At 31.4% G+C, this 72089-nt stretch overlaps 3 long non-coding RNA genes across 6 annotated transcripts; all 3 read right to left on the bottom strand.

Annotated features, from left to right (window-relative positions):
• Positions 1–15394: 15394 nt before the first annotated feature.
• On the bottom strand, positions 15395–16852 carry LOC135120135 (uncharacterized). Of its 3 annotated transcripts, none has more exons than XR_010278525.1 (6): positions 16786–16852; positions 16543–16703; positions 16072–16476; positions 15891–16007; positions 15703–15813; positions 15395–15547 (listed from the first exon to the last, which is right to left on the bottom strand). It is a non-coding gene; the product is annotated as an uncharacterized LOC135120135 (long non-coding RNA). The 3 variants fall into 3 exon arrangements; XR_010278526.1 differs by having other exon boundaries at positions 16543–16665; positions 16719–16838; XR_010278524.1 differs by having other exon boundaries at positions 16543–16838.
• A 1694-nt stretch (positions 16853–18546) lies between these two features.
• On the bottom strand, positions 18547–19047 carry LOC135120138 (uncharacterized). Its single transcript, XR_010278530.1, has 3 exons — positions 18961–19047; positions 18794–18907; positions 18547–18729 (listed from the first exon to the last, which is right to left on the bottom strand). It is a non-coding gene; the product is annotated as an uncharacterized LOC135120138 (long non-coding RNA).
• Positions 19048–23271: 4224 nt separating this feature from the next.
• Positions 23272–23852, bottom strand: LOC135120136 (uncharacterized). Of its 2 annotated transcripts, XR_010278528.1 has the most exons (4): positions 23770–23852; positions 23692–23714; positions 23511–23615; positions 23272–23346 (listed from the first exon to the last, which is right to left on the bottom strand). It is a non-coding gene; the product is annotated as an uncharacterized LOC135120136 (long non-coding RNA). The 2 variants fall into 2 exon arrangements; XR_010278527.1 differs by having other exon boundaries at positions 23511–23714.
• Positions 23853–72089: the final 48237 nt, after the last annotated feature.

Here is a 72089-nt window from a genome sequence, read left to right on the forward strand (position 1 = left end):
CTACTGACGTAAACTTTAAGGGAAATAGGCCCTAACCAACTTAAATTCATTAGCAAAGAAATACTTTCTGGCCTTCGTATTTTGACTTATTTGTAAGGCCATAATTATGATCCTCTCATATTATATTTTATTATATAAAAATATACTGTTCACCTATCCTACTCGAATCAATCATAAAAAGTTCGAAACTTACTCGATAAATTATAGTTACTTCCTTATAATATTATTAACAGTCTTATAATCGTGTTCAGTATTTTTTAAATCCTATAATTATGTTATTATATTATTTGTAGGAGTTTATGGAAAAACAACATAGACTCCATTGAGGACTTTTCGTTTTCACATCTTGTTGCTTTGACGGAACTGTAGGTCTCTTATTCCTTATTAAAACGCCTGAGGGTTATTCCATAAGCTAATTGATAAATTTTAGAGGCATTGCCCATCTAATATATTTCAACTACATTTTTTTTCGTTAGCTAGAATTTATTTTTTTCTGAGCTTTTATATTTGCTATATATATTGTTTTTCACTAATATTAAAGTATCAAATGGATGACTTTTAAGCTTAATTATTACAATACTTATTATTAATTTTTTATCTAATATAACTACTGACGTAAACTTTAAGGGATTTAGGTTCTAACCAACTTAAATTCATCAGCAAAAAAATGCTTTCTGGCCTTCGTACTTTGACTTTTTTGTAAGGCCATAATTATGATCCTCTTATAATATATTTTATTATATAAAAATATACTGTTCACCTATCCTACTCGAATCAATCATAAAAAGTTCGAAACTTACTCGATAAATTATAGTTACTTCCTTATAATATTATTAACAGTCTTATAATCGTGTTCAGTATTTTTTAAATCCTATAATTATGTTATTATATTATTTGTAGGAGTTTATGGAAAAACAACATAGACTCCATTGAGGACTTTTCGTTTTCACATCTTGTTGCTTTGACGGAACTGTAGGTCTCTTATTCCTTATTAAAACGCCTGAGGGTTATTCCATAAGCTAATTGATAAATTTTAGAGGCATTGCCCATCTAATATATTTCAACTACATTTTTTTTCGTTAGCTAGAATTTATTTTTTTCTGAGCTTTTATATTTGCTATATATATTCTTTTTCACTATTATTAAAGGATCAAATGGATGACTTTTAAGCTAAATTATTACAATACTTATTACTAATTTTTTATCTAATATAACTACTGTCGTAAACTTTAAGGGAAATAGGCCCTAACCAACTTAAATTCATCAGCAAAGAAATGTTTTCTGGCCTTCGTAATTTGATTAAATTGTAAGGCCATAATTTTTATCCTATCAAACTATTTTATTATATAATAATATTCTGTTCACCCATCCTACTCGAATCAATCATAAAATGTTCGAAATTTACTCGTTAACTTATATAGTTACTTCCTTATAATATTACTAAGAGCCTTATAATCGTGTCCAGTGTTTTTTAAATCCTATTATTATGTTATTATATTATTGGTAGGAGTTTATGGAAAAACAACATAGAATCCATTGAGGACTTTTCGTTTCACATCTCGTTGCTTTGACGGACCTGTAAGTTTCTTATTCCTTATTAAATCGCCTGAGGGTTATTCCATAAGCTAATTGATAAATTTTAGAGGCATTGCCCATCTAATATATTTTATCTACAGTTTTTTTCGTTAGCTAGAATTTATTTTTTTCTGAGCTTTTATATTTGCTATATATATTGTTTTTCACTAATATTAACGGATCAAATGGATGACTTTTAAGCTTAATTATTACAATACTTAATATTAATTTTTTATCTAATATAACTACTGACGTAAAATTTAAGGGATTTAGGTTTTAACAAACTTGAATTCATTAGCAAAGAAATGTTTTCTGGTCTTCGTAATTTGACTTATTTGTAAGGCCATAATTTTTATCCTATCAAACTATTTTATTATATAATAATATTCTGTTCACCCATCCTACTCGAATCAATCATAAAATGTTCGAAATTTACTCGTTAACTTATATAGTTACTTCCTTATAATATTACTAAGAGCCTTATAATCGTATTCAGTATTTTTTTTAATTTAATTCCTATGATAATAAGATACTTTTTTTAGAAACATAACCAATAACAATATAAAATTAATTGAGGACGATTCGTTTTTACATCTCGTTTCCTTGACTGAACTGTAAGTTCTTTATTCTATTCGTTACTCCTCTTGGGGGCGGTATTATAAGGCAAATTAATTTGGAAATCCCTTTATTATAAGATAGGAAGTAAACCGATTATAGCATATACGTTGCACTTGCTAACCATTTTCACTTCAACCTTTGCCTATGTTATGCATTACATTGTTTTTCTTTAGTACTACCACATAAACTCTCTTTTTGTACTTTTTATACATTATTTTAATATAGGTGTAGTAATATATATTTAATTTTTTCTTAATTTTGAACTTTTTAATTTTTTTATCTACTTTTAGGAATCTTGGAGGAAACTCTATTACTAGTATTCCTACTCATTGTTTCGTGTGGCTAAAGAAGTTAACTTTACTGTACGTTGTTTTATATTTATTAACTTCTTTCTTGCATATACATACCATGTCGTATAGTTTTGAAGGCAACTTTTCACATCTTGTTATACTTTTCAAATCTTTTCTAAACGTTTAATTTTTGTTTCCTCTTAATCTTCTGTTTGTAATATCTAAATAAAATGCGTAAGCCGAGGCTTCGCACAATTTATCAGTCTAGTCAGGTTATTAAAGACCAGTACAAATGCATTTTAGAAATAATTTTTGTATAACTGCTTATATAACAAGTCCTATTCGGTAAAGGTTTTGTTACAGGTGTTCCTTCTGTGATGTATGTTAATTAATATTTATCTTTTACATAACCTCTAGGGATCTTACAGGAAATCCTCTAACTGAGATTGGGGCTAAAGCTTTTGCGGCTTCCTGGTACCCTCATGGCATGTAATTTTCTACTCCTTAGTATTGCACTCTTACAAACCTTTTTTTAATTACTTTTAAAATTTACTAGTAAATTAAAACATGACCAAAATTTTCTTTGCTGCTTGCGGGCACTCTATAATGAATTAAGCTATGTTAATGGAAACTGCACTTTTGAAGAAAACCTAGAAATCTTTCTTGCTTATAATAAAGATAAGTGCCATACATCAAGTAGACCAGGATCTACTCACACCACGAGTATCAATACTGAAATTTCTCCCTGGCCCCCCTATAGTGTGATAGGGATAGTAAATAAACTCATTTAGTAAGTATTACGCTCCTTTTTACTTGATGGTACTGGTATTTTCTGTATAAACCATAACAGGCGATGTAATGATAATACTTAATAAATTTGATTTTAATATTTTTCTGTACCTTTCTCCGAAACTCTTAGAATAAGTCTATTACCTGTGTTTACGTTTTCATCTATTTAGTACAACGGCCTTTTTTGTAGAGCATTGCATTTCATTAAACGTTTAAATATATCGGAGTTAAGGCTTAGGTTTAATAGAAAATATGTGGAAATACGAACTTTTGACTATAATATTTGCCAAAGAGCACGTAATAGCGTTCCCTCTCGAGTGAGCACTCTTCGTTAATGGATATCCCCTGTTATTCTCGAGAAGAGATTCAGAGGCAGTGTAATTGGGAACAAATATTAAATAATGATTATAATTATAATCAACTACTTCCGACTTGATTACGGAAATGAAACCTAAAAAAAATAACTTTTACTTTTCCGGTATATAGTAAGATAATCTCCAAAACAACTATTTTTCCTATTATCTGTTAATAAAAAGCGTGCTTTTCAGCTTAGGAAAAAAAAAAATGAAATAGCCTATTGGATTTACCTGCATCGTTTGCAAGCATTAGAAAATTTTTTTAGAGCAAATAGGAATTCTACCTTATGTTGCAGATATTCAAATACTGTACTTTCGGAATCTTGATTTTTTTATTGAAGTCATTCAGTAGAACGAAAATAACAAAGCTAAAAGAAATAAAATAAAATTTGTATCATTAGAAAAAAAATAACTAGTGCTCGCTTTATTATAACTTTTTAAAAAGTAAAGATAGAATAAAGTAGATTAAATAATGTCCTACTTTACAGAAAACCAAATTTATTAGTACACATGGATTTCTTATTATGTTATCTTATCGATAGCGTGTAAACTAAAAAAAGGTAATTAACTCAACTCTAACGAGTATGCAAAGGATTGCCTATCATATAAAGAAATAAACAAAGGGAACAAGCTAGAATTGGCTAAATTAATATAAAAAAGTTTCTATAGCCAAAACCAGCACAAGTATGAAAAAAAATTTATTGAATTTAAAAAATTAAACTGGAACACAAAAATTATTGGCTCTCTTTGCTAAATGAATATATTTAAAAAAAGAGCTATCAAAACTTTTTGGTAGAAAACAAGCTATAATACTGTTAATGAAGATTATGTTATTAATTTTTACAAACCAGCTTATTAGCATACAAAACAAATCATTTATTAAATAAATTATTATCAAGAGGAGAGACAAAACAACCTCAAAAGTTTTAAAAAGATACTGTTCGTTGTTCATTATTATTTAAATTAGATATGTGAATGACAATCAAGTATATTAACTATTACTGTTTATAAAATTAAATTACTAGCAAAGATTATGAATTTATAATAAACTATGTAGTAGTAAGCTATTATTAAGAAGTTTCAAATGAAACGCGCTTTAAAAGTTTTTAAAGAAACTTTTTGTAAACCATTTTAATTTAGAATAATGTAAGAGACAGTTAAGTATATAAGCAAACTATTACTTTGCCAATCTAACTTTAAGCACAACATGATTTTATAGAGTTATGTATAGGCAGAGAGTAAAAACGCATCAAAAGTTTAAAAAAAAGACTTTCTTGTTGTTCAAAGCTATTAAACTATACAAAAGTAAGTGACAATTATAAAAGTTTGACAAGTTAGTAAGTTATAAATTCATTTATTAGCACACAATGATTTATAAAAAAATAATAATCTTATAATTTAGTGTGTAAGCTATTTTTAAGCAACTCTTCATTGTTCAATTTTATTTAATTTAAAATACTTTAAGTGCAATTATAAAAGGTGAGAAACCAATACTTCTATAAATTCAGTAGTTAAAGTTTTTTAGTTAATCGCTATTAATTAAAAGTGTAAAAGTGTGTACTTTCTTCACTCTCTTTCATTAATTTTTATAACTATTTATATATTTTTATAAAATAATACTAAGAGGCTTTATTTGAAGTATTCTAATTAATATTACACTTATATTAATAAATATAGTGTAAAAAATTTAACTCAAACTTGAGTTTGTATTTACCTTTTACTTTATAAATCTTATTTCTATTTTTATTATATAAATAATACTAAAAAACTTTTTTTTTCAAGTATATTCATTAATAATTATTATAATATTATATACAAGTAGTATAAAAGAAAATAATGAGATTTAACTTGTGTACAAATTTATTCTTTTATAAATTCTTTATGACCATTTATTTTATATGGAATTAAATTTAATTAACAAAGAAGGTCTTTTTTTTAAAGTAATTTTTTAATAGCTGTACATTAATAAATATTATAAAAGAAATAAATTAAATTAAATTCTTAAGTTTGTGTTTACCGATCTTTATAATGTAATAAATTTTAATTATATAATAATACTAAAAATCCTTATTTTTATTTTTTATTGAAAGTTATATTTCAATATAATATTGATAAATAGTACACAAAAAAAAAAAAAGATTCATCCTGTGTACTTTTTGATTTATTATATAAAATCTTATTGATTATTGAATTTATAAAATTTTATTAATTAATAAATTATGTTATATAAGAACTAAACTAAATTCATCTCAAATTTATTTCTACTCATTATTTTTACTCATTCTAATTATTTAATACATAAATTATTACTATAAAATAATGCTAATTTAGTAACTATTTTAATCAATAGTAATTATAATATTAATAAATAGTATGAAAGAAGAATGTTAGATGCAAATTTTCTGTTTAATTTTTTAAGCTTAATATACTTTATTAAATAATTTTTTTACAAAATTATACTAAAATTTTTCTTATTTAAAACTTTGTTAATCGCTACTAAAAGAGTGTATCATTAAAAAAATTAAAGTTTGGCCAAATTAAATTATTATTATATGCACTTTTCTTCTAAACAATATATATTTCTAATTATAAAACTTTTATATCGGGAATAAATATTGTTTATATGAATAATAGTAAAGTATTTGTAATTTTTATTTAGATTTTTGGTGGAGTAAAATATTGTTGAATAATTTACAACGATGCTAACGTCTTGGATATTCTTTCTGAGGTTTGCGATATTTAGCACCTTTTTACCAACCCATAACAAATCCTCATAGAAATTTCATTGATTATAACGATGCCGTAGCGTAATGTGTTTTATCAAACTCAATGCATTTCATGTTTACATATTAGTATAACTGAAAAAAAAGTAACCTCATAGAATTCAGGTAAAAAATAGTCAAACAAGTTCACAGTTTACCTTTTATAACTTAACTCATTCGCTATATAATGAAATTAAAATTCGTTAAAGCAGCAGTAGTTTAATATTGGTACTCTGTGCCTTTAAAGAAATATTGATATTCTCCTGAATAGCTAGGCATTCTTTTGTATTGCGTTGTATGGCTTTTATTAAGATGAGCCCAAACAAATTTTTTTTTTGGAACAGATACAACGAAAAAACCGATAATTTCTTCCAAATATGATGCATCGGGACCCTGGTCAAAAAAAAATTAGTTGTTTTTCTGTATAGAATTTACCTGTTTAACTCCCCACCTTCAGGGTGCCTTTAAGTTAAAATGATATTTATATAAATAAAAAACTTACAACAGTAAGCAAACTTCATTTGTAAAGGTTATTATAAATAATGCATTTCTTACTGAAGGTGTCTAGTTGTTTATAAAAATTTTATGAATTAGTAGAAGGCTACAATTTTACTATATATCTCTATTCTATAGCACAAGTGCGTGGTTAAAACGCCAATGAATTTTTTCTAAGAATCAAAATATGAAATTTAAGATGTACTCCCCAAAAATAAAATAGCGCTGTCGAACGTGATAATTATCAGCATTGTTTTTCTCGTATAAAGAAATAAATATATAATTACTTAAGCCTTTTTTTCTTTGAGATTATATTTTGCTAATAAAATTTTATAAATTTTAAGTATAGAGTAAACTTTACTATTTAATTCAGTGAAGATATCTTACCGGTCATGTTAAAACACTTTATCACAAAAAAATCTTTCCACTTAAAATAAGGCAGAAAAGGAGCACTATTTCATGACCTATATAAGAGTAACGCGAGAGGGACTGCGCTTTTATTTTTGTATCGCAGAGGGAGCCAAAAACCTTCCTTTTACCTGTTCAGCTTTTGCTGTACGTTCTGGGAAAGCCCAAAGCCCTAAAAGATGTTCTCCCCATAAGAAAGCACTTAGCAGTTATACCGTATTTGTAAATGTGTGTGCCATGCATTAAGTACTGAAGTATCTTAAAGAAATAGTTGAGCATAAATTTAAACATTTGCAATTCTTTAGGCGAGCAATTAGTACCATCAAAATTCCAAATGAAGTTACTAGGTAAATATATAATTTTTTTTTTTTCAATTTAGCTAACATGCTTAAGAATAATAGTTTTGTATTAGGCCAAAACGTTTCTTACTAGGATATATATACATGCTCCTATACTTAATTATTATTAATAATATAATTTATTAAACATTTATTATAAAAGGAATATACCCAATTGCAATCTAAACCTCTCTGACTATGAACAAGTAGCAACCCTATTAATTTAAAAAATTGTATGAGTTACTCTAATACTACCATTATGAAATGGTGCGTTACTTTAAAATAAAGCGTCTCTCATTCAACGACTTTGATAGAATTATGCTTTCCAAATTCAGGTAGATAAAAATTTAAATTATTGAGGCCTATCAAAGACATAACAAATAAGTATGTTTTCTATAACAGTTAACATCGATCTATTACTTAAGACATAATTTCTTATTGGCTTTAGTTCCTTCAATTTTTTTCTTAAACTTAAGACAAATGATACTGAAAATAATATCAAGTTATTAAATTATATTTTAAATTAGTAATATACTCTAAATAAGCTTGTAGAGTTTTTGTAAATGCTGAGCCATCCTATCAGCTTTTACGGCTAATAATTATTATAACACTACGAAGAGTATAGCGAAACGGGAATTAAAAGTAATAATTGTTGTTTATTGTTTTACATTCTTATAATAGAAACTAAATAAACTTCGATCAAAATTATCTTTCATCAGTGCGAAAATTTAGTATTTTTTGGAAATAAAAAGTCCATATATTATATTACCCCAATTTCTTAACTCATGAAAGGAAAGCATGTGCCTTCATGCTTACTATTATAAATTTTATTTTAAGACCTTTAAATTAATTATATTAAGACGTTTACAAGGAAATGAAATTAAGTATATTAGCACCCAAACGTTTTCGAGTCTCTCTAGCCTGTTAGATTTGTAATTTTTTCTGTTTTATAGTAACTGGTTAGTATTTATTTTTAGAAATATTCTTTTTAATTGTATATATTACTTTTAAAGTTAATATTAGAAAATGAAACCTTGTATTGGAAAAGAATTCTGTGTTTTACTTCCTTATATATGTGAATTTTTTTTAATATTCGTATTCATTTAAAAAAATAGGCTATTTCAATTTTTTTTGGGTATTTAAAATAATATTAAATTTAAAGTCTTTACAGATAAGCGTACCGTTCAAGGGACGCCTAAATTATTAAGTTTAATAAGAGTTCTGATAGTAATAAGCTTCATGAGACCGTTTATTTTATTATAAAATATTTTTAATAATTTTTCTACTTAAAAGTTTGTTATAAATAGAGATTCATTACATGTAAAGAGTCAACTTCCTTTATATTGAAAATGTTCTGGAATATATTAAGCACTATGAGGTGGTGTAAAGCATAATTTATTCAGTTACACTGCTAATATGATTAACATATACCAGTAAAAAAAGTTTGAAAACGTAGTGTTATGTATCTAAAAAATTTCACTATAACTCGGCAATTCATAAAACTATTTACAATAATGGTTGGTTCCTAATTATTTTTCTTATTCATTCTGCACTTTTACTTATAATTGGCAAATAGGCTCTAAAATTTATATACCAAGAAAAGAGGGGTTGACAAGTGTTTTGAAGCAAGCATTTACCGTATCAGACTGCTCTTTAAACTTAAAGACAACTAACTATCATTTAACACCACAGTTTGACGATTTTCTACTTAAAAAGGGTTGGGCAGCTTTGGAAAACATTCGTTTCATGAAAAATATTTTTTATCAAATACATTATTTAAACAAAGTGTAACAGAAGACAAAAAGTTTTGTTAACTTAAACATAATTTTTTTGGAAACCGACTATACTTCTTTAAGAAATAATTAAACAAGTAACATTTTCATATTGCATTTTAAACACTTATTAGAAAATTGTCCACTAGTCGTGGTCGTTCTTTTAGCTCTCTTTGGGCGTTCCTATCCATTTTAGTATCGTAAAAGTTATTTTTTTATATTTATAAACCCTTGCTTCTTGATTATTAACATATAAGTAAAAAAAATATATAATTTTGCGAAAATCAAGAAAAATTATTTATATAAGCTATAGTTAGCGTGGAGAGCAGCAAGAATTTCTGATAGCCTGAACATGGTGGTTATTTCCAGTGGCGAGCATCTTGCGTTAATAGAGTCGCTAAGCTAGGCAAATAACTGAATACATGTATATACCAAGTAAGTTCCAATCTGAGTAATGATAAAATAAGCTTTGGTCACGAAATTGGCCAGTGGTGCGCTCAATGCTTAACAGAGATTACAATATTAATCGGTAAACAAAGTCCTTAAAAAAAAAATCTTAGCTTAAACGAGGGATTTAAAATAACTTTCGAGAATTGTAGGCCTAGAGGAACAAATTTTAATAAAGGGATGTATTAAAGAAAAAAAAAGTAAGTTAGAGGAGGGATACATAAGCTATAGCCGTCAGACGAGGAAAGTTTGGAGATTGGAACCTCAGCGGGTACCAGCTGCCTATCAAAAATGAGTTTAAAGTGGTTATTCGAGCTATTTTCGCAGAAATGGATGCAGCATCTGTAAAGGCGGATCATATGTTTTAAGGGTTCAACTCTTCTGAAAAAATAATTAAAATGCACTCCTTTGAAAAGGAAAGACAATCTTTACCTCTACTAGTCAAGGCGTCTAAAATGCGAAGAAAGAGGTAAAATTTGATATGTATTAGGCCTCTCGCCGTGTCGGTTGAACCCTTAAAAAGAAGCGAGAGGATTGGCCAGCTATAGATGTCAACTATTTGGACATACAGAATAATACTGTAAGTCAAGCTGTAAAATGCGTTAAATGCAATGGCCCTCACGGATTGACGCCCTCCACTAAAAGCGAGAATGAAAAGCCTACCTGCCTTAGTTGCCCAGGGATACATGTTTCAAATTGTAGAGGATGCACAACTACCAGAATATGCACCTTTAAAAAAAATTCGTAACAGTTTTGCAACTAAAGCTTCCAAGAATCCCGAAAGTTTTCAATAACGAAAATACAAGCTATGCACAGCGTACTAAACAGAACTTATAACCTGAAGCAACTAAAACAGCCCCCTAAACGATAAAATAGGGCACAAGGATCTAGCCTCCCTTTTTACTTGACTGTGGTGGTACACCTCATACCTAACGAATAGTACCTTTACCGCTAGAGCAACTTCGTTGAATTCCGCTTTAGACAATTAAAGCGGATTTTTCACAAGGTTTCTAAGTACCCTCTTCACTTTTTTCTATCTACATGTGCGAAATGCCACAATTATCGAAAAAATAGAAACTAGGCTCAATACGTTGACGACACAGCCTTATATTATAGTTCAAAATCCTCCTGTCTGGTGTTTAAAAACATACAGTCTCAGTTGACAGTGATTGAGACATGGTGTTCGAAAGGTAGGTTGATAATTAACGAGTCGAAAAGTAGCTTTGTAATTATAACAAAGGGAAGGATACTCCCCTAGTAGGTCTCTAGTAAAATGTCAATCCTCGAGGTAATAAGGTTAGTTATCTCAAAATTGTGCGTGACGAACGACTAAGCTGATCTCCACATCTTTCTTAAGTCGTTTCAAAACCAGAGAAGCTATAGCCGTGTAAAATCTCATACTAAGCAGGAAAAGCAAATTGCATTTAAAAAAGGTTTTCTAGCTATACACTCGCTGATGGCCTAGGACTCTATCGCTGTGCCTATTTTTAAACAAACATATTCATCGAATACAAATACTACAAAGTCGCGTTCTAAAATGGTGGTGGACGGCCCCTTCGTTTGTGCACAACAGCTAACTACATAGAGAGCGTAACCTCGAGCCTATTTAAGTTTATCATGTTTTACAGGCTCTTAATTATGACTTCCCGTTGGTTGCCAAGTACTCGCGGTCAAAACATTTCTTAGACCTATTGAAGGTGGGGGGAGGGGGGAAGGTTAAGGTTATAGTTTATTGTATTAACTTAATTATATATATATTTTTTTATAATATTATGGAATTGAAACTAATCCATCCCTTTTTTCTTCCTTTAAAATTTTAAATTACTTTGCTTTTACGTCTTTTTATTATATACTACTTAGCTATGATAACTCGCAACTGTTCTCCCTAATGGCGCATTGAATAGTTAGGAACTTGTGGTTTTTGCACCCTCAATTAAAGTAAATTAAACGGCAATCGATCTTAGTCACATCTGTAGTAAGCCAGTGCTATAAAGTGTGATACTTCGTCTTTTTGGTATCCAGTTTTCTCTTTTTGTTTTTTTTGTTCATTTTGCTGTTTTAGTTGTTTGTTTTTAAATATATTTCTTTATTATTTGGTTATTCATTCTATCACTTATTTAATCTATAATATATCCTTTGTGATTAAAATACTTGTTATTTTACCTATAATTTTTAGACTTGTTACTCGGATAAAAAATTACCTAAATTTGTTGTTTATTTAACTTGAAAAAAATTTTGAATAATTTCTTAGTTTTTGCCTTCTCTATTATTAAAAGTAATTGCCAAGTTACGCGTTTTAAAAGGGGATACTAAGGAAACCGTTTTACTTTTCTATTAATTCCTTTTGTTTTCGTCTTATTCAAACACTCGCTTCCTTTTTAGAAGGAACTTTTAATTTTAAACTTATACTATGTTCAAACTGACCTTTTCACGAGTATATATATTATTTGGAAGCAAACTGGTTATTAGCGCTAATTTTTATTAATTTATTTCATCTTGGTAGGCAACAGTTTGTAAAAATTAAGGTGGTTTAGACTTTCTGTATTACTACATTTTTGGCATTTGTTCTTCCTTCTTTAGGCATTAAATTTTATTTGTTTCTCTCCGGCCTTCTTTGAAGGAGACGTCGCCGACTTATTTAGAAAGCACTCTTGGTTCGTTTTCTCCTATTTAAAATTTGATTCTATTGGTAAGGGTTATCACTATCTATTAAATACTGATGGGCTAACGGCTGCTTCTTTTTTTTAAATAGTGAAGAGTTTGGTAAGTTAATATTGTTAGATATGATATCGAATTTAAGAAGATAGATTCTGTTAAATAGATAAGATATAGCGCGCATTGCAAATTACTTTTTTAACGTTAGCGACTTGCCAGCGTGCCTTTTATCAACAACTTACTCACATTGGTTGCACTGGTATTTTTTTGGTGTTTAATAGGAGAGGCCGACTTAATAATGTTATTTACAACTGTTTCGTATTTTATGCAATTATAACTCTTTAGAATTCTTGTTCCTCTGAAAGTTTGTCCGCAACCGGTATAAAAATTAACTATGAAAGTCATTGTAATAAGGAAAATTATATAAGAAATGTTATTCAGCATTCATCTTTTTTGAGTGATAAAAATATAGAGGGGCTTTTTTACCTTCAAAGCTTTAAGTATTATGAATTCTTATATAATAATGAAAAAATATAATAGTTATAACCAAAATTAACCAATGACCTGAACCTTAGCCTCTTCAAAAACTTAAAAGCAGGTATAGCCATTCAAAACTTTGGAAAAGTGATTGAATCAATTTTTATTGACGACCTTCCTTCAAAGTTCCGGCTTTGAGAATACCCACAGTTTATTTTTCTGTATTTTTGCACCTAACCGCAATACTATTACTTCTTTCATTAAGAACAATAACTTGGGTTACAAAAATTTTGGTGCTGACAAGATGAACTTTTACAGTACTCTTCTGAACTGCTTCAGACCTTACAAGAGTGGTTATTATCCGCATAACTCTGGAAGCTTACTAACGAGTTAACATTATGGTTACATCTTTGTTTCGAAAAAACGGCTAGTGCTGCATAAAAGAAAAAATTTAGTGTTTTCAAAGGGTTGGAATTTCTGTACTCCTCAAACGGATACCGTTTGAGTTTAACTTACCCATTTGGCATGTCATCGATTTTATGGAGTATTTCGAGATGAATGTTAAAAAGGTTACCTTTTCCTGTTTTGAAACGTCAGTTCGATCGCGAAAAGGTTGTAACGAAAGCATAAGCATATTTAATAGTTTTTTTTCTCTTCTGAATAATTTTTTGTTTTATAAGGTTATTCTTTAGATAGTATTGAAGAAATTTCTTTAAAAGAGGGTTGCAATGTCCGTTTACTCTCCAATCACTTTCCAAGTGTGCCGTGTTCATTTCGAACAGACCTTGTATTCCTGATTCTTCCTCGCGATACAATTAAAGGTCTTCCAGAAGAGAAAGTTCACTTATTGCAAAACTTTATTTAACTGGGCGGATTATAATAAAAGAATCAGTCCCTCTTTAAAGATTACCTTGAAAACGGTTTTATACATGGAATTTGCGGAAAAAAGCGAGACTAAGGACATTATTGTACATTCGAACATACTCAATTCTACCCAGTTAATGCTTCGACTTTAAAGTTAATACGTTTTCTTCGAGAGAGCGATTACAATAATGTTTATTTCTTTTAAGAGTTATATGCGTTCAACTTTCTTTTCCTTGGTTGGTAAATCATATTTAAAGCTTCCTTTTAGATGTAGGACTCAAATTGTTAGTAGATGTTTTAAACGCACTAATGAAGAATGTTAAAAAGGTTTAGAGAACATTTTAAGAAGAGGTCATATACCACCTTTAAAACTATTCCAGGAAATTAAAATTTTAAAGTATTAAGTTTAATTTAGTTGGATACTCAAAAGGAGCTACCATATAAGAAAATAGAGAAAAATTGTATAAAGTAACCTAGATGCTTGAGGTGAGGTCTAAAAGCACTGCTAAAGTTAATGGGATTTATAAGAAATGGAGTGTTTAATTTAAGGCCTAATAAGCATAAAGGAAAATTAAAAATATTTTAAGCTTGCCGATGATCTTAACTACAACTTTTTTCTATGCCGGTCCATTATCAATTTAAAAAAAATGCTAGCAAGAGGATAGAAGCTAATAGTTGTCGAAAAACTAAATTATTGGATCGCATAAACGTTTAACCCCAATAAATTTCTTATTAATAATGCCAGAAATCGTATATGGATAAATTTTATTTGGTCTTGATGGTAATGCCACTCACGCATACTTTGAGCCTGTTAAGCTTGGTGTACAGCTCGACAGAAATGGAATGCAGGCTTTTTCAAGCAGAGGTATGGAACAAGAGTTTGCCGACACACTTTACTTTATTCAAACACATATGCGTAATAAATTATCTCAATCTAGCAGTAGCTTGGAAGGGATGAATTCACCCCACGATGCCGTGAGGAAACATGGCACTGAGGTGAGCACACCCTATGCCCTACGTGGCGCGACTCTGTCAAGACCAAAGGTCTGCAAAAATGCGTCAAATGGATAACCTTAAGGTATGTTTGGGGATTATCAATGTACTGATAAACCTATTGACATTAAAAGTCCAGTATCTGACGTTTTAGATAACCCGAATGTAGCAGTGCCGCTTGTAGGAAGTGGAAGACCTTCCTTTGTATTTTGTTGATATCTCAATAGAAAGGGTTGATAGCATTACCATGGATAAACAAGATTAAACGTTTAAACATGGCATAGAAGGTTATAAGGACATAAGAAGTTGATTATTGTAAGTTTTTGGGAATAGCTCCTGATATGGGCCCCTAATGGCAATCTAGTTAGACTACATAATAGAACAGAGAAGAAATACAAAAGTTCTGGCTCTTTTACTTTAGAAAAACTTTAAGTTCTTTGTTTTACGCCGTCGCAGGCGCTTGTAGATTTATAGGAGAATTTTTAAGATTTTTTTGTAGTATATATAGTTAAAAAAATTATTGTTCAGGAAAAATATTCCGTTTTTTAATCTGACAATATTCTAAATTATGATTTCTAAACCAATAATAATGAGACTTGACAAGGCTTTTAAGGAAGCCAATATTGGTCTATCCTCCGTGCTGAAAAGTGGATTACCTCGGCAGTTGACGTGCTTTCAATTTTCTCTGACGCTCATTACTGCATAATACTATATATAAAGAGGTCTAAGTTTAATAGTTAAACTTTTTTAGCCCCAATAGGCAAAAAATTTACTGTCAACTCAATATGGGGGTCAGTATAAAATCAGTTAATTTAAAAAAAGATAAGCAAAAACTTATGCAAAATAAGTTAGGTGCGACTTACCCCAAGCTACGTGCTTATTCGTTTGCTCGTTCTTACAATAAATGTTAAAAAAAAGGTTTCATAAAGTGAATTGTACGGAAACTCCACTTCAAATAAGAACGGAAGGGCTTCCTTTAAAATAATGGTTAATAATATGCTGTTCGAGTTTTATTTTTAAAAGTTAGTTTGATAGGTTACTAATAAATAACTTTAAGCACTTGAAATATACACCCGCGCCGGGTTCAGGTGTTTTATAGGTGTGCTTCATTAAAAACTTTCTACTTTTTCTCTATGGATTAACATTCTTGAAGAGTTGAAACAATAAACTTCCATAAGGAGAAGAATTGTTTAAGATTAAAATGTAAACAGAGCAAAAACGATACAAAGTACTGAAAAGGGTATCGAATAGAGTGAAAAGGAACTATGAAGGGATGGCCTAGAACAAAAGTTAAAAAAAAGAAGTAGAGCATATTCCATTGAAGAGTTAAAGTAAATGTTCTTTTCTGCATAATAAGCGAAAATACACTCGCAAAGCAGGATTTTCTATTTTTTTAAACAATCACTATTAAAAGTAGAGGCATATATAAGTAACGCGAGATAAAATTTTGGCTAGGTAAAGTTAGTGACCTTTTTCGTAATATTTGCAGTTTTTATATGGTAGTAAGGTACTAAATTAAGAGCGTATATCATCAACCTTTTTAGTGGCACTTGTTAGTTCACCTTTAGAGAAGTACTTAACCCTTTGCCACAAAGAAAGCTTTAGTAGTAAGGAGCGGCAAACGGTTTATCTGTAAACTTTTGATTGAAAAGGAAGACCATTCAATTTTGTAGATAAAATAAAAACTAAGTTTAAAAAGAAACCTGGCCTAAAACAGTTTAAAAGGGTGCAAGAGTAGAGATTGAAATCTGTACAGAACTTGGTAATTACCGTTACTCCAATGTTCAGTAGGAAACACAAATGTCCCGGTCAGGAACTGCGTCATTCTTAATTTAAAATTGGCAATTTGTTTATTTTTTTTACCCTTAAGTATGTTAACTTTTAAACTAAGTCCCTCGGCGTTTAGTGTTTACATATCATTTAAAAGGGAGTACAAATATACAAACTTTCTGGTCCATTTTTTATTGAAAATCTTAGAGCCCAGTTTGAGGTTTGGCACAATGTGATAACAATCTTTATAATTATACACATATAAGCTTATATGTACATCTTTTTATAAAACCAGAAACTTAAATAGATACTTTAGCATTGCACGAAAGTTAGTCAAGCGTAGTAAATAATAATGTAATAAATTGCCTTCCTCTTTTTGACGTCTATGCTTAACCGTAGTAATTTTAACAGTAAGCCAACAACTAAACAAAGTTTCTATAAGTGGTTGTAATAAAAACTAGAAAAAGATCTTTTTAAGTCATAATTTCTTATATTTTTTTGTTACACTCTTAAAAGATGAAAAATTCAGTATAATAAAGTTCAAAATTGAAAAGGTCTTAAGCAAGCTCTCAAAGTACATTAAGTGCATTAGCCATTAAAGTTTCCATTGTCTATTAGTTGACAATAAAAGTTACAATAATAGCAATATTAAGTTACACCTATGATATGAATGAAATTATAAAAAAGACTCTTATTAATGTTGCTGCCCCTAATCTTAATTCTTTTTTAAAAAAAATAAAAAGTACTAAATCTGGCTAAAAGCCGCTCTTCCCGCTTCATCCGGGAAGGGCCCCAGTTTTAATTTTTGGCTTTCCATCTTTATAAAAATCGCATCCAAAGTAAGAATCAGTGGAAACGCACTCTTAGCAAGATTCAAGGGTTTAACTATAACCGAAAAAGTACTATTGACGCCAATAAGGACTGAAGCAAGGGTGAGCAAACAACCACAAACATCCAAAGTAACCAGAATAAAAAAATTGCTTTTTAAAACAGATTTTAGATGGAATATTCCTTGGTGCTTATGGTTTTCACTCATACAACAGGTATGAATTATGAGAATTGTGATAATTAACTCTGATATAAACAAGCAAGCATAAGCTGGAGCATGCACTTTCCACGTTTTTGCATTATCAAGAGTTCTATTGAGGTATCAAAAACACCCTCTGTAAACTCGACATCCAAAAATGCTAGAAAAGTTCCAATAAGTGTTGGTTTTAAGAAATGCAAAAGTGGTGATCCTAACAATAAAATTAGTTGTCTATAAAAAGAAGATAAATAACAGAAGTTCAGCTTTATGGTTATTTTTTAATATAAGCTTTATTGATAATAATGATTTTATTACTTTCAGTATAGAACTGTAAAAATAGTTTGAAATCTTATAGTATATAAATAAATTTTAGAGCCTTGCTAACTAAAATATTTTATTGATAATAAGGCCTGCCTCATTAATTTTATCTGCATAGGTTAAATAACAGGCCCTGGGAGTGTGTTTATAATTTATTGTAAAAACATTCAAACCCTCAAAACGCCTTACAACCCCAAACTTTTGGAGACCTGAAAAAACCCCGGGGCATTAAAGAACTTAGAACCCAAACTGGTATTTCTAACTTTTCTCGTGAAAACCGGTTCTCTAGGGGTAAGGGCATGTTTCTTTAGTGTACCAACCGATGTAGTAACTTAAAAACTTTTTAGTATACACACTATGTCATAAATTCTTTGAAGTTAGTAGATAATTTTTGTTAGTGGCTATCACGAGCGTAATTTAATTGGTGCATCTATTTATTCATCTTCCATCATTGGCTTTCATAATGACATCGTTAACAAAAATTTTATTAATTTTTAAACATTTGCTTAGCGTTTATTGCATATCAAACGAAAATAAAATATTGGTGTTGGATCGACTGCTTGATACAAAAGTTCAGATTTTAGTACAAACGTGCGCTCCTAGCCTGCGTGACGGGAGTGTCAGAGTGTCGGACTAAGAACTCGGCAAGGTTGCAATTCTATACCCCCTATAAAGAAACGTCGATTTTATTAAGTTATTTTGTATAGCTGCAAAATGATGAAGCAATTAAATATTAATCCTCTTTATTATCCTCAAGATCAGAGTCCAAGTAGAACTGTTTATAAAACGCCAGTAAGAGAATCTACTGAATAAGGAGACCAAACACAAAAACAATTTACTTGATCAAAATTTTCTTTCGTAAATGCCAACTCGGTAATCTCCTCCAAGTAAAGAGCGTCGTTGCAACACTTTAATAACAATTCTTCCTTGTTATCCCAAAAGGCATGCAGGACCTTCAAGACTTTAAATATTTATAATATTAATTGTAATTGATTTAATTGCTAACCTTCTCAGAGCATAAACGCAGTTACTAAAAGCTTCCCCACGGGATATTAATAAATTATACAGGGACAAAAACCCTTAAATTTGGTGAGGAACTATTCCTAATTATTTAATCAAAATTAAAAAAAGCTTGCTTCGGTCACCATACCCAAAGGGGTCTCCTCAACTTCAGTGCTGGAGATAGAAAGGTTAACAATATTAGGCAATATTAACAAAATAGTAACGGGTATATAAAGTAATTTTAAAGTTAAATTTTTTTTAGTACTCTTATTTTAGTGCAAGTGCACTTAAGGGTTGTAAGTTCAGAGAAAATAATTAAAAATATAAATGAACTGACCTTGCCGGATACTGCAAAAAGGAAACAAACAATTCTACTGTTAAAATGCTTGCTATAAAGGGAAGGCCTATTTATAAAAAATTAGCAGGTTTCCTCGGTATAATATCTTTTTTAGTTATTTTTTTTTTAGTCAACCTTTTATCCTGTTAAACTAAAACTGCGACATTGTATTACTTATATGTAGATTAAGGTAGAGGAAAGTCTTTACAAAAAGGTATTTTATTAGCACACATAATTGCAATAGCTTAAAAAAAAAAGTTAAAATTATAAGGGACGCCCACCATTGCATTATTATGTATACTGAAGGAAGCTACGCAGTAACATGTAGTAATTACAGTGCATTCATAGTAGCAAAGTTAAGTTTTTTGATTTGATTAGGATGATATACTAGTGCTCGAAAATAGGCCTGGCCTCGTTAATGTGCACTACTGGTCCAATGTTCTGCTTTCAAAGGATTTGATGTAGATAATTAGCAAAGAGTCACATTAACGGTTTGTATAAATATTACGTTCACTGGAGCCACAACATCCGAGCAAAAGTAAACAACCTTAAATGAAAATAATTAAAATATTCAATTAAAACCTTTTTCTATACCGACTACTATCATTATTTTATCTTAATAATAGTTTTTTAATAACTCAAGCGTTTTTTAAATAGGAGTATCGTAATTTCAATGGCGCATAACCACAAAAGAATCGAAACCCAAAGCGGTATTCATACAAATCTATTAGTTTATCCTCAACAGATGAAGCTTAATAAAATCTAAAAGCTGCTTAACTTTATCATGAGCCTGGCAAAGGACAGTGGGCAACCACCTGCTTTCACGACTATCAGTTAGCAAGAATACAGCGTGTTCGATGACAAGTTCTTCCAACCTAACCCTTTCACTTTCAATAATCTAAATATTTAAAAAAAAGTCAACTAACCTTAGTAGGTAAACTTAACGTCTACGCTAGCAGAACCATGGAAATAAATCAATAAAACTTTTCTCATGTTTAAAAAATCGTTTGTTAGAAAGTTGCACGATTTTCAAAACTATTGACCAAATGGGAATTGCAAGACTTACTAGATATTGTAATCTCTCCTCAACCTTAACAGTAAACTTCCATGCTTTACTCGTTTACAAAGCTGAACCAAAATACTCTCGTATAACATTGCAGTGATACGTAAAATAGAGCTTAACAGACTAAACAAGAAAAAAGAAGTACTATTTATTTTGCTACAAATAATTTTATTTAACTAAAATGTGACAAACCCACCCTAGCTTGAGGTAAAAGAGCCTCTGTAATAAGTACAATGATTAATGACACTATTTAGTTCACGTTGCTTCGATCAGTTAGCAAGGTCGACCTTAACAACATGTCACTAACACTGATGCACTCCGACACCTTAGCCAAGACAGTATTAGTTCAAGGGCTACTTGACCTATCACTAGATAGATAAGCCAAATGCCGAAATGTACCATTGACCTAGCAACGAGGCATACTATTATTAGTCACCGCTCATCGCCAGAGCAGCCACAAAGTTCGCTTTTGTCTTTGTAACTTGCGCCGACAGTGTTTTACTCTGGCAACTTAGCCAATATTGCTAATGTTTCAGTGAAGGCTCAAAATGCTCTTCATTTACTAAGCCTAAGAATAAATAGCTTCAGAAGTCAATGCCAGAATACCTCACTTCGGCGTTATTCTAAAAAGTTCAAGGTTAATTAGCCTTTACTAATTAATAGTCAATACCCTCTTAAGGTTGGTCATAGAGCTATACGGTTCTAGTACCAAACACGAAGGCACCAGGCGCAAGGCATGTGCATAACCATCACGTACGCTCCTTGACGCAAGGAAGATGACATCTGCCAAAGAAGTCAAGCTAATATGAAGGCTTTACCAATTTTAAAGGTCTATCTTTCCATACGACCAGTAAAGAAATTACAGCTTTCCAGAGTAACGTGCAGCCCTGAGTTTAAAGCACACCGCAGGAAGGTAACATAATCACGGTCCATTGGTTTGTAATTCCATAAAGTAGCCCGAAGCATTAACTCGGATACTGCCATAATTTGCTATGAATGGGAATTAATAAACAGTGAGCTTCCAAGAACAGCCGCCATGCACTGCCGAACAGAAGAGGGTGACCTGAGCCGCGGCAGATAAGCCTACATTTGCGCCATTTCATCTCTGGATAGCACCCAATAGCAACACTACACCGAAATCCATCGTGAAGCCTAAAAGAATACCATCCATGGTAGACGCTTTTTTATATAGGGATGATTTTTTCCGACCTCTTGACGATAATGGCTTCGCGGCAAAAAGCAATCCTCGCTCCATTAATGAGTGTACACCAGCACCGAGAATTGCTAACAGCCAAAGGCCTCAAAAGAAGTCTAGTGCTACCACTAACAGCCTAACCTACACAGCTGCCAAAATTGAATCTTTAAAGGATAGCCGACGCGTACCTCTTGCGCTGATACAAAAGATGCCACGTGCAAGAGAGAAAGAGCACACATCGAGAAAGAGCTAATTAGCTTTTATCTCTTATACGGGTTTTTAAACGACTTAATTCGTTAATAACCCGCCCAAAGTGTCAAAGACAGTGCTTATACCCGTAGAAAGATAGGAGGTTAAAGTTTTTGATTCTTATGGGTAAATAGCACTAAACTAAAGACTAAAATAAGGTGTTGGCTAGGTTTCAACTGGCTTCTTCGCTCGGAGAGTTTTAGCAGTTAATATTAACACCATACAAAATAAATTAATCAATTTGGTCGCCTTATATATATAGTACTAGTAGCTAAGACTATAGTAACACACATTATTACAGTGGAGTTACACACCGGCCACCAAGTCCAATGAGACAAAGGAAGAACCTAAGCTACAAGGAGAATCAGTCGCCGGTGTTCCTGGAAGGAGGCAAACAATCTTTGCTATCATCGCTCATTGCTAAACTAGGTTTCATGTTTGCTTTTGTCCGCACCTAATTGCACTGAACAAGATCTTAACTTAGCAACTTAGCACAGTCCACCAAGGCTTCAGCCAAGGATTTCCATGCTTTTCCTCGGTATATTACAAAAAACTGCCCCGGAAGGCAATGCTAGTACTCAAAGCGGAGCTGTCCTAATAAGTGAAACAGTTGTGATCTGTTTGTGTGTTTATTATTAGGCTTTAGCTATAAAATCCTCTTAGATTTTATCCGTTTAGGACCAAGTCTCGTTAGTGAACAATACGTTACTAACCATAATGTTAAAACCTAAGATACAGGTAAGATTTAACCTTCCCGAAGGTCTTTAGCCAACCTAGAGTTTCTACCAGTTTTAAAAGCAGATCTTTCGACCCGTGCGTCCTTAGTATATGTTTGATTAATTAATTCAGCTAGTTATTGCAACTGTAGAACTCTCCCAAGTACTGCAGAAACCTCACAACACAGAACTCTAATAAGGAAGTTACCATAATCACGCTGCATTGGATTTCACTGTTAATTAGCCGTTAGTGTCATAGCTAATCTCAAGTAGATTGTTTCAGTTTTTACTGACACCAAGTTCTGACTTCTTTGCAGAGTAGAGATATAAATGGCCCGTTGAAGTTAAGTTTACTTGCCCGCAACATTCCACTCTTTGGATGGCAACCCATTAAGTAACCTAGATCGAAACCATCGGAAACTCGTTGGGACTAACGCCTAAGTTGAGCGCTAATTTAATATATAGGGCCAATCTTTTTTGAACACTTTACGATAACGCTCTGGCGGCAAAAAGCAATCTTTGCACCGTTAAAGCATGTACAGTGAAATCGCGAAGGCTCATCAGTTAGGTTCAAGAAAACGGCAAAGGCACCAAAAGAGCACCTAATGCTACCATTAAATTGCACCAGCCTGCACAGCGGCCATGAATGGATCTTTAAAGGATAACTGACGCTAGCCTCGCTGTGGTCGCAGCGATAACCAAGGAAGCCTTGCACGTCCCGCGCTAAAAATATGATAAAAAGATTCAAAAGTTAAGATAAAATACTCGCACCGGACGAGCGAGTGCAACGAGGCCCGAGCGAAAAGCTCCTATTTCATATACGAGCGATTCTGGTGTTTAAATATACTAGATAATAGCTCTGTTTTAAATAATAATAAAAAAGTTTAATAACATTGAGTATTATTAGTAGGTAACAGCACTCAAGAAACGTCACTTAACAATTGATAACGATAACAATCAAGGATACTTTCTAGTTAAAAATAATCGCACTTACTTGCACGGAACACGAGCTTAACTGAGTAACTTAGCATGTTCACACAAAAGTGTTCAACAAGGAAATCCCAAGGCCTTTCTAAGCAAATTAGGGTTAAAACTGTATCTAAAGGGAGGTTAGTAGTCAACGCGAAGCTTCAAATTAAGTGAAAGAGTTGTTATCTCTTTGTGTGTTACTTAACTTTAAAGCAACATGGTCATAACTCTAACAAAACAAATCTAGTTAGAGAACGCAAAGGCGTCAAGCACAAGGTAAGTACCTTGAATGGATGCAAATAAATCTGTTAGAGGTAGCTATCAATGCAGAATGATAAAGATAAAGCTCAAGGACTTCCCACCTCACTGAACTTAATGAATTTTAGAGATCACTGGCCAGATCTATAGACCACTCGTCGATACTCGGAAATAAGCACTAGATTACTACCACACGAAGAGATTCAGTAACAGGCGGCAGAGTCTCGATTTTGACTAGGGTCAAAGTTAGAAACCAAGATTACTTCCTAGTTGGTGAGATTATTACTAGTATCGACCTATTGAAGTTGAAGTTTTTAAGTAAGTTCTTTCACCTTGGAAGAGCATAAGACTCTTTTGGATTGAACTCGAATGAGTAAAGTAGGACTCGAGTTGGGATAGCTTAATAAAACATATAAGATGAAGTATGCAAAAAGACCCTCCAAAAGGCATAAACAGTACTATTACCCGTAAAAGTGGAAGGAGGGGCCGCTACTTTTGTTTGCATTAGTAAAGGAAACAACACTATCATACTACTTTCTCTGATAAATACTACGCTAAACTGCTGCCATTCATGATAATAAGTACTCTTTTATTATTCACAACTAACTCCACAAGTGCCCAGCCAGATTTAGCTCAAAGCTACAGTAGTTAGACACTAAGCCAATTTCATCAAGACTTTTCTTTAGCTACGGAGAATAATTAGGATATTTTTAGTTTATATTTCGAATTGACACTTTTCATTATTAGTCTTGGAGTATGATGCTAGAATTATAACCTATATAAGTAAGCACTATTTAAATGCTAAGAAAGGCGGCGCAAACTACGGTCTAACCATTAATAACTAGAGTTATACCCCTAAAGCTACCGTTAGCATGAAAGTCTAGTACCGAACCCCTGCTACTACTCTATTGAAGCCTAGTACAAAGTTCTAACTCTAGCATAATAATATTTTTTTTACAAATAGTTCATAGCTAGTTTCCAGCTAGTCATAAAGCATTTCGAATCGATGCGAAGAGTATTTACTGACTTGACACTAAGTAAAAGGAGTCAAAGTTAATCTAAAAATTAGCCTTAAAATTAGTCAAAATCAGCACAAATTTAGCCAAATAAGTCTAACTCGTTGAGCACATCTCACAAATGGCAGATATGGAAATGAGTAAAGTAGTGCACAATACAATGTTAGAAACAAGCATCTCGAACCGATGTTTATTGTGTTATTTAATGCCACTCATTATAGCAACCCTCTTATTAGGGTAACCCAAAACGCTCTGTTTTCAGTTCAGTTAGTTAGCCAAACTTTATTCTAGAGTACAATAGAAGCTTTTGTCCGCAGCCGTTCACCATAGATAGTCGCTGGACATACTAGTGTCTCTAACTTAGCCAAAGACTAGACAAAGTCGAATGGATCTGACTAACCGTGATAATGTCACTAACTAATACACTACTTTGAAGCTAGCTCGATACAAAGATACCTTAACTAGATAGTTAATTTTAATTTGACCTCGTAGAGTCCTTAGATGATTTTAAAAATAGCGGAACGACAACTGATTGACTTCAGTCAAATAAGGATAAATTCTCCATAATATAACGACTATAACCATCTCTTATCTCTAATGTATCACTCAGTTTAAGCAAAACTAAACAGTAAATCTTTAGCTATCTTTTTGATTAACCTAGATCACTGTGTTCGGATAGTCCGTTATCGGCTACCGCTACACGAGGCGAAAGCTGATGCTGAATAATGGCACCTGGAGCCATAGTCACGCCTTACTGTGTTCAACTATTACCTTGAATGTAAGATTGAATAAAATAGCCCACTTTATCTTTTCAGCTAGAGTCAAAGAAAGCAGTAAAGCAAAGAAATTGTTCACTTCAACTCGATTCTATTATTTTGCTATATTAATTAGATTATTTATTATTTTATTCATTTTAATCATTTATAAGATAGTTAAAGAGAGTGGTAGAGAAAACTCTAACTAAGCCAGACAGAAAGGTTATTTTTCCTACTTTAATCGTAGTATTTGGGTTTTCCTAGTTTTTTTATTCGAGGATCAAAAACTATTATCCTTATAATCTTGTACTGGCCAGAGTCGAACTAGCTTCTTACTTTGAAAGTTTACCATCTAAACACCAATACTAATTTTACTACTTTATTCATGAAACTATTCCAACTCTAGTGGGTTCCTAACATTAACTCATGTGCTAACTTTAGTACTGGTGTTTTAGAAGACCCTGACGACCAAATGGCCCAACGCTGAAAATATCCACAATGTCAGGGGTAAAAGCCACTCTTTTAACGTATACTCAAGGGAAACTTTAGCGCCTTTAAATAAAGTTAAAGTAGGTGTTTTTCTCCCTTTTAGGCTTCGAAGTAGGCAATATATATATTTCCTACTCGAACGAGGTCTTTTTTTTCAATTGTTGATAGAGGTTTTTGCTTGACCGAGGACTTGAAGTTTTCGACGGATTCTCTAAATGTCCCAAGTGTCGAAGAAGAGGGGTCTCAAATTTCACTAATAACATCTGCAAGACAAAGCACTCTTTTGCGGGGAGTAAAGATCAGAAGATATGTTTCTTTGCCGAGAGAATAACGATTTATGAACCGTTATTAAGACATCAGTCCTCACTCTCGAAAACTTAAGTATTGATAAACTTGAGGGGCCAACTCTTTTAGAACATATTTCTTGTAGAAGGGGAGATTGTACCAGCGCAGAAGTGTGCGCAAATAAAGAAAAGCTGTTCTTTAGACTTTAAAAAATATAACAAAACTGGTTATTTTTACATGTGGCATTCATTTACATTTTATTCTATGCCAAAAGAAGGCCGTCCCTTGACTAGTATGAAAGTTATCTGTATGGCCTTGTGCAAAAAGGTCTTCTGACTAAAAAATATGATAAAAAAATGGAATCTATTACTTTACTTACAATAAAGTGTTAATAAAAAAATTTTAACTTTTTATTACTTTTTAAAACCAACAAAAAAATAGCCTTAGAATTTTCCCACTGCCTTTTATAAAAAAATTATAATTTTAAAAAAAAAGTTTTTTTAGTTACTTTTTCCTACTAAAGTAATAGCATATAAATTTTTGGTCTTTTAGGCACTATATATAACTTTTTAAGATATTATTAAATGCACAGCAATTTGCATAAAACAAAAAAAATCAAAAACTTACAAGTTAAAAAGTCACTACTTTAAAGATCCATAAGAAAATTTAACCTATGTAAATCACAATTTGTATAATAGAACCAACCACCATGGGCAATTCAAGCTGAGGACTTTAGATCTTGACAACACTTTCCTAGCCCTGCGTACAACGCAACATGCAAAAGCAGGTCCACGTCTTATTTTAGCAGGTCGGGTTTTTATTTGGTTTAATTAAATTTATTTTGAGCTTTCGGATTAGTCTAAAACATTTAATTGCAACAATTTAAATTCTGTTTTAAAAAATTACAAACCCTACCCTAGGCAACCTGAAAAAGCTACTGTTATTTTTAGGAATTACCAGCGTACTGATAAACCTACTAATGTTAAAGGCTCGACACCCGACGCTTATATTCCGAATTTACTAGACTCTTTGGAAGGAGATGAATAACCCCTTTTAGATTTTAGATTTTGTTGAATGTCTTAGTCGAAAGCGTTTAAATAAAGTATCTAAATCTGTTTAAAAAAAAATACATTTAGTAAAAGTATTTAACTTAGTTGTCCTCCAGGCTACTAAGCTATTTTTTAACTTCAGCTATAACGCCCCCTAGACGTTTAGTCTTTGTTCTACCTTTCTACACTAAAATTGTAACCTTTATAATATCACTGGCTCCTCTAGACAAAACGTAAAACTAAAACACTAAAGACCCGGTAAAAACCGAAAAGAAAGAAGGGAAGAAAGAGCAAAAAATATATGGCGAGCCATCTGTTTTATTAAAAGAAATTTGTATATACCATACATACCTTAGCAATAGAATATTAAAGGAGCCTAATAAACATATAGTTACCCTCAAAAATTCAAATTTTGAATCCGTGCTGTGAGGTGGTAACTAAATACTGGAAAAAAAAGGGTTGATAGCATTACCGTGGATAAACAAGAGGGGACGTTAGGGCACGGCATAAGAGGTCTGAGGACAGAAGTCATAAAGTTGATTATTGCATTTTGGGAGTATCTCCTGATATGGGCCCTATTGGCAATCTAGTTAGACTACATAAAACAATAGAAGAAATACAAATGTTCTGGCTCTTTTACTTTAGGAGGATTTCTAAATATATTGTTTGACGCCCGTCGCAGGCCACCTGTAGATTTTATACGAGAAATTTTTATATTTTTAGTAGATTTTGGCCTTTAAAAAAAATTTGAATATAAAACTAAAAAGAGTATTTTTTTGTGGAAAATCCATAAATTTTATTACTTTTCGTTTTTCCTAATGGTTGATGGCTTTCATTATTTTTCGCCTGGGTTAAAGTTAAACTGTGATGAATTGGAATTTTGTATGCCTTTGTTTTAGGGCCCATTGGTGTGTTTTTTTTTTACTTAAAATAAATGTTATCTCTACCTTTTGTTCGTTACATACTATGTTATCAGATATATATTTTATATACACTTCAAACTATAAAATCTTTTAGGTAGATTTTTGCGACCAAGTGAATTGTTTACAAACTTCTATGGGTATATCTATTAGTAATAGTATAAATAATTTACTTGACTACATTACATTTTTTTGGATTACTTTTTGTCTTAGCACTTCAAGTGTTCCTTGCTATTTAGTACTCTTTACTCTTTGACTTTATTATACTTCCGTCGAGGCCTTATATTTATCTCTTTTACAAGATCTTTTATAGCTATATAGTTTATCGTACCAAGTCTATATTTCGCAGGTGTACTAAAAGCAAAACAAACTGACATTACCTTTCAAATTTTTAATAACTGATAAAATTTAGTATTGTTTGCATATTTATAATTCTAAAAAATTCTTTTCTATAACATCTAATTTATAACCTCAAAATATTGGTAAAAAACCAAGATATTATGTTAAATAAATAAGGACTTAAGTTGAACCTTCGAGCAGGTCTAGGAAAACTATAGATGTTAGTGTAGCTTACACTATATAGTTGCTTCGTAAAAGTGTAATACACCTAAAGTACTAAGAAATTGAAGGTTCCTTTCAAACCTAAAAAGAAAAGTTCACTGAGGTTACAGTAATCAGATTTTTGAAATCCTGTAACTAAGATAAAATAATTTACCTACTTCTTACTTTATTTATAAAAGAAGTAAATATAAGATGTAAAAACCTGTGATTGTTGTAGACGATTAAAAATACATAACAGAAGTTTAGCTTTATGGTTATTTTTAATATTAGCTTTATTGGGTAATAATGACTTTTTATTACTTCCCGAATTAATTTGCTAAAATAGTTTGAAATCTTATAGTATATAAATAGACTTATAAACTTTCGTTAACTTTAAAAATATTTTATTGATAATGAGACCTGTCTCAATAATTTTATCTGCATAGGTTGACCAACAAGCCATGAGAGAGTGTGTTTGTAAAGACATTTTTAGTAAAACATTCAAACCCTCAAAACTCCTATCACAGCCAACCCCAACCCTAGGAAGATCTGAAAAAACCCCTGGAATAATTGGGGTCACCAAATCATTGAGAGTAAATGATGAAGCAAAAGTATTTGGATTGTGCTTGTTGGCTTCCTTAATCACTTCTTTAAATTTATTCCAGTCCGTATACCTCGGTATATATTTCAAAGGGTTAAACTCTGAAAGCCAATTTCGTAAAGCACGGGGAAAAGGTCCGAGGAGAGATCCACTAGCGTGGTTAAGTTTGAGTCATTTCGTTATGTTTTTTATAACGACAATATCAAGTACATCTGAGACCCCTTTTGTAAATAATATGTGTGTCTGTTCTAAAAGACCGGAAACAAGAAAGCCTCTTTTTTCAGCGTAGTTGTACAGTTTAATCCATTAGAGTTTCCCACTTTACTATTCCAAGAAGGATATTTGCAGTTCAAATCCCTGGAAAGAATTCCAGTTACATGTTGGTTAAAAATACTGACCCGTTCTTTAGGTAACAAAAGCAGTCCCGGAGACTTGCATGCAGGAACGATAACCACGTTCCCTTGGCCATAAAGATTGACCCTGATAGTCACTGCTTCAATAAGTTTTAAGTTGGCAAGCGGTGTAAATGAATGAGCTATCTGCTTTTTAATTATAATAGCTGCTTCTCCTTTTCTCAAGTAGGTCCATGTCAGTAAAGCTCGTAATTAGAAAAAGTTATAAGATGTGTCCTGTGTTAGATGGTTCTCACTTTTTAAGGCATTATCAATTTTCTGACTATTAAGAAAGTGTTGAAATCCTTCTCTTTTGCACAAAAGACCGTCCACGTTCCAAAATAACATGCGAGCATATTGAGCTGACATTAAGAGGTTATCATAAAGACTTTAGAAGAAGATCATATAACATTCTTGCCATTGCTAAAATGGTCGTTTTTATATTCTTTAAATGATGTTCATAGTCCTTTGACTTTGTCTTCATGTTAACGGCAATTGCGTAGCTCTTCTTGTGGGCTAGTGAATATTTTCTGAGAAAAAAGTTCTTTATTTTGAAAATTCTTGGAAGATGTGTAATTAATTGTCTGGGAGTATGGCTCTGTTGTGATTTGTTGAGGTGCGCATTTGAGAATTTCTTGGGTGATAAGGGCAACCTCGACAGTCAATGATGTGCTTGCCTTGACAGTTAGCGCTATTGGAGGGACATCAGGCGTCTTCGTGCAGCTACCATTTTCCTGGTTGCTTCCACATTTAATACACTTAAAGGCAGAGGTACAGAAGGTATAATTATGACCAAAAAGTTGACAGCGGCGGCACCGGCCAATTACGTTTGAATTCTTGAGTCCTTCAAACGTAATTTAATAACGAACTGAAGTTATTTTATATACCGAGCCTTCAGATTTTGGCGAGTGTACGAGTACTAAAATAAGAACCTTTCGTTCTTTCCAATAACTATCATACGAACAACCTTTAATGGATGAAAATCTTGACTGCGTAAATCTTCCTCAACTGCGCTACTGTCAAGTTCGGGAAAAATTACTTTTAGTATCACTTTGAAAAGCCTATCCCCAGGAAACCGATAAGCTGTAAAACTCGTAATTACTTTCTAATAATAATTTTCTGGGTCAGTTGAAAATTATTAGAGGAAGACAGCAATAAGGGTATTTTTAGAAGAAAATTGGTCACGTTTCTTATACGTAATAGGGAACTACACCTGGCCAACGTTGTTTCTCACGAATATTTTACGGTGAAACATTCTCTTTGTCTCCGGAAAGTTTTTCGAAGTTGATATGTTGAGTTTTCTGTTCTGTGGGATGTTGTCGATTGGAAAACTGAGTGTTTGAGTTTTGAGTAGTTAAATCACACAGTAAAGACGGTAATCCGTTTATAGCAGCGCTTTGGCCTTGTAAGATAGATCAGAAAATGAATCTGAGCGGGCATCAAGTAAAGGAGCAGGTTTGCAAGAGATTGAAATAACATTTAGCTTGTTTTTGCTAAGAGCTGTAAAGGAACAGATTCTAGCTTGTTAATTCTCTTTTGCGCTATTTTTAATTCTTTTTATAGCTTTTCATTTATGGCTACTATCTCAGTGATGTAAGCTGTGGGATCTTTACCAGAAGAAACAAGAGACATGTTAAGCAATATATATAAGTAAATAAAGTGATATAGTAAAAAATAAAAATTAATATATAAAAGTTAATTGAGTAAGACAGATATATATAAAGAGTATTGGTTTAGGCTTAGTTTATATATTAAAATAGAGTAGTGATTAAAGTTTTCGTTATAATAAAACATGTAAATAAGTAAGTTATTAATAGCAAATCCGTAGTAAAAAGTAGAGGTGCACAGGTCACATCCAAAATCGGCAAGAGGACTGGGCAAGAAAAACGTTTCTACAAAGAATCCTGAGAACCTTTTAGCTTTATTAAAAAATATCAAACTAGAAAGTAAAGACATTATAGAACCGCTTTATACAAGTATTCCAATAGAAAATTGATGGATTTCTGTAGCATTCTTTCTAAAAGGGCCTCCAGTCCAAATTTTTTTTTTTGTACATACTATGAAGCGATCCATCTTTTAATACATAATAATGTCTTTAACGTTATGTTATACCAAGAACTAAACGGGGAATCCTATGGGCAATTCCGCTGCCTCCAGCATTGGTTACTTCATATTCAGTGTATTATGAAGCTTTAAAGTTTCATAAATTCTCTCCTTATATAAAGTTATATGAAAGAAATATGGATGATATACATTGCTCATATGGTTAAAAAAAAAGTTCAACTTTCGGACTTAATCAGCCATATTTCAGATTGTACTAAGCTAAGCTGGCCTTTAGAGGTAAACCAGAACAATTCCATTTTTTTTTAAATTTATATATTTGGAAAGATAATAATAGAATTATTCATACAACTAATGAAATGGAACTCAATTTATATCTTTATTAGCACTCAACTTTTGTCCCGCACCCCCTTTTTTAACCATGAAAGACTACGAAGAAGTTTTTGACAACATGATGAGAGGAATCAGCTTAGCACTCCACTTTGCTTATTTCTCTAATAATTTTGTCAAAAGCAATGTTAATGTGTCCAACTAATCTTTCATACAGGACAATGTCCCGGGAGAGGTTATTGATACTTTCAGATGTCTAAAAGTTAATTTTTTAGAGCACGTTCGAAAGTTTTACAAGAATAGAAAAACTATTCAAGTGGAATTTAGAATCTACTCGAACAATTTTCTTAAAGGAATTTAAGAATAACAAATATCTGAAAGTGATCAATACTGATAAAAACCAAGGCCCTGCATTAATGACCACAATACAGTATGTAAAATGGTGTAGCGACCATTTACAAATAAAAATTCTTATTTCGAAATTCAGAAGCGCAATAAAGAGGAGATATTGACAACGCGTCGAGATAAGATTCTTGGTTTTTATCAGCAGGTAAAAAGAATGTTGGATAAAAATAATGAATTATGAAACTGACCAGAATCATTTTACATCATCTGGATAAGACTAAACTTTATTATTTTTACGGGTTAGCCAAGGTACACAAAAAAGGTTTTCCTAGATGTGCACCAGACATTAGACCATTAGTTGCGTGTGTTAATACACTTATTCCTGGTCTGTCGAAATGGTTCCACCATCCCTTCTTATATCAGGAATTCTGATGATATCCTGACTGCTATTCCGGTACCATTTTGTCGTCTCATCATGAACTAATGTCTTTAGATATTTCAGCCTTATATACTTCCATTCCCCCATGGAAGCATATAAAGAGATTAAAAAATATATTCTAGAGTATTTTGTGCCAATTCATGGTGGTTTGTTTGTAGAAGCTCTTCGTTTAATTCTGAGTACTGGTTATTTTGAATTCTATGACAAGCTCTACATTCAAACGAACGGCATTCCTATAGGGGATCCAGTAGTCCCCAGTATAGCAACCCTTTATGTTGCTTACTATGAATCTACCAAATTATACCCTCTTTTAAAATCCAATCTCATATATAAAAAATACTTGGATGACGCATTGGTGATTTTAAAAGATAATGGGAGATTCTTAGAGAAAAAAATGCTGGCCATCCTTAACAGTATTCCTGGTCTGAAATGGACTAAAGAATCTATGAAGGATGGTAAATTACAATTCCTCGACATCTGTATTCATACTAATGGTAAGATGGTATGGACAACATCGGCGGAAAAGGATACAAATTTATTTATATATCCTACCCCTCATTCGGCACATCCGCCAGGAGTTGTAAAAGGTATGGCGAGAAGCTTAATTTCTAAATATTACAGACAAAATTCTTTTCGCGAGGATTTTTTATCATGTTGTAACAAACTTTTTGCAAGGTTAATGGAGAGGGACATTCCAAAAAAAGATTATATGTAATATTTAGATTTGCTTTCTCATTGTTATCTAAAAAGGACAACAACGATAACAGCCATACCTTGACGAAACGTTTCTTTTTTCATATCCGATATGACCCGAACGGACCGAGGCGAAGTTGGATTAGAAATGCCCTTGCCACCAATGTCATATCAGCTATGATAAATAATTGCCCTATAACGATTGGATATTCCAGACATCGGAATATCAATGAATTATTGGGTTCGAATCGTTTCGTAAACTCGGAAAGTGGAGCATTATTAATTAGAAAAGGAGGAGCTAGCTAGCACTGATTCTTTTTTATAATGTTCCTAAACCTAATATTAAAGTCATATGCTTTTTTTATATGAAATGTTCCCGAACATTTATAATTATTCTAGAAACCACTTTCCGAGTATAAAGATGAAAAGGTATATAAGAGGTTTAAAAGCCCTCTACTAGAACTTTTCGCTTTTTCGCTTACCAAGTGCCCTCAAATTCCACTGAAGAAGCCCCGGCAGCAGAAAGGATCCTGATTCAAGATACTTTTTTGAACAATCAGTCAAGCTTGATTCAAGGACACCTCTGGAGATTTTAGCGAAAAACTTTTATTAATAAAACTATTCTATACCGCATATGGAAGTATATTGATAAAAGAAATAGTTTGAGTATCTTCAAGAAGCTTTATGATAATTTTTGTTTGCAAAGATTATCATTACATCTAACCCTAACCCTAACCATAATTAACCCAGATTAAATAACGTAAAAAAAAATTAAAAATAAACATTTAAAAATTATCATTAGATCGCCTTTATTTCTTTAAAGAGAAAAACTCAGTCCTTGCAAATTCACTACTTCTCGCCTCATTTAGGGATGATCACGGTTTAATTTCAGTATTCATAATTACCGCGTGATTCAATCTTAGCTTATTTCCGTTGAGGCAATTAACCTTTTCGAAATGATGAAAGTTTTCTGTTTTCCCTTTGAAAGTGCACTTTTCATTAAAATAGTTTAATTCTTGGTAAAGAATCCGCGAGCAGCAATGAAATTTTTCGTCAAGTACTATGTCACTAGTAAAATGGATATGACAATTAAGAAACGTTTCTAATACTCCAGTGCTAACAAAGCTATAGATGCTTACATTCCATAAGGGTAACAGGGAACATCAAATGCATTGGCCCCAATCTCAGTTATTGTAGTACCGCTAAACTTCCTAAATGTTTCCAAAAAGTTAAAAATTATTCAACTTATTTAAACACATGCTACACACAAACAACAGCGATGCCCCAATAAGTACAAAAAGAATAATTTGGCCGCAACATTATATTTAACCATTAAGAGAAATCACTGGAAAAAGTAAAACAACTTATGTCAAAAAGGTACCTTCATATGCAAAACAAGATTAAGGAAAAATGAAAGAAAGCATCTGAAAAATAGAATTAAACGTACAGTAGAGTTGCCTTAAAAATTAATGTTAGGGGAAACAATAGGGTAACAATAGGTAAACTTGATAAGTCAAAGGAAAAAATACCAGTAGGAAAACTTGTAATATATTATTATAAACATCCATTAAAATGAGTTATATAAAAAGTTAAACCACAATCAAGATAAACTATTAGGGTTCAATACTATAAATTAATTTCTTCCAATAAAAAAAAACTTTAATATTAATATATATTTAAAAAAAATTTTTTTTTTTCATATTCAATAAATTTTTACTACAGCTTCTTATTCAGAAACAATGTAAGATATAGTTACTTTATGTCTTATGTATAAATAAACATTACTTAACAAAAAGTAGGTTGTTCTTTTACTAAGTATTGAAAAAAATAGCAAAAATAGTACGCTAAGCACGAGTAGCAAAATAAATGCAATTTATCAATTATCAATAAACTTATTTCTATCTAATATTAAGAACGCTTAAAAATTAAAGTGCCTCATAACATTCACTCCAAGAGCAGTAAGATACAGACCAAATAACTTACAGTATCGTAAGAGCATTGAGATGAGAAAATGTTTCGCCTTCAATTGTTTCTATTTTGTTCTTATGTAAATCTCTACAAGTAATATACAATTACCATTGCAATAGGTTAAAAAAAAAAAAAAGAAGACAACTATAAAGGCTTCTAATAATATTACAGCAAAGTAACCAAACGTATTACAGGGTAGGCTATTAAATTTTGTAGTACGGCGTACATATTATCATAGAAACAAATTGCATGGGTAAACAGAATATTATTTATATAATAAAAAAATAGTTTCTGATACAATCATAATTATAGCCTTACAATAAAGTCAAATTACGAAGGCCAAAGAACATTCCTTTGCTGAGGGATGTAAGTTGGTTATCCTCTAAATACCTTAAAATTAACGTCAGTCATAATATTAGTAATAAACATACTAATAATTTTGATTACTAAGCTCAAAAACGTAGTAAGGTAATGCTACTTATATTTATTAAGTAGCTTTTAGAAGAAAGACCACCATGGGGTAATCCACAAGCGATTTAATAAAAATAACCAACTTACAGTGACGACAAGGCAATGAGATGAGAAAACGAACCGTCTTCTATTGCTTTTATTTTGTTAGCCCATAAAGATCTACAAGTAATCTCTTGTTACCATTGCAATAGAAATTAAAAAATAGCGACCGCGATAATGAATTTTAATAATATTAAAAGAAGGTAACTCTATTATTTATCTAGCACTCTATTGATTTCGTAAAGCACGGCGTATAATATATGATTAATTTCGAAAAGCATGAGTGAAGAAAGAGAATATTATTTATAATAAAATATTTGATAAAATCATAATTATAATCTTACAATGAAGTCAAATTACTAAGGCCAACGAACATTCCTTTGCTGATCGATGTAAGTTGATTATGATCTAATTTTCTTATAGTATAAGTCAGTAATACTATTAGAAGAAATATTACAAATAACTAGGGTTATTATTAAGCTCCAAAATTTAACCATGCAGGCTTTTATACTTTTAGGAACTTCATAAAGTAAATACGATAACCAAGAAAAAAATAAACCCTAGCTAACAGAGAGCACTGTATTAGCAAGGCTGTGTTGCTTATATGTAATAATTAGCTTTTTGAAGATAGATCACCGTGGGAAAATCCACAAGCGTTTTTATAAAAAATAGTCAACTTACAGTTCCGTCAAGGCAATGAGATGAGAAAACGAACCATCTCCAATTGCTTTCATTTTGTTACAACATAAAGATCTACAAGTAATCTCTTATTATCATTGCTAATGGAATTAATAAAATTATGGACTACGAGAGTATTAAAACTTAAAAATATTATAAGAAAGTATCCATATGATTTATCTGGTAAGCTATTTAATTTTGAAGTACGGCGTACAAATTATGATACATTCAAATTGCATGGGTAAACAGAATATTATTATATAATAAAAAAAAAAATTTATAATAGAATCATAGGTATAATCTTACAATGAAGTCAAACTACGAAGGCCGAAGAACATTCCTTTGCTGAGGGATGTAACTTGGTTAGAACCTAACTCCCTAAATTTTACATCAGTAATACTATTAGAAGAAATATTACAAATAACTAGGGTTATTATTAAGCCCAAAAATTTAACCATGCGGGCTTTTAATACTTTTAGAAACATTATATAGCAAATACGGAATCCCAGAAAAAAATAAAGTCTAACTAACGGAGAGGGCGGTATTAGCAAGGCTATGGTGCTTAGACGTATCAATTAGCTTTTGGAAGGTAGATCCCCGTGGGGCAATCCACAAGCATTTTAATAAGAAATATCCAACTTACAGTTCCGTCAAGGCAGTGAGATGAGAAAACGAACCATCTCCAATAGCTTTCATTTTGTTAGCCCATAAAGATCTACAAGTAATCTCTTGTTACCATTGCAATAGAAATTAAAAAATAGTGACTCGGGATAATGATCTTTAATAATATTAAAAGGAGGTAACTTTATTATTTATCTAGTACTCTATTGATTTTGTAAAGTACGGTGTATAATTTATGAGGGATTTCGAAAAGCATGAGTGAAGAGAATATTATTATATAATAATATATTTTAATATAAATCATAATTATAATCTTACAAAACAGTCAAATTACGAAGGCCAAAGAACATTTCTTTGCTGATAGAGGTAAGTTGGTTATAATCTAAATTTCTTATAGTATAAGTCAGTAATAATCAAAATAAAAACTTGAAAAAAATGTATAGTTCTATATTTATATACCTTTAAGACCCTTTTTTTTAAGGAATAAGATACATTGCAGCTAAAAAACACTCAACTTGAAAAAAATTTTTACTATTTAGAGAATATATACATCTCCTATATAGCTTTTTTTACTCATTTAAAATTAAAGAATATAAATGAAGTCAAATCTTACATAGAAGTTACAGCACTTGTCATACTTGCTCCCTTTGGCGGAAAAGTAACGATGTTGCAGCCTCCTAAATCCCTTTAATATATATATGCTTTGCCGTAAAGGTCGTTATAGCAAAAAGTATATTGCTATGAAATTGTGATTAGGTTCTTAATTATACTCAAAAGTATATTGTTAAAAAGACTTCCGACTATAAATAGAGATGATGAATACCCTAGTCTTCTCATGGTTTTTACGCATACAATCGTGTTAGTAATTTGTTAGGCAAGCAGGCGTACTTACAATTTATTACGGTCGGTATATGGCCCATGACAGTGAGATTTTTGTTCAGACTGTGAATACACCCATCTCCCCTGGAAAATAGAAAAGAAGAGTACAGCAAAGAGACAGCCCACCCTCGTCATAGTTACAATGAATACCAATTTTGACACTAATCTTGCCTCTTAAATACTTGTAGAATGTTTATTTTGACTAATAAAATTTTTGCATTTATCATTGTATTTTAACGCAAACTCTTACTGCTTCCCTAATTTTTCTGTCCTTACAAAACCGCTAAAGTCCCTAATATGTCTTCTTTAATGTTTTAAATAATAGAGTAACGGTATAAATAACGTTAATACAATAACAGAAAAGTATATTTTACTTATAAAAAAATTACTTCCTTGAATTTATAACATCCCTTGTTGTATTAAAGATGAACATACAAATTTTTTTTTTATAAAGAAAGTAAAATAATAATACTTATTTTTGTTACTTTTTTCTTGTTTTCATTAATTCTTATAAATAAATATTATTTTATTACAATTTTTTGGTATCTCTAAAAATATACATGGAATATTTTACTTTTTAAATATCTACGTTTTTTATCATAAATTTATTAGAAAAAAATGAATAATATATATTATATATATAAAAAACTTTTATTTTTAGTATTGTTTAAATATTTTCCTTTTTTTTATATTTTATGCATCTTCAATAAAAATTTAAATAATCACTTTATATTGCTTTAATCATAAATTCCTTAAGTTCATTATATTTAATGATTATTTTTTGTTCATTAACTTTATTTTCCGTTTATTATTCTAAATTTTTAGAAATATTTCGTACTTATCACAAAAATTTATAAAATAATGATACTATATATAATGAATACCACATGAAAGTCAAGATCTTTTATGAAAGCAACCATTATACATTTATATTAATATACTTTATTTATTTTTGATGAAAAAAAATTTTTAACTATTTTTATTAAACAATAATTTTATCGAAAAATACTGTAAATTATAGATAATCAAAGTGGAATAATAGTAATTCCTACTTTTAATCGATTACATGTAGTCAATATACATTTTCATATGGTTTTATTAACAAAAGCTTTTAATTTTCTGTAGTTTAGTTAATATTTCTTTAGTTTATTATGTCAAGTTTTAATAAATTTGTATTAATCATCAATTGTTTATTTGAAAAAAAATAACCGTAGCACAGACGGGAAAGAGCCCGGGATAATGCTATTTTACTTTTAATATGAATATTACTATATTTAGACTGAGTGGTGTTGACTTTGAAGTTTATAATGAAAATTCCATATTCAAAGTGAATGCTCCGCAAAGTTTTGTGACGAACTATCCGTTTTGTTTTTTATTTATAAATAAAAAATTATCACTAAATAAATTTTTTTTTACTTCCAAGTTGCAGAACAGAAATTAAAGCATTAATTAATTAATGGTTAATTTTTTTCATTAGTAATTCATATAAATTTTTTTTATAACTAAACAAATATTTTTTATTAATAGCGAATTGACTCCAACGCTAAAACTTTCTTGCTGTTTAATTTTAAATAAATACGACGTTTTTAATAAATTTCAAATCCACACTCCGCTGTATACTTCTGAAAGAAAGACTATTAATTTTACACTATAAAATATTATAATGAAACAATAAATACTAAAGATATTAGATAAACAACCTTTTGCGTAGAAATTTTTTTTTTTCCAGTCCTCTTATTATTCCATTGGTCAAGCCTGTGTTTCCCCTTATATTTGCTTAACTTAATTATTTTTTCTTAGTGTTGCGAGTTTTGTTAGACGGTTTATTTTCGTTATGTATAGGATTTATACGAAATTAGAACATGGGTGTAGGATTGTTGCGTACACCTCTTGGACAACAGTATAATACTAATTTTATTACGCCCTAAAGTGTTAGTTTCTACTTTGTAGCAGAGTACCACAGAGGTTGAGTTATTACATGCATACTTATAACAAGTATTTCGGTGCTTAAGAAATAAAAGTTGCGTCTAATAGGAAATAATTGACTTAATTTGCAACTCTCTAAAGATATAATTATAAATTTTCTTCAATCAGTACGTTTAAAATGACAAATTGGTTAAGTCTAATACTCGAACATATCACAACCTATTAACAAAGATAAAATTAAACTCTTCATTAATTTCGCGAGCAGACGATACGCGTCTCGAAAATTGTAACAAGCTGAACCTGAAGCCAAAAACCTATTAAATACGATAAAGTCTGCTGAACTCAGCTCAGTTTTGTATTATACTTTTGGATACTACCATATTTGTTGGTAGGGGTTATGCTAAACTACTTGTCCCCGTTAAGTAAAAAATACACATCTCAATTAAATTTCTTTAAAAATAATATCATGTGACTGTCCCGATATGGCTGAGGTTCATAAATAGAAGACATTTTTGTTTTTACCAAAAAATATTATCACAAAGCTTACAGAAGAATTTATCTAAAGTAAGCATTTAATCCAATTAATTTTAATTGAAGAAGAGTTTATTTAATAAAAACTACGTTACTAAATTAAAAAATTACTTCGGTAGATTCGCAGTGCTTGGAGCACATCTTAAAACCATCTGTGAGCCTTACTCTCGTGGTATTATTAACTGCTAACAGTTTGATTTATCACTTAATATTTTTCTGGCTTTCATAATGCGGACAGCTTTAGCATTCTTGTAAAAAACCTCTCCGCTTTTCTCTTAATTACTACTAATTTTTTTTTATTGTCTGCTTTTGTTTTAAGTTTTTTATTAGTTTGACTAATCTTCAAGCTTTCTAATGAGTTACTATTTTTTTTTTCATAAAAACTTTTATAAATAATAAGTATTAGTATTCTTTACCGGGAGATCGAGCTTTTAACTAACAAATTTACTATAACAAACAATTTTGTTAAAAGAATGAGGAAACCGCTTTATTTATGGAGGATAACGTTGCTCGCAGTAGAACGTACAGCTAGGCTAGCTCCCAAATACGACTTGGAACAACCGTAAACAATTTGACTCCTCCGTTTCTCCAAGGTGTTAACACCAGTGTTACTAACTTTATTAGAGTTATTATCTTTATGTTGCCTAAATACCGTGAAAATTTTAATTTTGATAACTGTCTTTTACAACGAGCAGGGCCAGTGTTTATATGTTTCTACCTTCTTTTATTCCTACGAAATTTCATAGATCTAGCTACATAGGTAGAACAAATCTCTTTAAATGAACTTTTAATAAATAAAAAGGGGTCTTTTAATTTAATTGGTGCCTCTATTGCCTTTAAGAAGTATACTTTAAAAATATTTTGTTAATTCGATTATTATTATTTCCGATATAAGATCTTACTTAGTGGTCAAATAGTTTCTAAAACTATAACCTAACCCGATAAAAAACCGCTAAAAAAGTGTAAAGCAGGCAACAAGAACTAACTTTATTTTATTTTTAATAAATGGTATTTTTGTTGTTCGCTCAGGTCAAAATGCGCTGAACTTACAAGCTTTCCACAAGTTGATAGCGTACGTAGTAGGTTTAAGCTTTTGTTAATTCATTTCCATGTATATATCATTCTACCTCCTTTTATTTATTTATCCTTAAAGTTGACATACTCCCACCAGTCCCACAATTGGTAAAAAGTCTAAAATACTACTCAACCTGATTATAACGTAAAAAAGAAGACTTGTACGTCTGAGCGGGCTTTAAGGCGGTGAAGTGTCGTGGGCTCCTACAACGAGTGGAAGACCTGCACCATGCATTGTCTCGAACAAATATAACCGTTGGGGTGAGCTAAAGTTTATCATAGTTACCCACGGTAATGCGACGAAAATATATAAAAAATGTTATCAACTTTAGGTCACTATGCAAAAGAGCGCCCCGGATAAACATTAAGGCACCTGAAATACCCCTCAGCAGTCGATTTTTTATTATTATTAAAAAATTTTGCGGATGCTCGTTAAGTCGTGCGCCATGCCGCTTAGCCTTCATTCGGGGGCTAGTACCCTGTTTGTCCCGTTCTTTTGGGGAGGAAGTGCAGTACGTAATCAGCATCCTGATCACCCACTAAACTATTAACCAAGTTACTGAAGGTTTTGTCTTCTAAAATCAGACAAGTTGAAGAGCTTTTCGACAGCTTTCCCCCCGCAGATTTTGAATTACTTGAAATCGCACAATGTTTAGTTTTTAAGACTACCCTACGGCTGCATTAGTTAAAGTCGGCAGAAATTTGCAAATAAAGCTCAAGTTTGTAGTTCACCAACCAAAAACTCTATTTACACAAAAGGGGATAAAATTTAACTTTGCTTTGTTATTGAGGTAGTTAACGTGATAGCGCAAGGAAAATTGCTTATCGAAGCCAAATACCCAAGTATCTAGCTTTCATTTGCTAAGGCATTGCTTGACCGCAAAGTGTTATAATAATTATTTCCGTTTAAAAGCTCCTCTGCGACACAAAAAGAATCTTGGCTCTAAAGTGGGTTATTTTGTAATTCGCCACTGATCAAACCATACCTCAAGTGCAGAAATATAATTTGCACGTGCATTAAAGCAATATAAGGTGATTTTGGGACGGGCGTAGACAGCAGTATCATTGCAACCATTACAAAAAAGTGAAGGTATTGTCAGGTCTTGGTATTTCCGATATGTATAAAGCAAATAAAAAAAAAAAAAGACAGCATAGAGCCTCTGGCACTCCCTTATCTAGTTCTTTTATATAGATGAACTAGCTTTTCCCACTCCGATCAAAAAGTTCTTTGATGCAGAAATGACGGAAGAGATAGAAAATAAACTGGGCATCTAAAGATTGATAGTTTTATTAGAAGCCTAGCGTGTCATACCTTGTCGAATGCCTCATCGACACCTGAAAATATTACACAGGGCAGGTTAATGATATTTATGCTCCTTTCATGACGGGTCCGAAGAAACACAAAAGCTCCTGCGTAGTAGAGTGGCCTACTGGGGGTTTAAAAGTATACTCTGGTATACAACTAGTACTCTTTACAAACTTTCGCAATCTTCCAACTATTACAACTTCAGAAATTTCAATACATGATAAAAGGTTTATAGGGCTCTAGGGTGGTAGAACGACACTTTAATATAGCAGTGCACAAGACCTGCTGCCGTTTTTTATCGTTCAGGAATTGTACAGGATTTTTAAAAATAACTATTGAGTGAAACTAATAAGGCCTTTATTGTTGAGAAAGGTGTTTAAGTTGGTTACACCATCAGGACCTGGCGCGTTTTTTTAGTGCTCAGAAGATTTACAATAGAATATCATTTCTTTCGTATAGGTATTTGCAAGTTATATAGTTGAACCTCTTTTACTACGATTAGCACTACTATCGCGTGTAGGAGCTACATCCTTTGTGATTGGACGGTGACCAAAAAAACTTTGCACAAAAATATGAGCCTTAACTCTATGATCCTAGGTATAGTCGGCCTAGCTCTAAAAGGACGAAGGGTGAAGTTTCTACAACTTATGGTTTTAACAAATCGGTACACGGGGAAAGAGATTTTTCGCTGTTGCTTTCACACCGTTCACCGATATTTTGTTTCTTTACATAGTAATATTAATGATGAACTTGCATAAAAACAAAAAACATTAAAATAAATCTTACTTTGTTTATGGTATATTGTATTGGCTTTACTTAAGTAAGAAAAGTATTTTTTATAAATTTTATTAATCTAACTTTATATTGTTAAATTATATCACTGATATGTGGCATGATTGCTTAATTATTTTTGCACATCTTCGTGGCATTGTGTTAATTTTAGATGCATTGAAAATAAGTTTTCTCAGTAACTTTTTAATAGTTAATAATACAAATCTACTATTATTTTAATGCTAGATGCTCTATTTCACACCATTATGCTATTATTTTAAGCTATTTAATTCATATATCTTATTGAGAAAATCTTAAATACAGATCCGTCTACCTTGTAAGACTCTGCAACTCCAAAATTCTCTTAGGTGTGCGCTATTTTATAATTTTGTTCTTTTTTAAACCTACCTAACTATTACTAAATACATTTACAAAATGTATAACAGTAAACACCTCTTAATTTTTAATTAAAAACTCTATTAAAAATATAATAACAGAGAATTATATATGAAATGTAATGTGAATGAAAAAAGTAACTTCCCATTTTAATCAATTCAAATGACTCAATAATGCAAAATTAAAAGTACGTTTTAAATTAACCTCGTCTAATGCTAACTATTAAATACAAGCTAATTGTAACAGTATATACCCGCCACAAAAACTTTTACTAAACGACAAGTAAAATAAAAGCTGTTTTAAAGATTCCTCGGTTGCCAATCTTGGGGGCTTAAAAACGCTGCTAGAGATTTTTTGATCTAAAAAGTGTATGATTATTGCGCTAGCGGTCCACATATATAAACATATACAACTAAAAAGAAATCGACTAATTTTTTTCGTTTTAAGCGCCTTGCTGCTTTATTTTTGTTCGTTCTGCGAGCAGGGATTAGTAATTGATTAAAACTAAAAACAAAAAATAAACAAGCAAACTAAACAAACTTCATTAGTGATCTAAAAGGTTACTAATAACACTAAGCATTACTTAATAAAACAAAAGTTAGGAGGCTAAATTATGTACCTTTGTAAGAGAAAGGAAATCATTTTATTAACTTAGTATTTTTGTTAAAAGTCTATACACGAGCGTTGACTTGACAACTTAGAAACAATTTTTTTTCTTAAATTTTGTTGAGAGGGAACCACACCACTATACAATTGACCCCATGTTATTATTTCTACCACCTAATTAATTTACCTCGGGCTCAACTCTTAGAGAAAAGGATTGCAGCTAGTGTAGAGCTCCTCAATTTTTGTTATATATTTTATAGTGAAGCGCATTTTGCTTTTATTATATGATCTTAGTAGTGGTACCTACTTAGTTTCTCTCGTAGTTTTACTCCTTTTATAAATCATTATTTCGTTGCTAATAAATGGTACTTAATAGTAGCCTATTTTTTACTTTTATAATTCTTTCATTCTTCTTTTGTAATTTTGGCGCTCTCAAATTATCTTCAGAAAACCCTTACCTCTTTTAATTCGTAACAACACAGTATTTTAAAATAATTTCTAGGAAGCGTATTTACAATAAACTAACCCTCAAACCCATATGGATAACTTACGTTCAAAGGGTTATTGTTTCTACCAATAATCAAATTAATTTACGAGCAGTTAGACAAGCATTTGAAAACTATCTTCCTCAGTAAAATATAAAAAAATGTTAATTAGAGAAAATTGTGTTTAAAATATTATATTAACTTGTTTTAACAAACCAAAGTCTTTACTCTGTTAATCTAAAACCTTGCTCCTTTCACTCGCACGGTAGACCCCACTTTATCTCTACCCTTTATCCTATGAATTTTCAACCTTATTTGCCCTATAAACTAAAAAAATACCGAATTATTAAATTACTACCGTTCAAAAAATCTTTTTGGAAGTGAAAAATATTAGATGTAAGAAGTTCTATTCAATTTATTCTTCGAGGGAATCGTCATTAAAAAAAAAAAAATAGATTGTGCATTTGCTTCATGACCTCCTCAAGTATAAGACAAAATAAATATATATTTTATGCTACTCTCAATGACCTTGAATACAACTTATTCCTTGCCAGTTATATATAAAATTTTAAAGTTGAGTCTTATAAATATATATAATACAAAGTAACCATTTTGCTAAGGTTGAAAAACGCATAGATAAATTTAGTTTTTCCCTTGTTGCTATCAATGTGTAATACATGCCTTTATAGACCGAGTTGAGAGAGAAAAGGAGGCTGGAATATTTTAAGTTGTTGAAAATTTTTTCGTAGTTATTTACCTCAAGCAAGTTGTGGTTCTGGAAAGCGGGTCCTACACTGCGATTTTAAGAAGAGAAAGAGCGGTACTGCAATTTTTTAAAAAAAACTTCAGGGTGTGTAAAGCACCCGTTTGCCCTTACATAAAAGTAAAACTCATTAATAAGAATATAAAATTTAAGTGATAGATCAGGATACTGTACACCAAGTAAAGAATGAAAAGTATGTAAAGTTGGTAACCACAAGTTATATTTAAAAAGTTCTCGAAATGGGGCTTTATGGGAGCCTAGTCAGCTATATAGATATTGGGAAAGTATAGAACATTTGACCACTTTCGCTTAGTATAAAAACTATGACTCCTATAAATAAGTAGTGAGGGTTAATAGCAAGAGACGGTTAATTAATCTTAATTGCATTGTACGACTGTAATGAGCATTACATCGACTACTACACTGAACCCCACACAAGCACACACTAAAATAGTTTGTGGGGTTCCTAATAAGATTTTGTTAAACCCCAATCGCCTACCCTGATTCCACATTTGGAGGGTTTGATGCCAGTTAGTAAACAGGTTTTATCGGAATTCTAATGATCGCTCGCACTGAGGGACTAAGATATAGTGCAAAAAAATATATAGGCTGCCACTGCTAAACTAAAGTGGCGCGACAGATAAAATTGCTTCGCTGGATGACAAACGCGCCATGGTTTGTTCGAAATGATGCTCTTCACCGGGACCATCAGCTTGACCCTTTTTACGTCGTCTTCCAACCTAATGGCTAATGCCCTTTACAGTAGGCTAGCCAGGCACACTTCTCGCCTGCGGGTGAGCAAACTTATTTAAGAGTAATAGGACGGGGCACCTTATTGCGACCCACGCGACATGCGTAAGTGCTAGTTTTTGTATGTTAAAGTCTAAGGAAATAATGACACTTCATCGATCGAAAGATATTATCTAACAGGTCTGTGATCACTCCTGGTTGAGAGCTCGAGTATTCGAAGTTTTTGGACCCCATCGAGCCCCAGGCGCTAAAACATCACCAGAAGAAGTAGCTACTACGACAAAACCCGGAGGTTATTAAAGTCCAGCGAGTTTCTATAAAAAAAAGGTTTCTAAGCGACTTATGTTGCGGAACTTTTAAAGAGGTCTATTTAAGAGTTAGGCACTTGCGATACGAAATTATAAAGTTTAGTTATCTAAAGCTTATTTTAATAATACCTAGGTCCGTTATTAAGCAGAAAGAAATTTTAAGTGAGATGGCGATTTTTAATGTGCTGTAGAGCCGATTACTACAAACGTTCTACTTCAGCTAAATTAAACCAGTAAGCTGAGTCACAAATTAATTCACAAACATATTGCATAAATGCAGCGTAATACAAATAAGATTGAGTAATATAGGGCTTGGCGATATTTATACAGTAAATTAGTGTTTTAAACAATCTATATAATAAATAGCTCTTAAATATTTCCAAAGTCCGAAATGTCGGAATATCAAAAACGGACATAAATCGAGAAAATAATAAGAGGGAAATTTATACGTTACACTAAACTAATTTTAATTTATACATTACAGTAGGGCGCAATAAAATAGCCTTATAAAAGTAGAATTTAAAAGTCATTAAGCTTGTGGTAATAACCTAAACTATTTTTATAAAGTTTTTGAGGAAATAAAATAATTATGGTGAAATGAGCTATTTAACAACTATTAATGAAGCGAAAAACAGAAAGAAACACCAGTTTTTGATAGGTGGCGCCTACTTTTTGACGTTTTTTTTTTATTAAAAAATAAAAGATTTAACTATAACTTCTATGTGCAAACACTATATGCAAAAGTAAGAAAGTATAGGGATGTCATAAAGTTTTCAAAATGCATATAGAAGCTTGGTTTGTAGAGTTTACTTAGTTTACTATAGTTCCAGCGAGAAAGAAGACAGAAACGTTTTATTATGAATGAACCTGTATAAACATAATCGCAAAAGTCTTCTAAAGAATGGTAAAATTTGTCACTTTTTAAGGCATACTTTCGTCTATTAACTGTTTAAGATTGTTTTCAAATAATGGGTACTGGTAATTCCGGTCTAAGAAGGATTAAGCGGGGTTTGTATGTTGTATATTACTTGGGATCTGGAAATAAAATAAACCTTAAAACAGGACGCGTATTGCAAGTTAAGTAGTAAGAAAAGGTCGTAATAATCAATATATTTGAGATTTATTTTGTAGACAGAGGAAAAATAGAAATTGTCGTAAAGTGTAATCTCTTATTAGCTCGCCACCTCATGGCTTCTAATAACTTTATAATTTATTAAAACGGGGTAGGATAATTACAGGAACTGCAACATCACTATAGGATCTCACAGGAACTACGTGCTTAAAAACAAAATATTTAAGGAAGATAGTAAACATTTTAGAAGTACTCTTCATTTTTTAAGTATTGAACAACATATTGCTTCTTGAACATCCTACGAATGTTCCTGGAGTAGTAGACTGTAATTGAAATATTCTAAATTCAACGTGTGCGAAATAAATAAACAAGGTCGTAATTTTATAACTAAAGTTGACTATTAACAACGATAGTAGGATAGGTGATGAACTACGTAGTATACACTAGGTAAAGAGAAAAGCAGCAAATGTTATGGAATAATAATAGTTCTTCAGTTGCCTTAGCTAAGTGCTTCTTACCATAAAAATTATTTTTACTCGCAATTTTAAAACGAACAAGCGAGGAAAAGGCAATTTATACGAAAGCTTTAATGTCCTTTTGTTTATCACATCTTGGATTTACCCAGTATTTTGAAAAGTGGACGCCCTCTTATGTGGTAGAAAATGGTTTATCAAGGGGCCGGGTCTTAACACTTTGGGCTACAACTTAGGGTGTTGCTTGGTGTGGTTTGCCTCATAAGGAAAAGTCATACTGCAACAGCAGAATGAATTCTCCTGTAATTAGTTAAATTTCTCAAGCTCGAACCCTTTATATTTTTTTAAGTACGGAACTTTAAATATGTTTGCCTCTTGCTATGAAAAACTGTTAATTGTTAATTTAATTTGTAGTCCTCTTTAAGGTTATTTACATTTACAAAAAGTTCCTTTGCGTTACCTTAAACGTGTAAACTCGTCTTTGCTAGACTTTGAACATATAGTGAAAAATTAAGTTCAAATATTTTGCAAGCTTATATATGTATTTTGTAATTTTTATAATCAAAACACTTAAGTTATTTAAAAAAATTAAGAAGAAATTTTTATTTAGCGAACAAATTCAAAAACGAGAGCTTGATGCGCTAAAAATATATTTCATAAGCGTTAATCAAGATGGAAAATAAGGGCGTGAGATTAAAAGTATTGTATATATATTCCATTATTCTGCAAAAGGTGTGTCGATAATTTTTTTCCCCTTTTTTTTTTAACTCGGTGATTTCGATAAGCATCAAGTATTCATAACATTTCAGCCCAGCTTTTTTCCTAGGTCTTCAGCAGCCTTATAATAAAAAGAATATTAGTTTAGGAATAACTATAAGAAAAAGGAGGATTGTGTGAGGTCGTAGAAACCATAATCCCGCCAGTAGCGAGGAAGTCATCTCTGATCACGATGTTATCTCAAGGCTGATGCTTCCAGCGTTGATTTCAAGTTTGCACCTACTACACTCTTACTTATATTCTACACTTACAGTTTGGCCAGGTAACTCATCGGCTTTTCTGCAGACACAAGGAAAGAAGCACAGCCCAACTTAAGTGCAGGAGTAATCCAAATAAAAGACCGCTTGCCTCTAAACCAACAATGGCGCCCATCTTTTTTATAGGATACTATAAACAAGCTCTTAATTACCAAGTTCAAGTAATTTCGTTAACTTTAATTATAAAAACAAAAGTTAATAACGTTTAGCAAAGAAGTTATGCACCATTAAAATTAAGTCTATTTAAAGTTTACTCAACAAAACCTTATAAAATATTTTATTAATAACAAAAAAAAAAGGAATAAAAAAAAGAAGAAAAATTACACTTTCTTAAGTTACTCTAACAATAGAATAAATTTACATAAACGAAACTATGTATAGTAAATAATAAATTTTTTAATGTTTAACTTTTTTTCCCTCTTCAAAAAACCCCTACGTAATATTATTCAAATAATGTTAGAAACTCTCAAAAGTCATAGTAAACTAACATTAAGTAAATAATTATATAAGTAAAATTTCACCACACTCAAACAGGAAAAATCAATCTTAAGTAAATGAAATATAATAATAATTAAAATAGTAATAATATATAAAACATACCCCAGTCCATGACCGTATAACTATTCAAGGTGCAATTGTTTGAAGTAAAACTAGATTCGAAAAGAGATAGTTTACTAAGGCTCGACATAAAGTAGATTCCGATAACCACGTAAGTATACTAAGAAGTGCAATAATTTCCGTTTAATCTGCTTCTACTTCGTAACAAAACTAAAGTTCAGTTTAAGGTATTTTGGTTCAATTATACATTTATTTGTTTGTTTAAATTTGTGTTTGTTCTAATAGTAGACTTCCATAAACAAATCTAATAAAAGTACTCAAAAAGTTTTTAACATTTTTGGGATTTAGTAATTTTAAAAATACTACAAGCAACGTTGATTTTTAAATGTTTTTCCACTTTTTATAAAAAAGATTTACTTATTTGTATTAAAAATGTTTTTAATCTCATCTTTATGGGAAGTGAAACGGCTTATTACCTTTTCTATTATAAAACGAAAGTATTAAAATTTAATGAAGCTTTTTCTAAGAATTCTAAATTAACTTAAAACAATGTTAACAATACTAAAATAAAAACAGTTATGAGTTGCTTGTATGAATTTAACATATTTAAAAAGCATATTTTGCATATATTATAAACAAATAATATTTTTTCCAACTTGTATTTAACAGTTTATATTTATTAACAGTTAAAAGCTATTTTAAAACTAATTTTTTTTTAACCTTACGCTTTACAGTACTCAAATCATCCGATTATTTCATAATAAGATATTAGCTTTTAAAAAACTGTTGCCTTGAAAGGCATGTATAGGTAACATACCCTCGAGGGTTATGCAATCGTAGATAAAGACCTCCTTTACACCTATATATTGGAAAAGATTGAAATTACTTAATTGATAGCCAAAAGCATGCTTTCTTAAATTGATGAACTTTTAAAAATTTACACGCGACAATAATATTAGACTTTTTTGGCTTAAAGTTTTTGTCTGGACCCTTAAGTAATATCTAATATTCTACCTGCTTACCATATTTAGGTATTTCGAAAGGATTTAGACCTTGAGCTTTGTTTCATTTTACTCATTCATCCAGGGGAGTTAATACTGTCTAACTATAAATAACCGTACTTATCACTTAAAATTGTGTTGATTTCCTTATTTTCCGTCGTTGTGATATGGGGTTTATTAAAAATTCACTAACTTATTTATTTCCAACTTTTCCTCATTTTTCTCCATTAGCATTGAAATTCATCCCATATGTTTTATACTACGAACTCAGTGACGTTTCAATAATCTCGTACTTAAATAAACTTTTTCGATAATAACTGACCCCACCAATGTTATTATTTCTTGAAATAAACTAGGTCTCCAGCAATTAGTTTTTCTGCTTTCTACTTTACATCAAAGAATATTACCATATCATTAGTTAGTTTACTATATCTATATTATGTTGCAATAAATTAGCCGTAATTAATTTCTTCTTTATGCTTTTTAACTGCCGGTTTTTTAATAGAAACTCAGAATAATTAACCTGCATTTAAAAAGCAATAGTGTAGGGGATACTCCTTAACATGTTAGGCACCTTTTTAAAAATTATTATTGTCCAGCACTTCATGCAATTTTACGTGCTATCCATAACACCTTTCTGTTAAAGCCTTTTTATTCTCTGAACAGCATTTTCCGCAATTTCACTGCCTTAGTGGCGATCAACAATTATAACGTGATGTGCTACACGCATATAATTCTTTTTAATAAATTTTTCCTTTCCAAACTAATAAATTTGTAAACTTAAACCTTTCCAATCCAGTAATTTTTTACTTTAAAAGACGCCTTGAGCAAAAAGGGGAGTTGGGGTCATCCCCTCCGGCTTTTGCATCTTGTAAATTAATTCTAATAAATCTAGTGCTTTGAAAGTAGCTATCTTTTTTAATTTCTCTTGCCCACACATACCATGAATATCTATCTACTATTACAAGAGCACCATCATAGCCTACTTTAGGCTTGGGTAATATTTTACAATCCATTAATAAGCTGTAAAAGAGTTCTTTGAGTCTACTATTATATACTTAGGCTTCTTTTAAACATTAAATTTTTATCAAACTTTGGACAAGTGACAGAGACACTACCCACCGGGTCTATTATAGCTCCTTTTCTTTGCTTTCTTTAAAGATCTCTCTCAGTTTCTTCCTTCCTGAATGAAAAAATTTTGATTGCACTTCACATATTAATTCTGTATAAAATTTTACCACACGATATTGTTGCCACTCTAAACACCTCAGCGTTAGTTTATCAGCGTTTCCCACTTTTGTTTTTAAAGTCGGCAGTTTCTATTGACGAGCAAGAACCTCTGACGGCAGTTGATGAAACCCTTGTCTCGATAGCCCTGCATTACAGCTTGCGTTTTGGATATTTGCTATGGAGCAATAGAAATTATTTGTATACATATATATGGACCAATGATGTAATTAAACGGCTCTTCAGTTCCCCCCCCGCATAACCATTCATAATAGTCTGAAACTCACCCGGTTGATTGGTTTATACAATTTCCTTATATCAAAGAGACTGCGAACCAAGCAAAAATAGTTCACTTTGTGGGGATAAACGTTTTAATTCAAGCCTTAATTTATTATAGCTATTTTTATAACTAGACAGTTTTACTAACAACAATTTCGGATAATTCATTAATAGGGACATATACCAATAGACCAGACTCTATAACTGTTACTATTAGCTATTATACGGATTTACCACGAGTATTTGCAGGTTGATATAGAATTTCTAATATATTTTTCACCTGAGAAACAGTAACTAGCATTTAAAGCACTTTACTGAAGCTCCGATAAAGTGCCCCATGTGTGGCTCGTAATTGAGTCTGCTCGTTAGCAAATTCAAGTAACTCATAGCAAAACAAAAAAAATTCAGCTTAATCAAAAAAAATAAAATTGTGGAGAGCTGATCAAATAATTTTAAAAAATTACTTCTTTTCTGTAAAATCTGTAAAAGATTATGGATCTAAAGATATAACTTCACTACTGCTTAAACTCACCTGTAATATATATTATGAAATACTACAAATGGATGACTTTTGGCAAAATTTACTACCAAAAAAGATTCAAGTTTTTTTTTTTTTTCTTTGTAAGATATCTAAAAAAATCAAGGATCTTTTAAAAAAATATATAATTTATTAGTACTTTTTATTTCTTAATTTTATGATTAAAGTTAACTTTCAAAAGACTGAAGATCGTAATCGTTAAGGAGTCTCTTCATATACAACCTTTTTTTAACTAAAGAAAAATGACTGCAACGTGCAACTAATAAGAAAAATATATTGACTTTAGCTAAAAATAATTATTATACTCAAATTCTTGTAACAAAACCTTAAAAATACATCAGTTTTATTTAAATTATCGGAAGGGCTTATCACTGAAAATAATAAAAATGAGACGGCAAGCGTTGCTTTATAATTGTATTCTACTCACTCGCTTTTAGTTCAAGGTGGCAAAGCTTTTGGGAAAGATTGTTAAATAAACTACAAGTTTCTTTTAGTCCTTCGCCTTTCCTATATTATACTTTTTCATAACCCCTAATAAACTATTTTACGAAACCATCAGCTTGTGAACTCAGCAGTTCTAATGATACAATGGAATGAGCTATATGCCTTAAAAAACTGATGTGAAAGGAAGCCTCAAAGAGAGATATTTTTATATTCCTATGGGGTTATTCAAAATTTTTGTTCAGTATTATTTAATCTTCTTATTGCAAACTTAATTATTAAGGTGAAGGTTGTAGTATTATTAATAGTGTAGCGATAATATAGATGTCTCAAGGAGAACGCAGTTTTTTCTTTTCTCTCTCTTTTCTTTAGATCGATATCCGTTTGTGGGATGGGTCTTTTAGTTTAATAAATAATATATAAAATATAATTTTTATCAGGCACTTGTCATCTGGTGTTAACCTAAGAACCTAACAAGAGCACCAAACTTGTTAAGCAAATTTTTATATATATTTTTTATAAAACTTGTGAGACTCTGGTACCCCCCTTGAAAGAGAAGCTGACAATCAAGGAGAGGTCCTTCCCATCGTTTTCCACCACACTAAGCAGTCCAGGTTCGATACATCTCCGGAAATATATTCTAATTAGTAACCGTTCTTCCACCCCTTTTAAAAAAAGGGGGAATTATTTTAAGCATTATAATGACTTCCAAAAGGTCTTTTTTAGCATGCAAGTGCATACGAAAGAATTATGTGACTAGTTTGCTTCTCGTTTCTTTATTACTTGTTGCAGCTGACGTTAGCTTAGAGGACTACAAAGCCAATATATTGTTTTAGGTGGTATAATAAAACTTTTAAACAGTTTTTTTCCACAAAGCTATAAATTTGGTAATGGTAACATCCTAAAAAGTGGAAATGAAGTCTCATTGTTTGCTAGACAATGATCAAATTTGCTTTTCAAACATATTTATATTGCCTAAATTAGTGACTGAGTTTAACTCACCGAGCAACCCCAAAAGTCATTAGTTATAGTAATCGTTGCAAACTCTAATATTCAGCTTGTATTTTTTAACAAAAGTTTGCGTTTGGAAATTTATTAAAACTTTATAAGTTAATTAATTATATTTTTTTAATTATGAACTTCTATATGATAAAATTTTTGATTGATCATCAATTACTTTTAATACTAATTATTTAGTTTAATACGTAAATTTTTATTTCCAATCGAAACATAGTTAACCTTTTATTTATATTTAGTGAAAATTGGTTTAAAAGTTTAATATTACTAAAATTGATACTCTTTATACACGCCTATAAAGTATAGTAGGTTAGACAATAATGAAAATTTATAGCTGTTATCTAGTATCTCAGCGCAAATTACTGTGGAGGAAAATATGTAGGAGTCCCTCGGAGGGAGGGACATAGAGCATGAAACTTCATATTAAGGCCTATAATTTCATAACTCTTGCATAATGAGTCAGCGAGTTATTGAAGAAGCCAACATACAACTTGAAGGGAATTAAGTCAACAGCATTGGTGTACTTCAATAAACTCGAAGCCTTTTGACCTTTTCCTCAGCTACTTCTTTGAGAGTTAATTTATTGTTGTAGCAAGAACTTAAAGGACTTGGGAAAAGCAGTGAAAAACTAATCTTTGAAGGTAATAGCAAATTTCTTAAGAATTTTATGAAGTAATATACACTGATGCTAAACAATTTGATAACCTGCTAGTTTTCGGGTAAATAGAAGGTCTATGCCATGAGATAGATAGACAAAAGAGGATAAACTCTTTCCGTAGAAAGATCTGTGAAAATCAGTATATTCGCTACAAATATATTGAGAGAAGCAGCTAAGTTATACAAGTACTTCAGCTTCTAGCTAATAACTCCGCGCGAGAGCGTTTGTTGAATAAGGCTTGTATAATGAGTGTAACTGAAATAGCGCTTGCTCAATCCATGAGCCGCTGGTGCCATCCGGAATCAAATCTGAGCGATGGCTGGAGAATAGTGCTAGTACTATATGTATTATATATGTATAGTATAAGTATTGTTATCTCGACTTGCCAGTGATAGTAGTGCTGTTATCGTATGATTAGTGTAAAAATATGATATTAGTACTATAAAAGACTGCTATTTACTAGTATGTATATATATATATATGAGAGCGCGCCGAGGCCCTAAGATAAGCTTTTAAAACCGCTATTTTACAGAGAAAAAAAAAATTCAGTTTTATAAATACTTGGTAGAATCAAAATATTTCAATTAAATTTGGACACCGGAGCGAAAAGTTGTTGACAAACAATGGTAGTTAGGCGTAGAAATAGGAGGAGGGGGGAAGAATCTTCGGGTGTCAATGCTAGCTTTAGTATATCGACAATATCAGTCGACAAATCTAGGTTTCCGTGAAAACAGTTGGGTTGTGGATTAGGGCATCCTACAGAAGCAGACAAAAATTTCTATTTTAAACATATTGGTTATTGTATTTATAATTTGCTGCTTTTTACTTTCTTATTCACCAGCACTCTTTTAAAAACTGTGTAACTGTTAACAATGCACAATTGTAAAGCTTCTAATTAACGCAGAAGATCAGATAGCGCTGCAGATGCTAGTACAGCAAGGCGAGCGACTTCGACATTCAGTATGTGGTTTTAAAAACTAAGAAAATTAACTTATTTGAATGGTAAAGCCAAGCGCTAATAAACTTATATTGATGAAGTGTAATTTTTGCAACCTAATTCTATATTTGTTTAAGTTCTCACCAAATCATTTGGACCGTTCTTTACGCTTGCAATGCTTTGTTTAATGGAGACATATAGAGCAGCATATCTAATCTTGCTTATTTTCGGCTTCGGTAAGTAGCATATTTACTTTATAATTAAATTTCACTACAATACATGTTTAATTATATTTATTTTTTATTTAAAGGAGTTCCTTTTGAAATTTATTTATGTTTTCTTAACAAAAAGCAAAAATTTTAAGAAAGAAAAAAAAAAAGCTAAATTTTTATGAGAAGACTGACGCCATTATTGCGATATATGTCTTCGCGGTTTACGCAACAAGGAAAAATAAGCTATCTCACGGGTAATAATGGTTTAAAATGTAGCTTACTGCTTACTAGATAAGGACTGAGATAGGCGCGAACTACTCGAGTCAGTAAATTTAGGCGAGGGTGCCAAACCCTTTTTAACCTGTAGAGTTTAATGAAAGTGGTGGGCCCAACTTTACTTTCAATAGTCATATACTAACAAGAAGATATTCCTTCTTAAACCCAATCTTTGGAAATTCTTAGTTTGCTAAGTATAATAGTATCTTCCGTTTACGACGAAAAATACTAAGTTTATTCGGCGGTTTATAAAAGCCATAATGAACGTGACATTACACCCACAACCCGGTGGTTGGTAAACTTGGGAGCCATAAAAACTTTTAGCCGAAATATTAACTTTGATACTGTATCCTATCCAGGCAACTGTCGACTAGCAATTTTTAAAAATTGCAACTCATTAACGTTTAGTATTGTAATTTTTATATATAATACAATTATTCTTTTTAAAAATTCTTAAAAAATTCATTTCGACTTGCTAATTGCGTTCTGTTAACTAAACTGGTTAACCTTTAATTTATTCCGAATTATATTTTTAAATAACTATTAGTAAAATTTATATGGAAAATACCTATTAACTTACAAAAATGAGCTCATCTCTCTGCGCTGTTATATGTATAAATTATTAATAAAGTTAAAAATAACAAGTATATTTTTTCCAGTCATGATATTTAAATAAGAAATTTATTCTGCCTTGCGAGAGAAAAGAGCTAAATTTATATTTTTGTAAAGTTAACAAATTAAAATTTAAGTTTATACAATAAAACCTCCAAGCCTAACTTAATTTTTAAAAAATTTTATGAAAATTTTTTAACTACATTTAAATTTTAAAGTCGAGTTAACGTAATTATTTTTTAATATTACTACCTCTAAAATTATGCCAATTAACTTCACTTTTATAATGACGAATTCATTTTTAAAAATTTTAAAAAGCCAAGAGAAGTACATATAAATATTTTTCCAGATAAAGCACATAGAATTATTACTAGACCTAAAAGATAGTAACCTAAAATATCAACTAATATATGAACTTTTTAACACTTATAAGTAGTGGCTCGATTGTTACTTCTACAGTAGAGAAGATTTCGATTACTGTAAGGGAACTAACAGCAACAAACCCTGTTAACACTTTCTTTGTTAAAAATTAGTACGTTGTGGGGTTAAATTTAGTGAGAAACGTTTAGCTAGTTTTAATAGCCTTTGCTCTTCAGTAGGCCATATAATTTTTTAATTACCTTCTATTTTTAAAACCTGCATTTATTTATATAAAATGTAAAAAAAAAATTTATTGAACAAGCTAAGTACTTGTAAATACTCTAAAAGATTTGATGAGATAAGGAAAATAGTTAGTCTCGAAAAAGTTTTGGGTTTGCAGGTCATACTTAAATATATAAGGGCCTGTGCGTTATACTTTATTTAATTTATGTAAAATACACAATAAAAATAAGGCTAGAAAAGATTATCAACGTTATCTTTTTCTGTAATGTACTTGGTGAAAAGTACGGAGTTTGTTTGGTTTCCTAGAACATCTAGTTTATAAATATACGTTAATAAAGGAAACAAAGTATAGTACTCTAATAAGAGACGAAATAGATGTTTTTTTTACTTAATAAATGACAACGAGTATTACGTTCAGCCATTATTTAAACATATATGTCAAAATTTTCGCATGGTAAATAAACATTGAGGTCGGAGTATTAACATGTACTATGCTGTTGTCGTAAGGGTCTTTTATTGCGTTTAGACACGGCTCTTACCAACGAATTGAATGATAATAAACAGCAAAAAATTATATAAGGAATAAACTTTAGTTTACATATAGAATAAGAATGGGCGCATAACCTTTATAATTTTATAGATAAAATATATGTAATTATCAGTAAACATTAGAAGATTAATAAAAGTCGATTATAAACGGTATTGCAAATTAGCTACTTGTTGTTATAGAGTAATTGCGATAATAAGTTTTACACCGTGTAGGTAAATAAGATATATTATAATTATCAAAGATTTTTTAGCCTTCTAACGTGATAATAAAATAGTTGTTTAAAGTCGTATTCGGCCTTGTAGAGAAGGGTGTAATGAGTTTTTTGAATCAAAACAATTTAATTTGTATAAGCTGTTAGAGAACTCAAAAAATTCAATAATTTTATAATAACTAAATTACAGCGAAATAGAATTTTATAGTTTCAATAGGTGAAAGATTAAAATATATAATCAAAACAAGATGAAAAAGTGTCAGTTGCTATATAAAGCTTATTTGGAATTATTGATAATCACTGAGTAAGATTAACAACTTTTATTTATAGTAACATAAGAATAATTAAATATATTTTAAAACGGTGTGAATTTCCCCTTTGAGTATAATATTTAAAGTTGTCAAAAGTTCATTATACAATTTATCGAAATTGCTTATTTCATTAAAATGACAAATTGGGCAGCAATATTAATATTTCTTTTTGGGGGCTACGATAAATTTTTAATAACTAGAGGAAGAGAACCCCCTTAAATTTCTTTCTGTTTTGTACACAGTTAAGTTACCATTTCCCTACATAAAAAAGACCGACCTTTATTTATCAAGAAACTTAAGCAAACAACTAAACTATTTGTTTTTGGTTTGGGGAAAAGTGCATTACAATAAGGCCGTTAGCTATAATCTAATGAGTTCACTAGAAAGTTTTATAAGCGCAATTCCCTTTCATGGGCTACTAAATGTTTTTAAACCGAATAGTTATAACTGTCAATGTCAAGTAAGATATAAGAATAGAGGAAAGTACTCTAACAATAGGGATGTTTTAAAAACAGACAGTTATATATTACAATTCAAAAAGTATAAGTAGACTATTTACTAAATTTGAAGGAGCTTGCGATAGTGTCGGAAGTTTTAATGGTGGTTCCGTTTACTTCCATTCCTGCTGCTAACTTTCGGCACAAACTTATAACCAAGAAACTATATATATATAAATTGGACGATACTCCTCTCGCTTCCTGAAGACCTTTAAACATTTGGTAAAGTTTTTTTTATCCCAGGACTAAACAAGTTTTTATGAATAGCATAGATAACAATTCTATCAATTTTATCTTTGATTATTGCCGCCACTACAGCTTCGGACCGATGAATTTTGCGAACTTGACTATCCTCTTTAATGTGCCTTGAGAGCCAATCAGATATTGCAGTTTTAACTCCCAGTAAATATCGCAATGTCCACGTAAACGAATTCATCAGTTGTTTCCATCTTTTCAACCTCTTATCTTTTACGGCCCTTTTCAATATTTTTTTTATAAGCCCTATCAGACTTCTTAAACTAATCTCCATTCAATTTTATTAGGTCCATAATATTTATAGTGAACCAAACTACTGCTAAGGCTTTACGATGAGTAGTACTGAAACTTGTTTGAGCACTGTTAAATTTAGAACTTACATATGCACTCATAGGTCGACCTGCCTTTTTTCTGCTTCTGGTTCCTGTTTCGTCTATCAACTTCATATGATCTGTTTATCCTGTTCTAGTGATCTGTTGTTGTGTTTGTGTTTCTCTTTAAGTCTGTCCGTCTTTATTTTTTTTTACTGTTGGTTCCTTTAATTGCCTGGCCACCATATCATTGAAATCGGGCGCCACTCATACCTGTGTCACTAGCGTCAATCTGTAAAATTATTTCTTCATCGGGTTTTACCTGTTCCACGTATACTCTCTTTCTAAAATCGTCTGGGCCTATTCCCAAGCAGATTTCTGTTCATCTTCCCACACAGCGTTAACTTTTTTTTTTTTTAGCATGCTTAAAAGCTTCAATAATATGGCGCTCTGCGGTATATACATACTCCAAAAATTAAGCATTTGCATCAAAACGCAAAATTCTTTTTTATTTTCCGGGTACTCTATATTTTGAAAACTTGTAGCCTTTCCGCACATATTCCCGAGCCTCCTCTATTAACCCTTCTTCCCAAACAATCTACAGGTCTTTACAAAATTACATTTTTCAAGCCTTCGTTTTACGTAAAATTTTTTGTTTCGAAAATCAAACCGCCTATTACCTTTTAATGGTCCAATTAAGTTTCGCCACTAACTAAGCAGTCATCGAGGATTACATGTGTGTCTTGAAGGTAAGCTGTTACGACGTCCATGCCATTTTGGTATTCGAATAAAGCATCCGCAGAACCTAAAGGTATTATACAGTTTACTGCATCCTGCATCAGCCCGGCAATGAGAAAGCAAATATTTTCTACTCTGTTTATCTATCTCAATAACAAAGCCTTTAGTGTTATCTAAAGTAGCAAAATAGTTGCTATTCCTCTCGTTCAAATTAATAAGTTTTTCGTTCGGAGCTGTATAACGCTTAACCATACGCTGTTGGCTTCAGCCTGTGACGCACACTCGTATATATCCTCCTAATTTAACTTATATATCTTTTTTGCGTGTGTTTTCCACACTCCCTTTGGCTCCCCCTTCTCTTTAACTAGTCCTTGACACATAACTAGATCATGCATAACGAGAACTTTTCTTTAATTCTACTTTTAGAGGAACCAATTCCACACTGACTTTTAATTGGGACGCCAGTATAGTCTAAAAATATGCTCGGTTAATGTTCTGATCATAAGCCTTATTTGTAAACTGCTTAATTGTATCTCTAGATCACTTACTGAAACACAAATCAATTTTCTTTCAACGTTGTCAAAGTCTTTCATACGAAGCTCATCCCTTATTTCCTTGCACCCAGTCTCGACTACCTTCTTGACTTCGCAATCCTTATATCGCATAACTTTATCTACATTATCTTTTTAGCTTCTTTTCCTTAAAGTCTTCTCTGTTTATTTGCTTACTTGGTAGAGGGGATGCCCGCTCCTCAATATGCACCAGTCTATAATTAAACTTTTCGTAATCCTCCTTCCTAACAGTACCTCAATACTTCTAAGAACCGGTTCTTCACAACAGTTAACCGTACTTTTTCTCTTGTTCTGTTGACATCTACCGGTAACTTAACGATGCCGAGTGATGGGTCTCTCCAAATACACAATAAACTCTCCTTTCACTAATTTTAAAAGAAGAATGCTTCTTAACCCTCATATGATATAAAACTGCCCTCTGCCATGGTGTCTAAACCAAATATTCATTGTTCTCCGCTCAATTCACCTGTAACGGTGACGCCGTTACTCATTCTATCCCAGAGTAGTTTAACAGAGAATTCTCTCTCGTCTTGAAAAATTTAAAGTAATTTTTAAGGTAAAATTTCCAGTTTATACTCAAGTTCACACTCAAGTTAATAATAACTTTCAAAAGACCACATAAAATAGTTAAAACTACACCCCCGTAAGGTCTCTCTGACAATTCATCTTAGTTTAAGAGATATCACTTTCTAGCTCACTTTTAAATTAAGAAACTGACCTTTCATCATAACTGTTATTTTTTGAAGTTCTTCCAAAGAGCTTAAAAAATAAACTGTTGACCTTACAAACTTGATAACTTCAAGAACTAATATATTATAAACAGACTGAGAGTAATATGTTATATTATATTACAGAGAAATATAATATACAGTTAGTTAAAATAAAGAAGAGCTGTATAATCTATTCAATTGCTCTTCAGCCGTCTTATTAGCACCTAACTCACAACTTAGCAAGCACTAACGACCAAAAAAAAAAAAAAAAAGAGCACCACGCTCACGACATTCCATAAATGTTTAATTAGGGTTGCGCCCTCAGACAGTTGAGTCTCAATTACATATAACTGAAAATAGTAACTACACTTATATGTTATATTTTGCTAACGTTAGTTTTAAAATATTAAAAAGTTGCAAACCCTACCCCTACCTTGGGGCAAAAAAGTCCCTGTTATCATAATTTTGTACATCTTCAAGTAGTACTATAGTAAAAAACTTATTGTCTGGTTTAGACATATATAGAGAGAAGCTTAAATTTCCTAATCCTTGTTATAGCATAAGCCATGCGTTTAGTTTACCTTATTTTCTAACTAAGTGTGACTTCTAAATATATAAGCCGTAAAAACCACGGAAGTCTTTTTAGAATGTCCCTCAACTAATATAAATAGAAAACCTCGCTACAAAAGTGCACCGAAAGAGTAAGGGGAGGGTGTGCTTAACGGTTTAAATACCTAACAGCGGTTATTAGGATTGACGCGCAAACTCAGGATTGTAGGTTCCATTTTTCGCAAACGCGACTCTCTCATTCTGTCATCGATGTTTGCGTATATAACCCTTATACATAAATTCTAGCAGTGTTCACAAAGGCTTTTCGACGTGTTTTTAACTGGTTCTCAGTTACAGGTACTTAAATCTTAGTATTATGCGTGACTTGTAGTATAATTTGGTATTATGCTTCATTAAAATAGCACAATTCGGTACTAGACTTTAATTCTAATGATAGCTGTGTGGCTATGACTCTAATATTTCTTTTTAGCTGGATAGGAGTTCGCTCAGCTTTTCATAGCATTGAAAATAGTGTTTACCACTAATATATACTACGACTTTGGTCTAGTACTTGATAATGAACATATGGAATGGCATTTTTTTCTAGTAAACCCTATATCTTTGTGGCAGCTTTCCTGTAAGTCTTTTGGTTAACTCAGAGGTCATTAGTATGATTTGATACTATTTAAGCATCGTGGGACTTAATTGTCAATTACTGAGCCTTCTAAAAGTAAAATGGTGTTATTACGCAGAAAGAAAAGCCGGCTGTAGGCCATCTATTGGACTAAAGTCGTATTAATTTTTTACCTAGCAAGTAAGTAGCTCGTTGGATAGAAATTGAAGCTAAAGGCCTTCACCCTTCCGTAAAGTTAGATACGAGCTTTAAGGGTAGTATTTCGATGCGCGCGCCTGCTCCTGCACGCAGCATTTCTCATTCTTACTTTCTTTTTTGGTGCGGAAATTGGTTCCATCTCCTATATTGAATTGCTATCACCGCGATGTAGGCGTCTTTCCAAGGAAGCATATTGGTTGACCTACCAGAAGGGGGGACTAAGCAGCTCTAACTTCGTGGTGGCGCTTGACCGTAGTTTTCACTTTAAATTCTAACTTGGTAGTTTTCGTTTAATGTTGCAACTCTTTAGCGGAGCATGGATTTATAAAAAATGTCTCTGGCCGTTATTGTAAACACGAAAAAGGTCATCCCTACATTTCAAGATGTGCCGCACATAGATGTTATCTTTCAACCCCCCCTGAATTACGTATCCGGGGCTGTTAAAAGGTTGCCATTCGCAGGTGGAGAACATTTGAACCTACTCTAATCTTTTTTTGGTTTATGTTACCCTCTACTCTTTGGCAATGCTATGGAGGATGTTCCAATAAGCTCTCTGATTTATGTATCTACTTTTGCCCAAATATGATTTGTACGCGGTTTGATACTCGGCCATTCTTATGGCAACTCCAGGTGGACGATAAATATGGTAACTTCATAGACCAAGCTCTGATCTCAGGGTTAGCTTGAGCGGCGAGAAGCCATACAATTTGGTCAGATATCTGCTTTATGTTTGGGCAACAACTCCTGTGTGCTTTAGTTCTTTATCAAGTGCTATTATCCCTCTGATGCTAGAGGCAACATCTTCGTCAGTACGTGCTGGCGCTCTTTATGAGTTTTTATTAGCGAGGTAAATAACCTTGAGATTGAGCTGCTCGCCGTACATTTTCTTGTCGTGTAAAAGTATTCTATTCTAGTAGGTAGTCAAGCAGAGCCTGTTGTCCTCTGCTGAGATGTAGGTGAGACTTGCTAGTACAAAAAAATAAGTCCTATGTTACTTTCGATTTCTCAAAAAAACGGCCATATAAGCGAGGTGTTGTCTTTATTACAGCTCTACGACCCAAAAAATTAGTTTTCTCTCTTTAATGAAACATTGTATCTATTGGAGCTACAGTTAACTTTTTCATTACATGCTGAGAGCCAGAACTGAAAAAATTATAAGTGTTTGACCTAAGTTTTTCTAAAATAAAAAAAAAGTTTTTAAAAACAAGTGAAAACATGAGGTAAATTTTATTTTTTATTTATAGACTTGTGCATAGTAATAACTTTTTTTCTAACATATTATATTCGTATTTCTTTTATTTATTATTATAGGGTTTATATTACTCCTTTCGAATATTTTATGCATTTTTATTATATATAGATTAATACTATTTACTTTTTTCTATTTTTACCATATAAATTCACATATATTTACTATGTAAATATTTATATTTTTTTTAAATAGTTCTCTTTTTATTATTATTACATATAAGTACTTACTAAGTAAAATGTTGTTTTATATAAATTCTGTTTTTTTAAATTAGTGTTACTTAAAATTTAATTAATATATATGATTACTTATTTTTTTTTGTTGATATCAACTTTTATAAGCACGGCTGGCGACCGCTCCTAAACTCTATCGCCAATCGAGCTTTCATATCCTTTACTTTGCGCCACAAGCAACCTATTGTGCCACCCTAGTATGCGTTCTGACCCAGGCCAATCATAACATACGTACCTGCTGTCTAAACCAATCACTCATTAACAATAGCCTCTTGACTGCACATGGGTCAAAACAGCCTACCCACTCCTGATGACGGACGCCCCGTGCGTTATTCCAAACGATGCTTTACATCCACTGCTACAACACCAATGAACGACCTATTGCTTCTTCAGCACATCGGTCAAAAACTCTCAAAAAAGCTAATATACCCACCATCGGTCCACGCTCCTTAGCGCCCCCTCCCCCCAATGAGCCCTTAGAATTTTGCTTGTATCTATAATAAGGGTGTGCGAGGTAACTACATTTTCAAATAATAGATTATTTAAAAATATTTAAAAGTAAAATATTTTTTAGAATTTTAATCTCAAATTTTATAAGTTAATAATATAATAACGTCTAGAATTTTTATCTCAACTTCAAAGGAAGGATCAACTATTCCGCTAAGAACACCATTTTCCCCCTCCAAAGGAGGTATCTTAATAATTAAGCCCCCCAAAAACATGAAGAGAGTGGAGACTTCATTCTCAGTGCACCCCCATTCGCCCGTTTTATTTTTTTTAACACCTTCAACGCTTGTCTTTCGCGGTCACTGCCATGTGGCAACAGCGATCTAGCCTATTTTCTTCAGTCTTAATTTAAATTTATGTAGGTAGAAAGATTAGGGCTATACCTCAGCCCGTGCTTGTTGGCCTCTGAGTGGGTGACCTGGCTGTTAGCAAACCTGACTGCTTTCCTTCATTCTTATACACTCAACCCCACAGGTTACTATTGTTAAGCTACCAAAAAAGATCCGCCCTATAGTAGAAATTCGGTCTTGGACCCTACCTCTAGTCTCCGATGACTGGCTTTAACCTTCACCAGATCAAATGGTACAGGTCGGTTATTTTTCCATCCAAGCGAAGATTGCACGTTAAATGTAGTCACTACACTGAAAGATACTGGTTAATAACCCTTTATGTCGAACTACTTCATTCGGCTGGAGCTGGAATTATACAGTGGTCGAATGCGGAAAAAAACACGTGTATAGGCGTAACACGTGACTACAACCGCGGTAAGAGCGCACGGTACGATAACCGCGTGGTATGAGCACATGGCATAGTCAGTTGGCATTGAGGAAGATGCCATAATATAATGTGGTTAAAAAGCGGTATTTCTCGGGCATTATAAACCATAATAAGAGAAGCATAATTAATTAGGCATTCTAAAGACAGTAACCAGTAAGGAAACGCTTACAAAAGAAAACTAATGTATACAATTAACGAATACACTGGTGGAAAAACATCGCTAGGAAAAAAAAATCCAATAAACATGAGTACCTAACTCCTACCCTGCTCCCATGTATTTTTTATTACTCAAAATTTTATTGTATTATCTCCGAAAGCTAAAGATTAAACTAAGCTACTATACAATTACAAGTATTCAAGGTTCTTAAGGTCTGAAAAAACATAGCTGTCAATCCAGGAAATCTTGTTTTCCCCTAAATCGCTAAAGAGAATTAAATAACTAGAAACATAGTGATAATGAAAATGACGTAATAACATTTACAGAGATGTGAGCAAAGTAAGATTGGCAAATGCTTCCGAGGAAAGATAAGTTATTTCATTTTCCCGAAGGCTCCTATGATAAAAAGCAGGGTTATTTGTGGTGTTATTATGAAATTAAGTAAAAAATGCCCTTATCTAGTTATAGTAAACAATGCTCATAAGTAGGTTTTATAAAGCCTATGTTAAAAATTAAAAAAGAAAAAAAAAGATAATTAAAATAAATAATAGAACAGGTTGAAAATAATATTTATAACGAAAAGTTTACACAAATGTTAAGGATGGAGAAAGTCTTTTATTATCCGGTGGGTAAAATGTTAATTAACATTGTCGCATGGTTCTATTATTAATGATATATCGTTGATAATGAAAAAAAATTATTTTTTTAATAATGTTGTAAAAGTTTTCGCCCTTGAAAAGTGAACTCTACTTTAGTTATGATACTTGTAAAATTTGCTGGGCGAATATTGCGAAATATTGTACAAAGTAGTTATACAAAATTAACAGTAAAGCCTTTGCAAATATTCTAATTTGCGTTCATTTTCTATGTAATATATAGTAAGATAAAGTCGGATGGTTCACATACATAAGGTGGTCACTTGTAAAATTTATACAAGAACGTAAAGCAATAACTCTCTTCGAAAGAAACGCTAAAATGAAAAGAAAAAAATATATAGTCATTATGGAAGGTCTAAAAATTATAGAATGAAGAATTAAAGGCGGATCAATAATTACCAATATATATCTTTCTTTAAGTGAAAGCATGTACATATTTGTTTTTTTTTTATTACGCCGTGCTAAGGGCTTCAGTTAAAACCACTTAATAAAAATAATCTAAATTTTGTAACTTACGATTATTATCCTCATAACGCTTAATTTTTATTTAATAAAATTGTAGCGTTCAAATAATTTTAAAAAAATTAAAGATAAAAACAACTTTTTTTTTTCGACTACGTTGTAGGTGCATTTGTTATTAAAATTTTTAACCTGTACCTTCTTTTATTTTTATTTTAATTGGCTTTCTAATATAGTGCAACATATTTATTTACCTAGAACTATGCTCTCTGCTAATGTTTTAGTAAGATATATATATATTAGACCTTACAATAAGTTTTAATAAGTCTTTGGCTTATATATTAATAAATGAGAACAAAAACATAATACATTATTATAGATAGAAGGCGTTAACAAGCAGTTATTGTGCACTTTTTTTTTTATTGAACCTCGAGTTGGGTTACAAGTCCTAGTAGAATAATACTAGAGCTATTTAAGTAGCAGCATTTTGTCAGTCAAGATTTTTGGAAAAACACAACTAAACCGTTGTAGCCCTTTACTCTAGCGCAGTTCTTAATTTTTTTAAAATTTTTAGTCGTTTTTACCATATTAGGGGCACCTGCTAGTGCATTACATAACAGCTCACAAGTTTGAGGCTAGGCGTGCGTCAAGTTGACCAGTTTTAAATCTATACTTTTGTAAATGGTAAAACAAGGTTTAGCAATCCATAATAAAGAAGCTAAATCTGGTTTTAAAAGATATTTTTTAATATTTATATCAGTATTTCTGATACGCGAATTTTAAAAAACGATCTTTAATACTATAATTAACAAAGCAAAGGATCTTTTTCATTTAGTATTAATTTCTACAAATTAATAAAGTATTAACAATTCTAAAATTTGATATAGAATAATAAAAAAGCCTCACTATAAACTACCAAAATAAAAAAAGTAAATATTGAAAAGTTTGTGTTATATTAACCAAATGCCTATGCCAACGTACTAAGTTCTGTCTTGGAGTGATCAAACTGATTAATGTTAAAAATTTAAATGGTTCAAAATTCTTTCAAAATGTTTGCAAATAAAGGATTTTTGTACGTACCAAAAATAACCATTAGAAAATATACATATAAAAATTTTTTTTAAAAATTAAATTATCTCATTTAAGACGAACCGATTAAAGGCACCATACAAACATTAACTATTCAAGAGGGTTTTACCATTTCAGTGATGCAGTGCAGTTGCAGTAGCTTTAGACCAAATGTGTCCTAGAGGGTAACATGGCTTGACCACCGGATTAGCCTATTTTTGTCTGTACAATGACGATGTCGGACGCAGAAGGACAGCCTCCATGGCTTACGCGAAAAACAGACTTATCTAGGCCCCCTAGGGCATGGTTTGTAATCTTTTAATATTAAAGATAATTTTTGGTATTTTTAGACTAATCAAAAGCTCATGATTTACGTGAATGAAATAAAAAGCGGTATCTAGCTTAAATTTCGACATGCCTGCTATTATATATTCCGTTGACCAAAGGTCCGTCAATATATTGTCCGTACCAAAGCTCTCAACTTGAACTACCCATAGCAGACTTGTAAAGGTGATTACGTTTCTTATACAATTTGTAGTTAAACATTTACTAACTTTGCCTACATTTTTTTGATGTAGTTAATCTTTAACCTTTAAGTTTTAGGGTTCATTATTTTAAGCAAAATATGCATTTTACAGTGCTTTTGTATCAAGGTATTTGACTAACCCAAACTTTATCTGCTCTTTATGTTTTAGTAGGAAAAAGTAACTAAACGAACAGGTTTTCGGTATCTTAACTTTAAAAATGGTGGCAGGTAAACAAAATTTATTGAAACTTAGGATCATACACTCCTTTAGTTCGCAAATTTTTAGTGTACGACAATAATTAAAAGAAAGGCCCGATGATCGAGCATTGGGATATATACTACTTTCAAAGCTTACGAACTCCGCTGATGAATGTTTAAAATATAAATATAAACCGAATTACTCGGATAAAGGAGCATGCTTGCTATAGAAACATTTATTTTATAATTGCGGCAACAACCCGTGATCATAATATGGCAACAACAAATACTTTATTACATAAAAAATTTCTTGAAATTTACGTACGATAACAGAGACTAACTGAAGTCATTTCAGTCCCTCAGGACCTAAACACGAAATATTACACCGAGAAGTAAAAGAATAATGAATTTCTGACGTCGTAAGCGCTTCGTTAAACACATCTAGCCCTTCTAAACCAAGGACACAGTAAAAATTAATAGTAACAAAAAAAGAATTTTAAAATAACTAGCTAGGACAGCTTACCCTAGTGGTCTTATTATGAAATTAATGAGGACAAGCTCAAAGAGGTTATATTTAAACTCAATATATATAACATAAAACAATAGCGTCTTAAAAGACAATAACTAAAACAACAACAAAAAATAGGAAGAGGCGACAAAAAATTATGAGTATGGTAACAAAGATACAATTTTCTACCCCAAAAACAAAATATCTCACGCACTTGATAAAAGAGGAAGAACAAACATAACCTATCACGGAGCCTAAAACTGAACACAAAATAACACAAACGGTCATAGTAACCTTAGAAGGTTATCTTAATTTCTAGTATGGCATTGGAGGATGAAAATCAGGAGTACAATAGGGACATCTCTTCATATGATAAAAAAGACATTCTATTATTAATTAATACCCTGCCACCCTAAATCCTCGACCACTATCGTTTTTTTTGGGTCTACAACAACGTATATATTTGGTAAATTAATTTGTTGCGAGTTATTTATATATACTTTTTTTTCTAATATAGAGTTCAATTGGCTTTAGTTATACTTTTAGGCTATCTAAATACGGATGCCGTTAACATATCTTTATCTCTATGTTATTTGCGGTGGACAACAGCTTAAAAAAAGTTTGAATTGGTTTCTCTTAATAATAAACTCCTAAACAAATAAAAGCTATCAACTATGAAGCCTAAGTTATTGCCTATACAATTCTTTGAAAACGTTGCAAGAGAAAGCATCCCTTGCACTTGTTCAAAGGTAATTGAAATAACGCATATAATTTTATTTTTATAATAGGAATCGTCAAAGCTTAAAGCAGGGCTTCTTTAGCAAAATAGTTCACTTGTCTAAGCTATGGCGATCATAGTTTACGTAGATCTATTTGAAAAGTTCTATTTACATACGGTCTTCTAGATCTTATACACTGAAACCATACACTCAAAAGAGCGTCCGTTGATTGTCTGTAAAATGAATAGGTATTGCTTCCTAGGGCCGTTAAAATAAAAAAAAGTTATCATATTTACTAATAAAAAATTAAATCTAATAATAAACATTTTATCTTCCTAGACTTCAATCTTTCAACCGAGTTCTAAAGGAGTATTAAAATTGTGCATACCAAAAATTTTACAAAATAGTGGAGCTGTTAAAGTTAGAAGTTTAGCATATTTAATAACCATGAAATTCATTACAACCAAGGTATCAAAATTATAGTTAGTCTTTTAAGAAGAAAAATGTTCAAAAAGAGTCAGAGTTTGACGTATTTTATTAGCGCTTACAAATCAAAGATATTTTATTTTTCTGTATATAGTCAAAGTTCAAAGGGTAAAAAGAATAAGCAATTTATAAAAAAAAAAAATAACTCAGTACTGTTTAAAGTTACGTTGAGCTCAAGGTATATATTATAGTTAAATAGTTAAGTGAGAGTAATACATAAAGTAATTAGAAGTTAGTATCGAAGCAAAACTGGCTATTAAACCTCTAAGGTAAAGGCACAACCATCTATTCTTAAAGCACTTTACACGGAAAGATGTCAGACTACAAAAAACAGTATGCTAAAAAAAATTAGGCACCTTTTAATTTTTGGTAATTGTGCCAAATATGGTAAATGGGTATTTTCATTTTCAATTAAAGCTACTTTGGTCCTCGTTTTCAATGGTAGCCCCTTTAAAATAAGATTTCTATACTTATTTTCATTGGTCAAAAAAATTAAATAGACCTTTAAAAAGTACCAAACCCTAATCCTAGGGGGCCTCAGAAAGGCCTATTATTTTTAGTATATTATTTTCCTGTGAAAGAAAAGCCTTACCAATTAAAATTACTTCATCTTTAGATCCAAAATTTTCGATGGAAAAAATCCAATTTTAGGTACGTAAAAGATTGAAGGTTAACATACCGATTAATTTTACTAATAAACCCCAACTCATCTTAGAACTTAAACATTTTTTATTATCGTAGCTTTGAAGCAAAAAAAAAAAACCAGTTATTTTTTTTTATTATTTTAGCAAAGTTATTATAAATCTGAAACAACTTTTATATATTTTCCCCTTAATTCTTTG

Source organism: Zophobas morio, unplaced genomic scaffold (genome assembly GCF_036711695.1).
Source record: "Zophobas morio isolate AGI-343-1 ecotype UQ-CSIRO unplaced genomic scaffold, CSIRO_AGI_Zmor_V1 ptg000345l, whole genome shotgun sequence".
NCBI lineage: Eukaryota > Metazoa > Arthropoda > Insecta > Coleoptera > Tenebrionidae > Zophobas > Zophobas morio.